At 38.3% G+C, this 72,089-nt stretch overlaps 3 protein-coding genes across 4 annotated transcripts; 1 reads left to right on the top strand and 2 right to left on the bottom strand.

Annotated features, from left to right (window-relative positions):
• Positions 1–2,890: 2,890 nt before the first annotated feature.
• mapk6 (mitogen-activated protein kinase 6) lies at positions 2,891–17,034 on the bottom strand. 2 transcript variants are annotated; one of them, XM_041982245.1, is made up of 9 exons: positions 16,847–17,034; positions 12,175–13,083; positions 11,739–12,056; positions 6,915–7,059; positions 6,283–6,447; positions 5,850–6,045; positions 5,541–5,658; positions 4,229–5,355; positions 2,891–4,188 (listed from the first exon to the last, which is right to left on the bottom strand). In XM_041982245.1, the coding sequence occupies exons 2-8, from the start codon at positions 12,409–12,411 to the stop codon at positions 4,261–4,263; spliced, it is 2,274 nt and encodes a 757-aa protein (XP_041838179.1). In that variant the 5' UTR covers positions 12,412–13,083; positions 16,847–17,034; the 3' UTR covers positions 2,891–4,188; positions 4,229–4,260. The 2 variants fall into 2 exon arrangements, with proteins under 2 accessions (XP_041838179.1, XP_041838171.1); XM_041982237.1 differs by lacking the exons at positions 2,891–4,188; positions 16,847–17,034 and adding an exon at positions 13,851–13,984 and having other exon boundaries at positions 4,226–5,355.
• Positions 17,035–44,183: 27,149 nt separating this feature from the next.
• leo1 (LEO1 homolog, Paf1/RNA polymerase II complex component) lies at positions 44,184–55,493 on the bottom strand. Its single transcript, XM_041982375.1, has 14 exons — positions 55,399–55,493; positions 54,402–54,544; positions 51,995–52,284; positions 49,994–50,202; positions 49,594–49,698; positions 49,417–49,511; positions 49,075–49,223; positions 48,880–48,964; positions 48,681–48,775; positions 48,456–48,590; positions 46,615–46,750; positions 45,092–45,284; positions 44,899–44,996; positions 44,184–44,653 (listed from the first exon to the last, which is right to left on the bottom strand). The coding sequence occupies exons 1-14, from the start codon at positions 55,454–55,456 to the stop codon at positions 44,540–44,542; spliced, it is 1,905 nt and encodes a 634-aa protein (XP_041838309.1). The 5' UTR covers positions 55,457–55,493; the 3' UTR covers positions 44,184–44,539.
• A 2,009-nt stretch (positions 55,494–57,502) lies between these two features.
• Positions 57,503–71,778, top strand: tmod2 (tropomodulin 2). The gene is made up of 10 exons (XM_041982746.1): positions 57,503–57,609; positions 61,753–61,976; positions 63,356–63,512; positions 67,298–67,420; positions 67,787–67,861; positions 67,931–68,061; positions 68,145–68,252; positions 68,350–68,493; positions 68,992–69,136; positions 69,733–71,778. The coding sequence occupies exons 2-10, from the start codon at positions 61,851–61,853 to the stop codon at positions 69,762–69,764; spliced, it is 1,041 nt and encodes a 346-aa protein (XP_041838680.1). The 5' UTR covers positions 57,503–57,609; positions 61,753–61,850; the 3' UTR covers positions 69,765–71,778.
• Positions 71,779–72,089: the final 311 nt, after the last annotated feature.

Genomic DNA, 72,089 nt, shown 5'->3' with positions numbered 1-72,089 from the left:
GAATTAAATTAAGAAGAATCCTGATCAAAATTTTTTATATTGTGCAAAATCTATGTCCTGTAAACATCACAGAACAGCCTAAACCAATCAAAAACAGTAAGTTAATGGACTGAAACTTCCTAAACTATCTGCAAAGAGTAAACAGTACCTAAAGGAAAAAAAAGCACAACAGACTTAGCTTACCTGTTTTCTTTAAACAAAAAATACTGTCATCCTTTCCTCACACTGTAAACGATGATGAATGAGAACAGTTAGCAAGTAAGCCTTTTAAACATCAACACCTTTTTGACCAGGGTACTTCAAATTCTTGTTTACTTTTGACTGGAGGAGTGAGAATTGTGCATTCTTTGAGAGCAAGACAGAGCAAAATGTCATATTTTGTGGCTTCTCTTTGTTATGCACATGAAGAAAAATGTTCTTTTATGGAAAGTCTTCAGCTAAATTGCACATCCCTGAGTATATAAATGTGGTTGATCAGGAACAGCTGTTGTTACTCTGCAGGCAGAGGGAACATTGTGTTATGAGGACATAGTGAATATTTATAAGCACTTATGATTATTTTCATTAAATAAGGGTACATATTATTGTCTGTACTAGTGCTTATCATTTGCATTGCTTGCTTGCATGCATTTTGCTTCCTGATCACTGTTTTTTACATTTAAAAATGACTTAAAATGATCAAATTTAGGTTTACCTGGAAGTGATGCTCTGCAGCATATTTGGGAGTGGATGTGCATATTCTGGTACTTGGGGCTCCCCGATTTGAGAACCTGTGCAATTTTGAATTTGTAAATATGACATTGCAATTCACATCGCTTAGAGGTGTATAAAGTAATACACTGATCCGATATAAACGGTCAGGACGCTCTGTAACTTTGGCAAAGCTTTTAAAGAGCAGGTCCTCTGAGGGTGAGGTCTATTTATGAAGGCACTTTGTGTTCTAACTTTAGTTTCCAGTGCTCTGCACAACTCTGGTCTGAATATGGACACACATTCTGACACTGAGCAGTCATAATAAGTGGCCTCAAGTTTTTGTAGATAGCTACTGAAAGCTTGCACATTGTCTTGACATTCATTCATCTACAATGCAAGGCCTCTCACAATGCAGTTTATCAGGTTATTTTAGTGCATTTTCCTGGAGGAAATCCTTAAGTAGTTCCTGGTCTTACCTGAAAAAAACAGAAAACACAAACTTGATCTTACTGGAAACAGAATAGCAATCATGACCTTGAATTACAGGTTGTTTTTTTAAGCTACTGTCAGCTGATGGGTGGTGAGATGAGCTGCTTATCTCGGTAGTACTGGGTTTTTATTTTTAACCTGACAACACCTGATGGGTCTGGGAAACAGGAAAGACCTCAGAGGTTGAGGAATGAGTGGCATTTTGAAAGAGGAGGCAACATGAGAAAGTGAGGAGAAATACACAATGCAAGCAGTAATTTGCAGAAGAATGTGAGGATGACTTCCCCATAATGAGCTTCAGCATGGTCTCATGACAGTATGAGGGGTGTTGATGTGTTGAGCAGAGAAGCAGACAGGATCAGAATGAATGCATCTCATACATCAGAGAGAACAGAATAATCTGAAGACATCCAAACAGATGGCGTGAGGTGGTTGAAGAGAAAACAGCTCCACATGAGTATTTGCCCTATATTTACTTGTTACGCGTCTTCTGTTCTGTCACTTGACACAAATAATGTGCCTCAGTTTTCATCCAACTACACCAGGAGGGCTCAAGCACTGGCTGAACCAGGAATAAAAAAAGAAAAAACATCACATAACTGGCCCAATTTTTTCCCAGCAGGAAGTAGCAACAGTGAGAAAACCAGCTGTAGCTGATTACTGGGAGACACCCAGTTACAACCTTTGTACTACAACTTCCCTCCTATTTGAGTTACAGCCAGTCTGGCTGCAGACCTGTAGGTAAAAGCTTACAGCTGTATTTGTCTCCTGTGGACTAGCATTTATCTACTAAAGAAGATATAGCTTATTTAAAACAAAAACATATTTTCATTAGTTTAGTTTTAAAGGATCAAATATCAAAAGAAATTTCCCAGGTCAACTGCTTCATTGAGCAAGAAGGCATGGGTGGAAACTTACTCAATCACTAGCGCGTCATGCTTTTTACTTCACTGTACCAGATGGAAATGTGGCTTTTACTTCATCAGATATTTTGACAGCACACCACCACACTATCCTGTTTGATTCAACCCAAAGCTGGTTGTCAGGGAGACTTGGATAATGTCACTACAACCTTAATCATTACCACAGTCTGGTGTCATATTTTTTTCTCCAGTAATGTGTCTGGGAAGTTTTGGAAACTTGCATAAACCTCACATAAAACATCATATTTAAGTCCTAGAAAATAGAATAAATAAGGGTAAAACTGTTATATTAGCTCATTTATATGCAGAAAATAAACTAGTCTTTCACATATAGGAGATAAGTGTCTAAATGCAACTAAATATTTGCAGTAAATTCAGTCTTGCATGTTGACCTGGGAGGCCAACCATGTTGGTTGGTTACCTTACAAACTTTTAATTTCTGTCGGGACCTTAACTTGGCTGTCCCAAACATTAAACATAAACCCATTATTCCAGATCAGCTCATGTCACCTTGTCAAGCTGCTTCTCAGTGTATGAAGTTCACAGCTCTGAAGCAGTGGTCTAATTTAGAGCTACTTTTATCACATGATTAAAGCCAGCATCCCCACTTGCAGTGTAATTTAGTCTACGACATAAGTGGAATGTAAACGTGGCTGCACGCAGTCGGCGCTTTCTGCCAAGATCTCCTAGGTCTCCTGTCAAACAAAACTCAAGTTACAAAAAAATATGAGTAGATGAGGAAAGAGAAGGTGTTTCTGGACATAAATAATGAAGAGAAGTAAAGACTCTTTGCCAGTCATTTTATTTTGAGATATTTTGGTAGAACAAGGAAACCAATCATTACAAAACAAATAAAAACAAAACAAAACAAAGTCTGGAAGTGTTCTACATGCTACACCTTAACCTAACTCGTCATGCTTGCTTGGAAAAAGTACATAGAAATTTAACAAAAAAAAAAAAAAAAAAGTACAATTAAAAATGACGTACATTTACACCCACCATTAACTTCACTTGTGATGTACCTTTCTTTTGCCTCCATGCACACTTTTTTACATTTAGATAGAAAAAAAGTTAAGACTTTTAGGCGCTTCTTTAAACCATACAGTTTTCACTAAAGACAGAATGCACCTGTACAAAAAAATAAAAAAGAATGATAAAGAATATTGTTGAAAAAATGGAAAGCCTCAACTTCTTTTTAGAACACATGAATTTGCATCCTACCTTAAAACAAAAGAACACTTGCACATCCTTATAGTGCTGAAATGAAAATGGAAGTCTTTCCAACTCCTTACCTCTTCAATAATCACACTGACATAACACATTTTTATAAAATAAATATCACACATCTGCTAGAAATAAATAATGATTACTGAAGCACCTCACTATGTTAAACGCTTAAGTGAGTCAGATTTCATCTATGCGACCACTTCATTTCATGTTATGAGGATGGTCATGTGTGTAAAGCACTAGTGCGGCTTTGAGTGTCTCTCACGGCTGTTACCTTGAGGTAGATAACACATTTACATTAACGCCTACGATAATGGTTGCTGCTGGCATCATGTGTCAGATTTACAGTATGAAAGGGTTAAGGAAGCTTTCTTTTAAAGAAAAATGTTAGATGTAAAAAAAAATTAAAAAAAAGAGAGAGAAAAAGGGATAACCCCCCCCTAATACCCCATTCCAAGAAAGGCTATTTGAAAGCACTTTCAAATCTCACAGCAATATTAGTCCAATATCCTTCCTGATGTCAACCCCCCCTCCCAAAAAATACTCGTCTAAATCTTCTCCTGTTTATATTTCTTCGAGTAACTTCTCTCCCTTCATCTACAGTACTTATGTGTGCGAGTGACATGCCAGTTTAGCAATGAGGGCGTAGACATTAACCCATGAAGGGCTGGTAATCAAGGCTCAGAGTGATGACAAAACTCCTTAAATATAATAACTCATCCATCTCAACTCCAAGAATAATAAAAATTAACTGATTTAAAAAAGGTATGAAATGATTCAAGTACAATATACCATAGTATATAAAAGAAAATAAAAAAAAAAAAAAAACTGTCTAGATTTTGCACTGTGAGGGAGGATATACATATATATATATATATATATATATATATATATATATATATATATATATATATATATATATATTTCATTAATTAAGATGCTTGAAGATGCTGCTGTATGTTTTGTGGGCGATTTGTGGGGAACATTTGACAGCACAAGGGGTGAAGGATGCCTGGATAGATTTTAGAGGCAAGTCGTCAGGGCTGTCAAAGCCAGGCAGGGCCAGAGTGTCCAGCTGCATATTAAGCACAATCTCTGTGTGACTGTCGAGGAAGCTGTCGTCCAGCTCTTTAACCACCGTGGCCTCCATTTCTGGACCCGCCACCATCTCTGTGACCACCTCTTCTTTCCGGCTAAACAAGTGGTCCAAGTAACTGGTGTAAGTGCTTTCTTTCTGCAAATGGTCCTCTTTGCGAGTGTCCCAACATACTTCATCGATCAGACAGCCATTTTCCCCAACTCTTTCCCCAGAGGCGAAGCTCTCCCAGGGGCAAGCAGGCCAGACGCAGTCCCCGGCAACGACTCCCAGCCCACCAGAACCTAACTGGGCGAGATTTACCAGGCACTTCTCCTCCTTCTCCTGACTTATGGTCTTTGACATGGAGCTTGAGCGAGGAGCCTCCAGCTGAGAGACGGAGAAGTTGAGCTCGTTCAGAAGACCCACATCGCTGAGCAGGGACATCTCCTGACAGGGCTCCGGCTGCAGGCTCAGTTTAATGGTGCTGGCAATAAAGGAGTCAAAATCAAAGCCTTGGTTTTGCTGGCTCTGAGGCCTCTCTGTTTGGTGTTTCTCCTGCGTCTTATCTTTCTCTGCTAAACTCTGGGTCTTCTCTGCCTCTTGCAGTGCGATCCTGGCCTTTACAAGCCCATTCTTTTCACACTTGCTCTTGGCTTTGCGGTCTGCCTTCTCCTTGCTCTGCTGCTCCTTCCAGTTGGAGAGGTCAATGATGAGCTTGGGTTCGTAGTAGTGGTTGACTTCACTATCCCTCCAGATGAGGTTGTCAAGGTAGGAGGGTGACACAGCCTTGTAGTTACAAGTGTGGCTACACTGCACGTCACAGTATTTGTTTTCATGGTGCTCATCCTGCCAAGATCGCTCTGACGAGATCAGAGACGAGTAGTCGAAGGATGGCTCATCCAGGAACTTCTCTCGGTCAACATCAGCATATTTACGTGGATCAATCTGGACATAAACAACAGGCAATGTTCAGGCTTTGATATCAAATCAAAAATAAACTTATGTCTGGAGAGAATCATGTTACAGAGTTGAATTTCCACTGATGAAAATAAAAGAGGTTTCTTTGAAAAATGCCATCAAAACCTATTGTTTTAACAGCAGTGTGGAAATATTTGTCAAAACCAACACACCTGGACCTCCTCCTCGTCTGTGACATCAGAGAGTGCCCTCGGGTCAACCTGAACCTCGTCTGGGTCATGGGTGCTCTGCAAGTGCCAATCAGCCTCTGAGAACTGGCTCTCGTGATACCTGATATGGTGTGAAATGGATACTTTAGTACGCAGAAGACTGGAAATAGCAAGAAAATTCTCAAATACAGCTGTAACTTTGAAAACATTGAAAAGAAAGTATAAAAACTGAACACTTATTTAATTTAAAATAGGCCATTTTGTACATTTGAGGAAACAGATGCTTTAATGGGGTTAAAGGAGCATGTGTACCTGTCCCAAGTATGGCTGTGGCTCTGGTCCATGAGCAGGATTTCATCAACTTCATCTTCAATATGGAAGGGGTGCAGAGAGACAGGCTCGTCCAGGGGGAAAGAGTAGTCAGCCATATAGGGGTGGGCCAGGGCCTCCTCTGCAGTCAGGCGATCCATGGGGTTAAAGGTCAGGATCTTCTTCAGAAAATCCAGGGCTTTAAAGGAGGAGCAAAATGAGCTGATTACTCGTGGGTGAAGCAGCAGCTAGCTTCAGGGTTAGCTCCCATCCCATTTTTTGAAATCATGATAATCTGGCGGGTAAGGTTTTATTTGCAGCGGGACGCCTGAAGTAGGGAATGCAATTCATGAGGAACCTGACTCTGACTTTCCTGTTTTCATCAGAGTACTTCATGAGCTTGCTATCACTTCTGAATGTATAACATGATGCTTACCTTGTGGACTAACATCAGGCAGCAGCTTGTCCAGTGGTGTGTGAGGCTTTGACATGTCATTACGGATAAAGACTGGGATTACGCTGTGGAGCTCTTGACGGTCTTCCTCTCGTAGCACAGGGATGGACTCAAGGATCAGCTGCATCTGCTCCAACTCATGGGCTCCTGAAAACACCAAGCAGACAAACATTAGGTCCTTTCTTTCTTTGACAATCCAACAGTTTTTTTTTATAAAGCACTTTAAAAGTAGACCAAGTTGTTGTAGATAAGAAGTTACGTAACATTCAACATCTGCAAGACTAAAGGAGTTTGAGCAAGGCTAAATGTGGCAGATCATGGGGACAGCTGTTATTCACCTCGTGCCCAGCTCAAGGCAGTTTTAACACACACACACACACACACACAGTTTCATCCAGTTCAACTAGACTTGTAAAGGAGAACAGCAAATACAGTGAAAGCTTGATTCTCTGCATCCATTTCCTGTCCCATCTAAACAGACATTAACTGCCAATGTAAACATACACCTCAAACCAATGCAACGTATTTACAGAGTTACACAAACTGCTCTAAAGACCACTTTACATTAGTACATGAGTCTACACAGTCTAACGTTTAAAACAGTCAACATTTACCTGCAAAGAGGGTTTTCCCTGTGAGCATCTCAGCAAAGATGCAGCCAGCAGCCCACATGTCAATGGCTTTGGTGTAGTTGTTTGGAGAAAGCAGCAGACGAGGAGATCTGTACCACTTTGTTACAAGACCTTCAGAGAGATGGCCCTGTGATAGAAAGAGACATATTGGAGCCATTGTTTATATACATAAAAAAGAGTCAATGTGACTAAAAAATTTTTGCTAAAAGCTACCATTTATAAATCATTTTGTTCCCATTCACAGATGATACTCTGGGTCTGCCATGCCCATCAGGCAGATGTGAAAATCATTTTCTCCCCCGGACCTCCATGTTTGCAATACAACACTGCTGCTAACATATGAACCATGCCTGCTGGTTTGTGTTCAACTTCGAAAGCCTGGTGTCATCTTCTTAACAGAAATGCTCTGTGCTGGTCACGTACACAACACAGCATAAAGACAAAGACCTCAAAGGGGGGGGAAAAAAGCTGAAAAGGGAGAGATCAGACACGTGCAGGCCATGTCAGCAGTCTGAGAGAGCAGGATAATCCCCCCACTGCCACACCAGTGATACCAACCTGCTCTCCACTCTCAAACACTGACTAGTCACAGGACACTGAACAAAAGAAACTGACCTCTGTCTGTGTGTGTGTGTTGTGTCCCAATATACACTGGGGGAGGGTAAGTGGTAAAATAACACCCTTGTTACCCGTTCTCCCCTCCACATGCAGTGGTAGTTTGTGGTAAGACCAAAATGGTCAGTGCACCACTGAGCAAGGCTCCTATTTCTGCCCAAATTTAGCCACAGATACTTGATGTCACACTATCCCGATGAATACCACTCCACTGCTACCCCTTCGTTTGATCGACTTATAGCTGACATGTAATGCAGACTGTAGACATAACTCCTTCCTCCAGGTGATCAGCTAATCTTAATGTCTGAGAGCAGCTTGTAAAAGGGGCCGGTAGAATTAGATTGTATTATCAACAGATAGCACAGACAGGTCACACTGCATAACTGACACCTTGAAAAGTTGCCTATTAACTTTTCTCAGAAACTGTTAGTAAAAGCTGACGTATGTGACTATAGAGAAAGGCATACAACTTTGGCAGAAAAGGGATGTAAATCAGTTAAGCTTGGGAGTGTTTGGTCATTGTGCAAGGACAATTCAGTGGGGCATGGACTATGAACTAAAATAAAAAGGAGATTAAAGCTTTGCCTGGAAGCCAAAGGCATAAAGTGCATTAGCTGAAGATTCTGCTAATTCTGCTAACCTCCTTTACTGATTTCAAAGTGGGCCACTCACCATAAAGAGACACACTCAGTCATTAAAGCATTAACTGTCTCAACACCTTAGGCAACATTTGGTGAACATCTTAACCATCTGATAAAGAAGAGAACAGGCTGACATATAATGACTCATATCAGACTTTCTCAGTGCATCATACTGCAGTAGCCTCAACTTCCTGAAGCAGGTCTGACCAGATGACAGTAAAATCAAAAGAAAATATGTTAAATATCCATGTTACAACTTGCAAATGAAAAACACTGACTTTCTTGCTGAGACTGAACGCAGGTTGTCCATAACCACCCATAAGTCATTACACTTTTGAACAACTGGACTTGGAAAGGGATAAGCTGAGCTAAAAATCACTACAGTCCCATGATACAATGTACATATGGATTTACTTAATTGACAAACCGGTTGGTTAATCAGGCTTTCGACGGATCACTGTTAAACCAGATCTTTAATTTGCTGCAGACAATGATTAAAACTACTTTCAGTTGCAACAGAGTAAGAATACGGGATGAAGGAAAATAAATGTAAGCTTGTCTCTGAAATTCATTTAGTTTTTAGTTAGCTTCCAAATATTTTTCTCCTTAGATGCCCTGCAGGCTGGTGCCAGACAAGCCTGTTGCTGGCATTACAACTGGGTCAAATATGTGTGTTACAGCACTTGTGGTTTGAGGTTGCTAGAAGATTGTGTGGCAGAAAGGACCTCTGTAATCTCTCTTCAGTGTCACTGAAAACCTTCCTTCAGCATCTCAAATGACTAACTTTTACACCCAGCCACAAGTAAGCACATGATTCCATTAAGCTTGTTTTTGAGGGGGTTTGCTTAGGTTCAACAAATGACTAACATCCTTAAAGACTTTCCATAGTTGTAAATAATTTGCATGTTCCTGGCAAGCATGCATATAACTTTTAATCTTTATTCAATAGTAGATAATGGTTTAAGTTTTCATCCAAAACATTTCCACACTGATATACAACTCTGAATTTCACACCTAAAATCTGTATTCCCTCCACGTTGATATAAATGAGGTACGCATTAAATACATAACTCTATCCTGTAGTATTATACAGCCTTAACTTTAAGTAGAACCACTGAAATTGGTGTTACATCAACTTAAGTCTATTTCCTGTTAAAGGGCAGGTCACAACTAGAAATTAAATTAATGATTTTTTTTTTAAGATTATTTGAATGATTTAAATTAATGCAAGTTTTAGGTCAGCTCTAACAAAACCCTGAGCAAGGCCCCCCACAACAGGACAAAGAGCTGGCTGGGAAGAGGAGAGGAATCTGGGTTAGAGAAGCTGGACGAGTGCACGTGAATTCTTTTCATTCTTGAGTCAGAGCCAGCACTAAGGCCAACCTTAAAGCTCACACAGGCAACAAGAACCTACCTTCTTAAAACAGTAATAGTACAGACACAGAGGCACTTTTAAATTAAAACACAGTCATGCAGGATTAATGTAGACTAAAAGGGGAACTCTGAAGCATTACATCTTTTGGTAACCCATGCAATTAGAAAAAGAAGAAAAAAAAAAAAAAAAAAAAAGAGAGAAGAAGGGAGTAAAAAACAACTTAAACCCATGCTATTGATGCATGAATGCAGATATGCAACCTAAACTATGCCAGAATCTAAAGTTCACTGAAAAAGAGTGTTTCTTTATTTAGAAACGTTATTCAAATAACACACTCAGTCACCCAGCTGCTGTCGCGCTCCGAAGAAGAGGATGGTTGCAAAGTATATTTGCCCAAAATGATTCTGCCATTATGTCCAGTCAGCTTTGGCTATACATTTTTAACACATCCACACTCACTGGGTACCATATTGCAGGGTAGGTGCAATGTGTACATTAATAAAAAAAAGTCCCACTTGGTGTGAGGCACCAAACATATATCAAATGACAATAGGTGGCATGAATCTGCGCCACCGCCCCCACCATTATAAAAGAAAACACACAAAAATGTAGCAAGACTTTTCAGATAGGAAAGGTTTAAAACAATAATCACCAACTACACATCCATTGCAGTGCACTGCATCCAGTGCAGAAGTCTGCTGCAGTGCTACTGCAGACAATGGTTAAAACACATGAGAGCTGACCCCTGCCAAGCTGCTCATCAATACTCACTTGCCTACATGTTTCTCCATGAGGAAAAACTGCTTATACAAGGGGAAAACACCCACATGGCAAACACAGCTATAAGACTAGTTGTGTGAGAAAATCTTCACTTCTTCCTGGTAACTACGAGCCTTTATCTTCCTCTGACATACTGTCTCCACCAAAGATATGACTCACAAGAGTACTGAATGCAGAACTGAAATGAGCAGATGACTAGACTACTAAAAATGAAGTAGTGGCTTCTGGTTTGAAATAAGCAGTTGTCGCATACAAGTGTGCCCCAAACTGTTGCATGGTGTGGAAGGGTCCTGGCTGTGGTATGAGGCTGTACCAGCCAGAGGGCTTGCATCACGTGAGCCAGCTTCAGACCCTCCGATGTCTAATCTAAGACACGTGTAAGCATCTGACTGCCTTAAAGGAGCGACTACAGAAAATGTGCTGTGAAGGGGAGGGATAGACTGGCAAACCTTTCCTCACACCAAACCGCCATATGGTCATGGACCAGCATTTCCTCATCTCTTTGTAAGGTGACAGCAACACAAAGGGACAACACAGGTTTTCCAACTGGCTACAAATAGACAAGGCAATCAAAAGGAAGAAAGCAACATACTTTATTGCGGCTATAAAGTAGCTTTATATGACAAATATGTGGTTTAAAAACAGCATTAAAACATTTGCTACATCAACATTTGGCTTTTATTGCACAAGTTTACAGGTATACTTTGTAAAGGAAAGAAAAAAAACCCATTAACCTAGGTGTGAGACAACCTCAGCGGACAATTCATTTGCCTGAAAAATTACCTGCAAATGGAGCTAAGGGAAAACTGGTACTCACAAATATAAATAAACTGTGATATATTTAAGAAAGCACATCCAGAACCAATCTGCTGCAGTCTGGTGCCTGAACGTCATTACTGGAAGCAGATAAAGATTAATGCTGAACTGACGTGGTTATGCACCCGCAAAATGTAGATATTTAAACATTTTCCAACCTCTGCAAAACAAACTTGTAATTGTACAAACATAATTTGTGTAATGGAAGAATAATTGAGATTAAATTTTCCAGTGTAACTTCTCCTGAGAAGGGAAACTGAGGCATTAACACAAGGAACCACATCCTGTCTTGTTTACTTCCTGCTGTGAAAAACTGCGTCACCCAGGGGAGCACCACATTACCGGGTCATAAACAACCACTAACAAAGCATTCATCTGAGCAGACAGTGCAGAACTATGACTATGCAGCATTGTGTCAACTCAACACTCACATATATTATATTTTATATATATATATATATATATATATATATATATATATATATATATATATATATATAAATATCTTAAATATCTTATTCCAATTTCTCCACAAACTTGAGAACACAGCTGCAGCAGTTACTCATGTAATGCCCCTACCTTGTGAGAATAGTGGGGATCCATGATGCGAGCCAGCCCAAAGTCCCCAATTTTCAGTACCAGATCTTCTGTGTTAACAAACAAGTTGGCAGGCTTGAGGTCACGATGCAACACGTTGGCAGAGTGGATGTACTTAAGGCCCCTCAAGAGCTGGTACATAAAGAGCCTGGCATGGCCCTCAGACAGAAGGCCCCTCTCCAGCAGCTGACAGAGGTCAGTCTCCATGTACTCTTGTACGATGTAGACTGAATTAACCTCCGTCAGTGACACCACATCCTCTGTTAACTTGCGACCGCTGGGGCCCAGTGTCTCAAACACCTGGTGACACAAAAAGGGTCGGCATTGAAAAGAAATGTTCAAAATCAACATAAAGTCATCACAGTTTATTTAATATCCAAAATAAGTACTGTGCTTTACTTTTAAATTTACACCATACCTTGACAATGTTGTCGTGGTCAAGTCTTCTGATGATCTTGATTTCCCGCAGGGCGTGCTTCACACTCTGGGGATCGGTCAAGATAATTTTCTTCACAGCTACACGCTTGTCACAGTCGGTGTCAACGGCTGAGAACACCAGGCCATTCCCTCCGTAGCCCAGAGGCTTTAAGTCCATGTAGCGAGAACCCAGGTCAAAGCCATGGATATTCATAAGCGACTCAAACTTCTCTGCCATATTGTTTGTTTTTAGGTCTTTACACCAAGCTACTGTGATTCCTCACACCTGATCTCTGTCCTGTTACAAGCCCAACTTTAACACCAATTTTTTCTGATAATCCTCCCACTGCTTTAGAGGCTGGGCTAACTAACCCCTGTACAGATGACTATCAAGCCCCCTGGCTAGCCGTCACTGTCAGATGCGGGGCACTAAAATGTAATCATACTTTCTTTCCATGTTGAATAAGAAAATTTTGAAAGATTAATTTCTTCTCCAATCCTTTGTGTATGGACAGCATAAACTTAAAAGTTTTTTTTTATTGTTTTTAAGTAAACTAGTGTTAATAGACTGCAATGGAATGAACTTTTAAGGGTCAATTAAAACACTGGGACTTAATATATGTTAAACTATAAAACCATTGCATCCTCACAGTGCAGATACATTCAGTGTATGACTGGTCCTGAGCAGCTTCATATGAAATGTGCCAAAATGCACAACTTTTTTTTTTGTTTATTTTTTTTTTTAGTATTTACCTGTATCTATTTTTTCCTGTCAAATCACCTGATCTATAAATTTGTAATGAGTCTGGCCTTTAAAGTCTTCAAAGGAGTCTGTTGCCCTCAATGATCAGGTGGCTCAAGCTCGCCACAGTCACAATCAAAACTATCCTCCATTTTATTTGAGTATAACCTGAAAGACAAGAGCAAAACAGAACAGTGAGAAAAACGACATAGCACTACAGTACTGACCCCATCCTTTCTTACAACATAGTCAAAATTAAGCTTAACAACCCCCACCCCAATCAAACTTGAGACAATGTTGGGATTTCACCTAAGTAGCAAACCGCGTCGATCCCCGGCTTTCGTTTAAAGCCGGTACAGTAAGAGAATCTGGCACCTCCCCTAACACGTTAAGGCGCTTGCCATTCCGGTTTCTGGGTATCGATAATTTTCGGAAAAACCAGGAGGCCAAGATTACTATAAGCACGAATGTTCAAACGTAATGTACTGATGACAAAAATGTTTTTTTTTAACCTCGAGTTCAAACCGCCCCTGTTAGCCGTTTTCTCGTTAGCGATTGTCTGGCGGATAAACGACAAGAATGGTAGCATATCGACGAACAGCTACCAGAGCTCCGTCGACTTAGTAATCATTAATCGTCTACCAATTGCCTCTCGGCAACATATACATACACATAATCATACAGAAAAGGCCACTAAATCACTATACAGTTTATTTTATAAATAGCACTCGCGACATTTTAATGAAATCCGCCAACAGCGTGAACAAAGGGGTCGTTGTTGGCGGAGGCTTTTGACTACGTGGTACAGCTTCTCGAGCGCTAAGAAACACAAAGCCGAGGTCGGTTAAATCGCAGAAAACGACATCAAATCCGTTGTAAAATGACATATAATTTAATCTGTATAGACAAGAATCGAAAAACAGCTAAATACTTACAGTCCTTATTCGTTGCATTAATTCGGTTTTCATTTAAATCAAACCCGAACGAGGTTCGAGTGCGCTCCGCTCCTCGAGCTCTGCGGATCTACTGCAATCGCCATTTAGGCTGGCTATGAAAGGCTATGGTGACGTCACAAGTCTGCATTCACTGGTTATCGGAAATGTCGAAAATACGACAAGAGCACTTCAAATGTTACTTTTTTAATGAGTTATTTGCATCATGGTGAAATATGTTCAACCTATCACAGATAAGTTACTTTAATTACTATTAGCACACTATGTCACAGAAAAAAAGTTAATCATTCATATGAAATAAATTATTTTTAACCTGAGTGATTTTAAGAATCCACTCAGGTTAATTACTTAATTCAGCATAGATTAATTTTTTTACATATATTTAATTAACTAAAAATCATCAGCTACATCAATAATGAGGATCTTATAAAGCCTTTTATTGTGTGAGATTTGATAACTTTTACACGTACTCATGGTAAAACGTTTTAATGGCAGTAACAATGTGCAGCTTAGAAGTAAATCAAAATCTAATAATAAACCAAATTCTAGTAGCGCAGACTGACAGCATTCCTGCTTGAGTCCATAATCGTGTCAGATTTTGTGAGACGTTTACAGCGTTTGCTGAATTTTGAAGCGTCGAGCCGTTCATGAATGCAACAGAAGTCATTCAAAACATTTTGGAGTTAGTGTTCACGCGACAGCGGCAGATTCAAAATGCTGCTCAATGATTACCGGTTTATAGATTAAATTAAACAGCACAGTAATATTATCAGCAGTTGTTTCCAGTAAACACGATCTCAACAGCCTCATCCGAATATATGGTGAAAGAAATTTAGTCATAGCTGCATCAGAAATGACTGCAGTTTGTATGATCATAGGCTATAAAACAAACATGTAAAGAGGAAAATCATGTTGCTGTTGCTGGATGGCTTTTTTTGCAACATGACAGGAGGATGTTCTATGGTTCGTAATTCGACTGTAATTACAGTAGCATAATCTTTTAACATATTATTTTGAGCTTGCAGTATTATTATTATTACTATTATTATTATTTACATTATTTTACGTTAAAATGAAAAGAAAAGACTAAGTGCAAATGAAAATGCAGCCTAGGCCTCTTTAGGCCCCTTATAGTCTATGCATTAGACAGCAGTCTTTTTCTCTCTTGTTATAGTAGGCTAGTTGTAGTTTGTTTTTATCTTGCGTTTAGGCCATTGTTTTCAGCACTGGTCCATTAGTTCTCTATTTTTCGCATTTAATCTAAATCAATGTTGTTTTCAGATTATAGCGCGCAGTATTGCATTAGGTTAGTCTCGTTAGTGAGAAAATTCCCTCGCCCGGGTCACTCACTGCAGCTTGCGGATTTAGAAAGTCCATCTGGCACTCAGCTGTGCAGGGTGTTCGTCTCTTAGTGGCCCCTCTCATATCACATATCCGCGAGGATTATGCATCCGAGTAAAAGATTAATGGTAGTATTTCTTTCTATCCATATCCTTCATTCAGACTGCGCCTGGTCCAGACACTATGAGCGTGGATGCTGTGAATGGATGAGCGGAAGGGTGGGCGGACGGGCAGACAGCATCACAGCCGCAGCAGTCCACATCAGCATCCGCAGACAGACCATGTGAGAGTCCATGTGTCCGGGAATGCAGATGCCTCAAACAGGCCGGGATGGGCTCTGCGATGGAGAACAGAAAATGTATGCGGACCGAAATGGTGTGACATCATGGCAGCGCTTTTTCTTTCCTTTTTTGTTTTTAAAACAAAATGATCTTCATCCTGCTGCCAGTATAATTTTTATTAAAAAAAAAGTACTACCATGATGTCGCACTACGTTCGATCCGCATGCAGTTTCTTGTACTTGCAGCAGGAGGAAAAACATGTGGAAAAACGTGATAAGCCTTAATATCGCAATTCAAGTGACAATAATGTTTATAACAACCTCGCTGTCCCAACACTGTTCCCAAACAAATTAAATAATATCATAATACATTTTCGCAAGGTTTTCTGCTTTCCATCAATTCAGTTAAGCTTACTTTTTCTTTTTTTAAGTTTAGCAACTAAAATGATACACAATAATCCAAATTCAAATGTGCACAGAGGCTTGATTGCCATTGCTCTAAGGTCTGTATATGTTTCATCCTCATACTGCAGACTGAATTTGGCCAATGCACTCCCCTTATTCTGAGCAAAGCAAAGCAAAGCAAAAATAAAAAAAAAAAAAAAAAAAGTTAAGAGAGACATTGAAATGTTCCTTCATCAGAGCGCATTAATGGCATTCCTTGCCCTGGTGTCTGACTCATGATTACAGCAATCACTAATTATTTGTGATAAAAGCTAAAATATTAATCAAGAATCAGATAAGTTAGGTAAGGTACTTATTAGACATCTGCTCTTTGCCCAGCATGGGCTGCAGTTCCAGGAGTAGAGGTCACAAGGTAAAGTAGTACCTTAAAGGATAATCCCTTCTCCTTTTGATTGGACTTGACATTGAAAAAAAAAAAAACTTCTGTTAAGCATTAACAATGTGTTGCCACCACACCATGTTAGTCTGTAGTCCTGCCTTCTCTTGTTTCATTATGAGAGTTGACATAAAGTGCTAATCCAACACAACTAACGGGGGGTGGTGGGATCTATTTTTGACATTCACAGTTATGAATACTCTATAACCATCTATGTGCCAAAACAAACAGTCCATGAACGTTGTTCACAGGGCAGAAAGTATCTCACGAGTGATAAAGTTATGCACATGCGGTTTACATCTTGTGCTGATAGTGACCACTTAACACACTTTCACCTGTACACAGCATCTGACTGTCTCCCCATTCATTACTGTTCTCTAGATAACTTTATCATATATATATATATATCACTTTCATCTTAAGCTACTTTCCTATTTCTTATTTTGCCTTAATAGAAATGCTTTCAACATATTTCTTCCTCATGTCTGTTTGTTTCTTGTTGAAAAACTTACTCACCAAAACGGAAAACCTCTTGAGACATGGTTAAAAAAAAAAAAAAAAAAAAAAAAATTATTCCATCCAAGAGAATAATTCCTATATCGAAAAAGTTAATCCAAAATGGCAAATGGAGCCTTCAGCTACAACCTTCAGTTTTCTGTTTATATGTGTGGGTATGTGAATGTATCCTCAGAGCCTTGGCAGTGTGTTATCCTACTCCATGTGCCTTTAGTTGTGAGGTGGAGCTCCATGGAAAGTTAATATAGGCCAGACTAGAGAGGGGAGGAGACTGCTCTGGGTATGGTTTGGCTTGTCAGTGTGTCAAATCCACTTTAAGTCCAGTGCCACCACTTCTCCATGTTTTCCTCTCACACGTCCCCACTCTTTCCTTTTTGTTTTCTTTTTTAAAGCTTTCTTATGTGTGTTTTGCCAGTGTTTTAGGAGAATTAAAGATGATAGACTTCCTGTGAAGAAGTGCTTTGTTCCTGCTCTTAAATGAGATTCTTCCAGATTTTTACATTGATTTTTATCTGTCAGGTTAAATCAAGAATACACACACACACACACACACACACACGTATATATATATATATATATATATATATATATATATATATATATATATATATATATATGTATATATGTATAGCTTTTTTCAAATGAGAAAATCCATCTAAGTTACAATTTTCTAACATGAAAAATGCATGATTACACCTATAAACACATCATATAGACTGTTTTTGGAATTATTCCACAGAAAACAGGTTGCACAAGACAACACTTTAATGTGTTTGTCTTCTGAAGGTGAGCCTTCATGCTTTATTGCTCACTGTAATGGTCAGTATCAGTAGGGTGTTCATGAAGTTGTGAATTTACAAATGCCAGGAAAAAGTAGTTGCCCATTTTCCTTTCCTTCACCAGAAATCAGATTTTGTTTCCCCCCTTCTCTGCAACCGACATCTGTTCCCTCACACTCACAATATCTTATTGGGTCTGCTGTGTTCTGCCTGTGAGACTGGTCTTTCTGGCCAGTCATTTAACGATACCTGGCATCTTGACAGACATGCATGTTTTGCTTTGTGGGGACATGTGTGCTTTTGTTTGATATTTAAACCAGACTGCAGCAGGATCTGTACAAGCTGTATGTTATCAAAATAAGTGAATGGATGTAGTACAACATGAGGGTGAGCTGAGGGTTCTGTTATGTATAATTGTTTTGCTTTGTTGCTCAATACTTTTTCTTATTAATTCTTCTTAAGATATTAATGCCTGCAGTGATGCATGCACTGTTAATTTGTCTACATTGCTGGTCTTAGACTCTGCTGCACTTACCAAACACATTTGGTGAGTGCCATTAATAAATAAATCATGGATTATCCTACATAAGTAGAAAAAAAGACATCACATAATACTACATAGATAAGCATTTGGAGTGGCTGGTACTGATCTCTGATGCTCCTTGTGTCCACCACCCCCACCCCCAAGTGTCTGCTGTTATATAACACTGTCTCACTGGACCTAAAGCCAAGGTGCAGAACGGATGAAAACAGAGCAGGAATTCTTGCACCTTAGTGGGTAAACATTTGACACATAGAAGAGCTATATTATCCATACACACCCTGTTCATGTCAGATACCACATAACCTGGGTATTTAACAATGCTGTGAAAGAGTACTCCACAGAGAAAGTGTTGGTACACTTTCTTCACTGTCATTGTGCATCCAGTGAAAAGGACAAAAATGTTTATGTAATGAGATCCCTTTGTGATGTTATGTGTCATATGGATAGGTGATAGCTCCAAGGAATATCTCACAATGATCAAGTTGGTTTACTGTATTCTCTTGCACATGCATGATTGGTTCACATGTGAACTGGGCCTGAATTATGGAGACAACCTCCTCCTCCTACCCATTAACTGAGAGTGGACTAGATGTTTAATTTTATTGGTTTTTATTCCAGGATAATTTGCTTCAAATGCGTCAGCACCTCGGACTCCGCTGCACAAAGGTAAAGTAAGATCAACCAATGAGAAAGGAGCAAGTCTACATAAAACCCTACCTGAGCAGCTCATTCAGCTGTTTCAAAGGTTTACGCAAATGATTATGTAATACTTCCACCACTGACCTTGAACTAGCCTGTTGATTGTTTTTTATGTATTGAGTGATACTTTGATCAAGATCTGGAGTCAGATCACCATCTGTGGACAATAAGCTGTACCAGGCTTATCAGTTACACACATTAATGTAAGCTTGTTAGAGTAGCAACGTCCTTCCTGTATGCATCAGACACCTTGTAAACTATCAAAAGTATAAAAGTTTGATGAGAGTTCTGAATGGTTCTCTGCTAATAAAATATAGATCTGCACATAAAGTCTAATTATCAAACCAATATTGTGACTAATAGGTTTGTCAGGATTAAAAAGCTGTGCACTACAAGCTGATTTTGAAGAACAGTAAAAATCCCCTGATCAGCATGGCAGCAGATCTTGCATCTTTGATTTGAGCTTTTGGACACGTGGAAAAGAGGAAAAGACCATCTGCCTGTCTTTTGCTCTCTATTTACCATCTGTGCGTGAAGCATCTAAAGACCTACTGTATCCTGTGTCTGTATCTATGTTTTTGTGTGCCTGATGGAGTACTTTTACTCTTGGAATGCTCTTACTATAAGTTTACTTCAATAGTATATCTTATTTTTGACAAGATTTTGTACCAGAAATTGTGTGAAGAGCTCTTGAAAGATTGTTTAAAGGTCTGCCACAGATTAAGTTGTATATAAAGACAGAGCTTGATTGATGGACTGCAAAATATGTACAGTATTTTAATTATTTCACTGAAAAATTTCTGTTTCCTCTCGTTAAATGTGCTATTTTTTGCCCTTCCTTTTTAAATAATGCAGATAAATTAGAGGTGTGGGCTGTTGGTTGGATAAACAATTAATTATATTGGTGGTACTTACTGAATATTTTTGAATTTTTAGACCAAATGATAATTTAAATGAGAAAATAGCAATGCATTATCCTTTCTGTGGCTTCATCAAAGTATTGTTTTAATATTAGATGTGAAAAAAACTATGTCATGGAAAAATAAATAATATTAGAGGAAATGCCTGGGACATTTTTATGCAGGAGTAGATTTGTTGTGCCACAAGAGCAGCCCCTGAATGCTTCTTTTACCACTATATTATGTGATGTAACTTGTTTTTCCTGTTTTTTGCTCCCAGACAAATAAAAAAAAAGTAAAATTCTCTGGATATTCTGAAAAGAATAATTAAATGATGTGGCAGGTACACAGTGTATTGGGTGCACGCTTTGCATTTGATGCGATTACTTTTGTTTGTGTGGAGTCAGAGATAAAACTAGCTGTTTGGCAGTGATGTAAGAGGATCAGAGGCTTTGGAATCTGGAGGTTTCTTAACAGGACTAATGCAGAGAAGTTCTCACTGTTAGCAGAAACTGTGTATAAATCTGCTCAACAGCTTCAGATAATGAACATGTTATCGAAGACACTCTCCTCCTTGAGGAAGCTTCATGATCTGTTGGTTTTGAAGGACATTACTCTGAATCTGTTTGTAAATAAGAATGCCTATTGTTTTCTGTGACATTGGTCACTTCTTTTAGAATAAGTGTAGACCCTTTTGTTAGTATGGCATTTTGAGCGGAACCTTCCACTTCACTTATAGCTTGACACAACCCACTTGAGTGGAAACTTTTTTTTTCTGGCAGTAAAGTAATACAGATTAGTAAAAGGATGTCAAAGGTTTTCCTTGAGAAGTGAAACAGCAGAAGCTGACTGCTAAGTGTTGGGAAAAGACCATAAAACTAAAAAAATTACAACTAGAACACTGAGCAAATGTAACAATGAGAGTCATGAGATTAGAGCAATATTGGAGTAGATAAATCATGTGTTTATAGTTGTTGTGTAAGACACCTGCAGCTGAAGAGCTGTGGAAATGACTTGCTATCAGAATGGGTGTTAATATTACATCTGCACCTCTGTGCTTGCACAAGATCTTTTTACTCATAATATTTGGGCTTCAAATAAAACTGAGGACATCTTGTGTCATCATTATCAGCACAGTGATGTCTGAGCTTTCATAGCTCCTGCTTTTTCCCTACTTAGTTTGATTTTTTGCATGTTTTTGCTCCCATATCAGATGTTTATCTGTGCTTATTGTGCGAGTGAACTGCTAAGTCCATGTTTTCAAGTGAACATAAAAGTAAAAGAGAATGTTTAGCTATTTAAAATATGATTTTCTTTTCCACAATTACATAACTTTCTTCTTACTCCTTCTCTCAGAATTTCCTTCATTCAAATATATTTTCGTTTGCTAACTTTAACAACTCTGTCAAATTCATTACAGATGCCACATTAAGCTTCTTTTTGCACATTGGGTCTCATCAGCAGTGTGTATAGGGTTGATTAGTTTTTTCTTGCAGCGAGTAACACAGGGTGCTGAGCAACTGCATTAATCACAACTGATTCCAGCTGAACCTGAAATTCACACACATTGCTCAGCATGTTGGCCCCCAACCCTCTTCAATTTCCCATAAGGGTGACTGCAAGGAAGATGGTGCAATGATGAGTGGCAACAATGGACTCGTGCAGATCATAGCTAGCCAACAGCCTTAAGATTACCAGCACAGCAACAAGCACATCTTGTAAATGTGAGCAGAAGTCAGTGAAAAGTGCTGCTGCTGCTCATACTGCCCTTCTTCCACAGCCGCTCTGCTTTGACTCTGTGTGTCTGTCACTGCAGATCAATGCAGCACTAGGGCAGGGGAAAAGCACACAATGTTTACTCCCATCAGCAGAATGGCAGCTCTAATAGGGAGCCAGTCTGACAAATGTTGCCCTGACCTAGCCAGCCTGTCACTGGTATCAGCCCACCTGTGAAAATTATTGGATTGCCCTTCTATATCACCATGATGGCATCACCAGCCAATTTCTCAAAAATACTGAGGGTGCTTACATGAGATGAATCCTTTAAAGATATGCAAAGGCTTGAAAGTCAACATAACTTCTTCTCCAGTGAATGTAAACAGCTCCTAAAATGGGATTTTCCGGTCAGAAAATGGTTTATTGACTGGCCCGAGTGAAGTATCAATCATTAACTTGTGCTACCATGGCATGATGTGATGGGAAGGTGGAAAAACACCTAAAGGTTGTTGCAGATCTGCTGCACTGCATCCGTCCACTATCAGAGGGCACTGAACTCAGGTTTGTTTTGAAATAACATGTAATCCTGTACCATGGAATGCTGCAGCTCTTGGACCTACTGAGGTGTGTGTTCATTGGGTAATCTGGAGACTTGTGTGTGTGTGTGTTTATGTTCATATGTATTTTCCCAGCTGCAGTACATGCTCCACAGTACACCCTAGTGTGGGCTGAGGTTGGTATAAAAATTTTCAGTAGATAGGTCATTGCAGTTCATTTCTACTCTGCATTGCTGAGCAATATGTTGCATAATGACAAAAATACGAATGACAGAGGATCAGAGCTTGCATTGCCTGTGCAGCTCATCTTTGCTGCATAACTCACTAGAAGAAGGATTAGGCTGGATGATTGGGCAGCACAGAGTTCACCTAAAATCCTTTTAAGAGCACATCGCCATTCAGGATAGAGCATTGGTTGTCAATATTTTTCTAATATGCCACCCCTTTAGAGGAAAAAACATTATATTACATCATAACATTAGATTATGTATCAACAGGTCAGATCCAGGTTTGGCTGGGAGATAATGCTAATCATCCTAACAGGTGCACATGGGTTCAGATTGAAAAATTGTGACCTGTGAAGGACTCTGCTTGAAGCTGGAAATTTAATTGATTCAGTCCAGGCACAACCCCGGTTTGAGAATCACTGGAATAGAAGGACTGTATCCTACTCCTGTGAGTTACATAACACATATAGTAGATGACAAAATATGGCTGTGACACTGCATTTACTCCAAATACCCTGCTGAACCATTTCTCTCTGTCCAAATGATTACACATTCTGTGATGTCAGAAGCCAATAGCTCTGTTAATGACTAGACAAATCAATACACATAGCCTGCAGTGGGTTTGTGTGCTGCATATGCACATGGACATGTGTGATCGGATATGCTCTATTTATAGCTGCTATTGAATGAGTGACTGCATGCTTTTAGAAAATAAAGCAATACAGCTAGCACTAAAGCTCAGGTGGTTTAGTCCCACTTCTTGAAGGGCATAGAACAGAATGTCTTAAAAATTTTGCTTTCTAAACTTGAATGAGAGAATCAGCATCACTCACACATCTGTATCTGTCCATTTGGTGTACAGCTTGCAGCTTGTTAGTTAAGCTCAATAAACATGAAAGAGACAGCAGATCTGGATCACCCCAAAGACCACAAACTCTAACATGCAAGCCTCTAAATCTGACTTAATTATCTACATGTAACATTTGGTTTGTACAATTATTGCAAAGCTTGAAGTCTCAAAATGTTAATTATGTTTATTAAAATAGGAACCACGGCAACAAATTACATTTGCTATTGCAAAGTCCTCTTTCTTGATCTTGATTTCTGATACAGGGTTGATAGTGCAATTCTAATTCTCATAACACAAACTAGCTAGATTTAATTATCTAAGAAGAATCTAGTGTATTAATATTTGTGCATCATCACAAGTGAGAAATCAATGGCAATGCTATTGCATAACTCATTCCAACTATGCATGAGCAACTGCAGTCTGAAAGCTGGATTCCTTTTCAACACAGTGGAGGAAAGAAACTGAAATCACTGATGTGAAGGAACAGCTGAATTTCATGTAGGAAACCTAAAAAATACATGACTTTAAGATTTTCTGTCTCCAACCAAGTCTTATCATTTAGTTTAGTAGAATTCCTCTCTTTTTTATGTTTTGATGTCTGAATATGTCTAATCTAAAATAGCAGGAAGGCCATGTAAATTTTAAAGGGTTATAGAATACTTCATAATGAAAATAATAAATCTGAAGGAGAGCCAAGCATAAGCCTGCACTGCTTTACTACTCATAGGTGCCAGAGGCTTTGTTAGCATGCCGCCTGCTTCACTATATATTCTTACCAACTGTTTCAGAAATATTATTTTTAAATATTAAATATTACTTGTTTTAATACCTTAGAGCAAGAGCAGCAATAGAGCAAGTACAGATATGATGAATAAATTCAATGTGAAAAAGAACTGGAAAAGAGCTCATGCAAGAACGAACATATAAATGTAAGCTCACAAGTACAGAAAAACTGGAGAAAGTTGGAATGTTGTCTTGGAAAATTTATGTCATTGCAATATCATATCCAATTTAACTGATTTTACATCTGAAACTGCAGCATGTAAACCTAATATAGTTTAACTTACTGGTCAATATTCTCACCATAAGCCTTTACTGTTGCTTTGAGTCACAAATTCATTTTTGGTACCTGTAATACTGACAACTGCAGGGCAGGTTGAACTACACAAGGCAGGCGCATTAGAAGTACATATGTGAAAAAATAATGTCAGTACCAATCCAGCATGGTGATTATGTTTAAATGCTCACTATAGAATATTCAAACTTTAATTCAGAGGTAAACAGCTTGTTGCTGAGTGAAGATAATGATGTTCTTACTAGAGAAGAAAGCACAGCTTCCTCTTTGGACTTGTAATCTGAGTACATGTGTTTTATGACAGCTGGTCCAGTCACATATGCAAGTTAATGCATGGGAGCTGCCACTGTGCAATGTTAGGAAGCTTGCAGTTTTCCCTCCAACAAATAAACCTTGTTCTTTAGCTAAAATGCTTCCCACAAAGAGATTAACCCATGATAGAGATCTGTAAGCTGATAGAAGAACTCTACTCACCCAAACGACCCTACTCTGTCAGAAGGTTTCACCTGTCAGTTATAATAATTTTTCTTTATTAATCCTGATTGGGATCAGGATTGGGATCCTGATTCTGCTCTGCGTTTGACCCATCTCAAAATGTACTAGAGAGGAGGGGGCTTCTATGTTATGGCACCTAGGAAGCTGTAGGAAGGGGTTAAAGGGCCTTGCTTAAGGGCATGCTGGAGACTCAAACCCAGGTTTGATCTGACCAAAGCCTACCTCTAGTTATCACGTTCCCTTAACATTCACATACGGTTCCCTTTAAAAATATTCAAGCTCCTTTTGTTAGCATGTAGGGCAAGGCTACTCAGTTTGGTCCTTCAAGGGCTACAGTGCTGCAGGTACTCAATGTGTCCTTGATTCAAGACAGTTTTAGTTCACAGAACAGAGCATTTAATCCGTTTCTATGGCAATAATGAAGGTGAAGACAGCCCAGATAAGTTTGGAAATTATAAGGAGTAAATAAAGTCTTTCACCCTTTTCTAATTTTTTATTTTTGTTTATACGTGTGAGTATGTGAATGTATCCTCAGATCCTTGGCAATGTGTTATCATACTCCATGATTTCACTATGAGCTTTAAATTCTCTCGTGGGTTATTCTTCTGTATTCTACATGAAAGTAAAACTACAGAGATCTGCAGATCGTGTCCATAGTGGAATGACTGCAGAGCAGCCTTGGTGACCTGTGACAGGCTGCTCGTGGTTAGTTGCATCACAACAAGAAAGTTTCTGGTTCAATCATGGTAGGGTCTTATGTGGACTTTGTGTTCTCCCTGTGTATAAATGACTTCTTCCCACTGTCCAAGAAATGCATGTTAAGTATAATATATATATAGAATATACAGTATATTGACTCTAAAACTGAATATGAGTGACCCCAAATAGGATAAAGCAGGTACAGAAAAATGATAGATGAATAGACCTGCAAGTAAGGAAATGGAATTATGTGGTATGTTGCTGTTCAAACATTTAGCATTTATATCATTGTGTCCAGAAGAACTCAGCAGGATCACGAGGTAACTTTCAACATTTCCCACACAGCTTTGTGTCTAAAGTAATATTAACTGGAGATCATTGCAATAACTGCTCTTCAACTTTGCTCATCATTATTTAACCACTAGCTGAAAGGGGCAACTTTGTATTCTATCTCTTGGGGGTTAAGCCCTCCCTCTGTCTTCAAGTCTTAAAGATGTCCCTGGTGTAACATTAGTCAGCAGCTTCTAAGCCCTTGTCATCCACTTTGCCCTGCAGGCTGTTGTGTACAACTAAGCAGAACTCTTAGATTTCCCACACATTAACCTCATACAGTGAACATGTCACACACATATCTAACTGAACAGAAAGTACAATCTGCACGTGCCAAGACACTGACCTTTATGGACAGCTTGCAAAACGCTATACAAGCAAGAACAGTCTGCTCTGAAGACAGTTTCTTCAAACTTACTGTGATGTCCTTGAGCTATGCTGAAGCCTTTGCTGATCAGTAATACTTTTAAATTTCAGCTCTGTGAGAAAAGAGGGGACAGTAACTAAAAATCCATTCTTTTATATATTAAAAAAGTTTTTCTTCAGTCAAGAGTAGCTGTCTTAAATGTAATATAATAATACATCTATAAACAAAAAGAATGAAAAAATAGAACAGTAAATAATTTTCTAAAGCAAAATGTTGTATTATTACAATTTCTGCTATTTTCATTTACGAAAAAGTGTGATAACATAGAAACAAACATTTGAAGCTGTTTGGATTCATCATTGTCTTCCTTCAATCTATAGTTGTCTTCCTTCAATCTATAGTTGTCTTCCTTCAATCTGTAGTACCTTTTATTATCAAATTCCTCAGAGGTATTTTGGAACATGATGTTCTATATCTGGTGAACATCTATGATCATGTCCTTTACTGTTAGCCTTTATCCAAAGGTCAATCCCTTATGAGAGTCATGTCGACACCTGAGTCGCTGCGCTCTGTGTCACACAGGTCAGTTCTCCTGACCTATAACAGCAAATATCTTGTATCACTCATGGGAGTCATTTCCAATTTTGGAGATTATGATTATTGAAACATGTTCGTCTACATGTTGTATTTACACTACCGTTCAAAAGTTTGGGGTCACTTTGCCATGGGATTCAAAAGGGAAGTGACCCCAAACTTTTGAACGATAGTGTACATGCCACATTGTTTATCTCAGTTTTATTTTTACATTAATCAAAATGTAGTCACTATGCAACACAGTGGCTTATTTTAGACTAAGAAACCTTGTAAACTCGTATATTTGCAGTGTGGTACAGACTTCTGTGGCAGAAGTATTTCGTGAATAAATAATCCTACATACAAAGAGTGAATTAATTGAGATTCACTGTAGTTTGGTTAAATTTGAATGAAAGGATAAAATAATAACAATAATAATGAAAAGTTCTAAATATTTTCTTCTTTGCCAGTGTCTTGGATAATCTGATGTCCTACCCTGGGGTAACATTAGTTTCTCAGGATGGTCAACTTGATAACCTACACGTTTTTTACTTAGATGTTTGGAGGGTATATGCAAATTCAGTGATCCATAAATTTACTTTGACTTTAATTATATTATAGACAGTATAAATCCAATGTATTACATATTTTTTCATGCTGACATAACTGAATTTAGATATATCCATTTTTAAATTTCAGGCTTCTAAAATAAACATGGTACAGTTAATCTTCTGTAACACAAAGTATTTTCAAACCTTCAGAACTACTTTGGAAGTTTTCTATTTCTGATGGTTGCATCTTTGATCTTTGATGCACCCCCTTATTTAAATGTTTGTCCTTCTTACAGGGGTGGATCTACAGGGGGACAAGAGGGGTAACTGATCCCCTTACTTTAGAGCATGAGAATAAGAAGTGAAAATATATCTGCTTTCATGACTTCTGTGCAAGTTATAAATAAGTTCTGGATTCATGTTGTTATTGGCTCTTTCCTGTAATAATTTTCTAATGTTGGCGTGTACAAGTTGCAGTAGTGACGTTAAACAATGAAATCATTATCAGTAACAGCTGACAAATAGGCTATGTGAAAAGTTAGATACATGAAGCTTTACAAATATAGCCAGTTTACGTTAGCAATTATTATAAAACTAAATATGTTGTATATTCTATTATAGAAAAACTTATATTAGGTAATTCCAGTTGTCATTCTACATATTTTTGATATATCAAAAGCAAAGTCAATCATCTAAGCAATTTAGTTGTCCTCAGTTTTGAGAAACAGTGGACTAGATTTGGATGTTTGCGAGATGTTTTGCTGCACAGGACAATGACTGTCACCTTCAACTCTCCTAAAAGAGATATCAGTACTTTCATTTAAGTACTCTTCCTGTACTTATTTTGAAGAATCAGATTTTCTTTATTTGTTTATTTAAGTCTTAATATTACCATTTTCTTTTTCTTTTATAAGGGATAATGATAAACTAAGTCATTTATCAGTGATTTTGTGAATCTTTTGTTGACTCCATTTTAAAGTAATGGATTTTCTGCACTGAGGATGTTACCCTGCCTTGACACCTTGCCACTCTCTTCCCATGTGGAATTTTCTTGATCTGCCACTGCATCTTCTATACACATATTTCAATGCCAACCTGTTGTTGCAAAATCAGTGAAACTCAGTTCCACAAACAACAACTTGCTGTTAACAAACTAGAGACATTTTATAACTGATGAGTGCACAGTGGCTGTGTGTACAACTTCCTACTCTTATATTCAGTACTAGAAACTTTTTTTTTATCAGACTTCCTCAACAATGAGCACAGAAATATTAGTATTATCATTTTTTTGTTTGTTTTATTTATTTATTTTTTTTGCATTTGCTCAGTGTAGACATGCAGTATACAGAGCAATAGCTTCTTTTAGCATGCATAGATGAGATCAACCCCTTCTCTCTTTAAGCCAAGAGCGTATAGCCAACAATAAAAAGAAAATACTTTCACTGCATTCAAAAGTTACATTTTTCCAAATCAGTAGATTTAGTGGTGCTTTTGTTGAATGCAGTCATTAGATGTTTTATGCAATTGGTTCATTAAGCAAAACACCATATGCAACAAACAGCTGCTTTTCAGTCTTTGAGCAATGAACCATTGATTAAAGACTGAGATTTAATTCACTGCATTTAACTCACAAATGTGTAAAGCTGGTTTTCAGTCTGTTGTAAAAATAGATTGACAATGCTAAATATCTGAATAGATTAACAACTCTCTAAAATAAAACAGCTGATTGCTTGCAATATTTTCATATAAGTTACCACCACAGATGGTTTTGTGGTACTGTTGCTATGTTTAGCACAGAAGAGAAGTCTTAAAGACGGCAGCCAAAGGTGCAGAACAAAAAGTGAACTTTATTCAAACTGATTCCAAATGACAACTTTTCAGCAAACAAACAAAAAAGAAGGAATACGCTGCAGCAAACATCCACCAAGAAGCTAAAAGGAAGGAGCATTTTGGGCAGAAACTTTACAGCAGAGCTCTCCAATCTCATTTTGTTAGCATGAGGGTGGATTGTTATGGAAGACAGTCTGAATCAAACTAACACAGTTTAGATCTTTACATCAGTACAACAATGGAGTCCAGTGCATTTCAGGGACTATGTATGCTTACAATGAATAATTCATTGACATCTCATTCAGTCCTAAACAGAAATTTAATGTACTTTTTGTTCAAAATGAACAGTATTTTCTAATCAAAGAGATGTTTAAAATACGTGCAAACAGCAATTAGCAGTTTCTTTTCCTTTCAGTTTGATCACAGGAAATGTTCAGACTGACATGATGAAAATCATTCAGCAGGTCTTTGTTTCTGTAAGCAAATATATTTTATGATGAGTTTTCTTAGTTAAATCTAGAGTTGAGCCAATATATTTAAGCTTTTTCATCCAGGAACTGGATTTGATTCATTAAAATTGTTCAGATTTATAAATATAAATGAAATAGGCTTCCTCAAGCAGCCACCTTTTGGATTTTAGGGGTTTGCATTCCCCAGCAATCCCAGGAGACCCTACCAGGGCTTTATTGCCCTGGTAGGGTCTCTTAAAACAAACAGGCCCTAGGTGAGGGACCAGATTGGTTAAGAAGACCTCTTATGAGGAATTGGAATTTTGTATTTTGCTCTTCAATGCCTGGACGCAGGTCACCAGGCTTCTAATGAGTCACGACTGGTGTGGGAGTTGATGGTGAGCACTTGGTGATGGGCTTGCACTTATGGGTCCAAAGAATCAATCAATCCTTAGGCTTGTCACCATATGAAGGTGCAAGTCGGGTGCATTGTGAGCTGGGTGGGGGCTGAAGGCAGGGATCTTGGTGGTCTAATCCCTGGCTATAGAAGCCAGTATTTATGAGCCAGTTTGAAACATGAAATTAACACCATTAACCTGAAATACAAATAAACAGATCAAATAAGGTAACAGCCAAGCAGACATGATGATACAAAGCAAATAGTTAAAAAATTTTTTTACAGCAAATTGATAGCTGAGAGCATGTTGATAACGAAAGTGTTATACTACATGTTTATAATGCATTACACTGAGAATGTATGTTCAATAAAGTTTGAATAGTTTAGATGTTCACACTGGGACTCCCCCACTTTACCCAGTTTTCATTCAAAGCTAAATTAAATTAAAGTGTGGTTATGTGAAGACTGATATAATCATTCATCAAATACACTATTTTAGAAATTGAGATAGAGGTTCGTTTTGCAGCACACCTACATACATTACACCCCCACACCCAAAACCAAAGGTTTTCTTTTCTTTCTTTTTTTTACTGCGTGGGTACCAAGAAATGGAATTTAACTATCTTACAAGCAGTGGTGAGCCATCATTTCTAAAATGCACACTTTGTATGAGATAAATAATTTGTTATTTTTGACTGAACAGTGGGAGTCAGCACTTTACAGCAAAACCGTGTACAAAATGTTTGTTTTGTTTTTTGTTTTTATCAGTGGGTTTGGGTTCCAGTGAGTTTTAAAACTTCCATATGAGTCAATTTTGGTCTTTTATTATTATTTCAGGACTCACTCAACTCACTGTGTTCAACTAGGTGCCAGCAACCACTTCAGAATATTAACTGTAAAAATCTGATTTTTTTTTCAAATAAAGTGACAATAAATGTGACAATAAAATACAAAGTAATCTGTAGTATATCTACTTCTCATGTTCCCACATGCACTGGTACTGATATTCTCAAGCTCCCATGGATATGTAGGCCCCAGCTCCTCTATCTTTGTCTATGCAGCATGACTTTCCTCTCCAAGCAAACTCAGTACTTGAAACCTTTAACCTACATACCATGAGCACTAAGAGAAGTGAGTTTATTCTGGTGAATAAAGTGAAGCATAATTACCAACCAGCTGTCAGACAGATTGGCACAAAAGAAATCCAGGCACTAAAGTTGTGAAACAGACAAGAAATAATGGCTTGAGGAAACTAATGAGGGGCTTTAGTGGGGGAAGAAGGAGGTTTAACCAAGGAGACATGTCATGGTGGACAAGAATGCAGCCTATGTGATTAATCTGGTAACCAGCCATGCAAAGGAGGTGTTGGAATAGAAGTTTGTGTGCTAATGTAGCAGTGTTGGGAAGAGCAAATGAAAAGCCAACATGACTAAAATTAAACAAAATTTTATAAGATACATCTGCACAGAAAAGAAAAGAAAAGAAAAGAAAAGAAAAGTAAAGAAAAGAAAAGAAAAGAAAAGAAAAGAAAAGAAAGGTGTGGTTTTTCTATGAACCAGAGCCACCAGCCACATTTAGCTCTGCCTATTTTTAACAACTTTCTATTTACAAAACACCTCCAGTGTAGATAAGAGTGGAGAAGTTGTGAGGGTGGTGACCTGCAGCACATAGGGCTGTCAGCATTATCCTGAATAGAATCAACAGTTACAAAGGAAATATGCCATTACTAAGCAGTAAATGTGAAAGATTAGAAGAAAAAAAAAAAGCTAAGACAAAGATGCAATGCTAGCTACACAGTTCAGTAGTTTTGCAAAGCAAATGATCCCAGTCATCAACTCTTAACATAGTTGACACTCCTGATAGACATAATTAAAGAGATTAAAATAAATTAATAATAATAAAAAAACAAAAAACAAAACAAAAACCAAACACCCCAAAAAGGCAAAACTGGACAAATGAAGTGGGCGTACTCGGTTTAGGTCAGTGGGTTTAAAGAGAGGAAGTCTTCGGCTCTGGGGAGGAATCTGAGTCCTCAACAGAATGTGCTTCTCTTCCCCTTTAGGCTTTCCATAGGGCTCACTAAGGACAGGCACTAAACCTCCCAGCATGCAACAGAGCCTGCCTGCAGTTGTTCATTCAGTCAATCTATTAGCCATTTCTATTTCATGTGAATGGATATGTACTCGAGGAATAGTGTTGTACTGAAAATACTCCAAAAGCTCAAACTATCATTAAAGTTGTCTTTAATGCTTCTTTAGCTTTTAAAGTTTTGTAGCTATTTTTGTTTGAACAGTGCAGGAGTTGCATCTTCACTGATGATTAAGGAAACAGTATAACCATAACATAAGTGAACACACAGTGGTCATTTTTCCCAGACCAGCACAGGCTCTGGGAATAGAGGGCAGGAGAAGTCCTGTGGACAAGGAGAAAAACTTCCAGCCCTATTTTTAAAAAAAGATATAGATCTTAAGGAGGATGCAGAACAAGAATAGTCTTACAGGATAAATAAAAACATACCAGTCAGTGAGTCTGTGGGTGGACAAAGAAGGCCATTCAACACAAGCAAATAACAAGCAAAGGTGAGTTAGAGATTCAAAGTAACTCATAAAAACCTTAGTTCTCCATGGTAAGCAGTATAAGCAGGTATGCATGTACTGTATACCCCACCACAATAGTCCAACTAGCTTTCTCTTTTTTGTACCAATTGTTGGATAAGGCATTTAGATAATATAACAATTCTATCACAATTTAATTTTATCTATTTTGAGATAGGCTTCATCAGAGCCCTTAAAAAGAGCCCCCCCCCCAAAAAAAAAAAATAAAACAAAAGAACCCTAAACTAATTATTGTGTTTGCCCAACTATAAACAGACCACAAAAGAAGAATTATGATTCTTATGGGAATCTTTTTGTAACTGATGTTTTCATACTTCTTGCTATGACCTCTAAATTTTTACACATATACACAGAACGGTTAATGAATTACGAAGAGATGTTTGTTACGTTTAAGAAATTTTACATCAGATTAGCTTAAATGAGAAGCAACTTCAGATAAAAAGTTATTTGTTCATAGAAAATCTTGGTTGTTTTTCAAAATGCCCCTGCCATATTCTCCATTTAACATCAACAATCAACACTTCTTTTTTTTATTATTATTGTAAACTTGCATTAACGTGAAGAGCAAAGACGACAATGATTTGATTACATGTTGTTTTGAGTTGTTTTGTTTTGTTGCTCGTGATGTTTTTATAGGCTCTACTTGTCTTCTTCCTCTAAAAATGTGAAATATTTGCACCATTTCTATGATTGTGTGCATCTTAATATGCTGAACCATGATTGTTAATATGATGTTGAAAGAGAAAATCCCTTCACAAAGGTATGTAGCCTCACAGATCAATCCTCTTATCTGATTAAAGCTTTACCAGAGGTTGCACTCCTTGCAGCCATCTGGAGGTCAGCTGGCTGCCAATATGGAACAAACTGGAATCACACTGATTGTGTTGATGACAGTTTTTGCAATCTTTAAGGTAAAAAAAAAAAGCATTGTTTGAACATTAGATTCATTTTTGAAATTCTTAAACAAAACCGATTATTTGCTTTCAGTTATAAGTTATTGACACAAATCTGATTTCAGCAGTCCACTCTTTTTTATTTTTTTTTTATTGTTCAGCTTAAATTGTTTTATTTCATGGTAAATTTGACCTTCGACCCACCTTAATAAATTTCCAAATATTACTTCTGTCTTAACCCAGATTGGACATGTCAGTCATTTAACATTTTCCCTTTGTGCCTGCACTTGTCTGCTGTTTCACACCTAAAGAAAGTGGGTCAGACAAAATGTGCAAGGGGCCATGAAAAGGGTCTGTCCAGCATGCTAGACCTTCCACTCCAGCCCCCACCCCAGGTTTAAAGTGTGGTCACACATCATTGTGTGGTGACCTGAAACTTACAAGCACTTTATGGTAACTTGTCTTATCCGGCAGAAAACATCACAATGTAAGGTCATGGCATTTATAAGTTTGGATTCATGTTAATTGTACCTTCTGTTGGAAAAAGTGCCCTTAAAATTAAATGTAAATTAGAGTATTATTTTCTAAAGTCAGTGAAGCATGTGTGAATGCGCATGCATGCATGTGTACATGTTTGACTTCTTACTAATGTACAGGGTGTCCTTATTCAACTCCTGCTCTATTTGTGGAAGTATCCATGGTGATAATGAAGCAATGGAAAAAGGTAGGATGAACAAGTGAACATATCTATTTGACACACATGGGTGACATTTCTGCTCTCTCTTCCAGTTTATTTACCTAGTCAAACAACTGTGGGGTCATTGGGTTTAACTCAGTAGGGGTCACAAGGGTAAAGGTGGTTGAAAAGCTCTAGTAATCTGAGAAGATGAAGTAAGGGAAGGCAAAAAAAAAAGGGAACCATAGAGTTATGACTTTACCACATGGCTGACACAGAGCTCGAGCAGTGTCTGGCCCCAAGGGTGATTCAGACGAGACATGTTGCTGTGCATTCCCATCATGACTAAAGTGGAGTGGTTTTGCTTCTTTTGCTTTTCTAAAATATATGTTGCATAACCAACAGCCTAAAGTTGTGACAGTTTTGCTTATGAGAGATTTACAGTAAACAGTGCTATGACACTATGAGCACTCCATAAACAGCTACAAAGACCACTACGTCATTTTTTAATTTTACTTAAACTGTAAAAGATGACAAAACACAATCTTTTATGGTGCACTGTTGTAGCAGATATAGAGGGAAAGGAAAATGGGGGACAAAGGTTATACACACAAACCATCATGTCCTTTCAAACTGGTTTCATGCAGAAAAACGATGTTAGCTGAGTATGAACCAGTTCACTCATTGCTGTTCATGAATGTGTGTTTGTGTGTAACTGTGGTCCAGGAAAGATAAAGATATCAGACGATTAATCATCAACCAATCAAAGCAGACTTCTATGGAATTGTCCTTTAATATCACGCGCAGCACCACATACTGATAGAGAAGCACGTCATTCTGGGTAACAGCTGAGGACTTTAGACCTTTATGACCCCAAACTAACAAAATTGCAACTCTCCATTGTGAAACATTTGGGTCATTGGTGAATAACTGATCAATTTACAGGCACTATTTTTCAGGGACAAGGGGTCAAATAAATTTTTTTTACAAACTGTATGCGTTTAGGTTTTAAACTACTTCACAGATGTGTGTTTGTGTGTATTTCCCATATGATCTCAGATATGCATTGAGTACACAAGGGTTTGTTTATTTTAATACATTACATAACTTTTATGTTATGCAGGAAACATTAAATCAAAAGTAATAAAATAAATTGCAATTTTTTTAAATGGACAGATTTACTGACTTCAAAACTTCTCCCCACTCCCCATGGATACCCCTCTTAAAATGACCAAAACATACAGCATAACTAAGTATTTTTATATGTACAAAAAGAATTAATTGATACATTTTTAAAAAGTTAAAAAAATGTTTAACCTCTTCAACAAATTCACTGTTTCTTTAAAAAAAATTTTTTTTTTTTTTTTAATAAATGCCATTTATGAAAAGTAGGCTATGTGATTAACACATTGTAAAAAGTAACAATAATCTACTGCTAGATTTTTAAGATTTACCAGTGACTTTTGTCGTCCATCTATCCACTGGCTATACCTGATTTTTCCAGTGAAGGGTGGGCAAAGGGGGTTAGAGTCTGTCTTTGTGCTCACTCTTAGGGGAAAATCTACAGAAACACTAATTAACCTAATATGAATGTTTTTGGACTGTGTAAGAAAGCTGGAGGACTCAGAAAGAATCCATGGGGAGAATAAACAAACTCCACATAAAAAGACCCTAGCTGTGGTTCAAACTAGGAACCTTCTTGCTGTGAGGCGGTGATGCCAACCACCACACCATCTTCCTTATTAAAAATTAACTTTTATTAGGATGTGTAGCCACAGGTTATTTAATATTTTATTTTATTTTATTTTATTTTAACCCCACAGCCATATGAATAAATGTAAAACTATATAATCTAGTATTTAGACTCTGATACATCATCTTAGTGGAGTGGAGACATGAATGAAGGAAAGGGACAGACACTGGTTGTGGATGGGCAAAGAAAGGAGGTGGTGAATATTTCTAATAAAGCTTCTGTGGTATTAAAAAGAGGTGAAGATTGGGAGGAAAACAGTTGCATTCAGCCAGAACATTGAAGCCCATTGTATTACATTCGCTTTTACTTTATATAAAAGTAAAGTAAAAGTGAAAAGTAAAAGTGAAGTAAAAGTAAAAGTGAATATCAACAGGAACAGTTGAAGAGACATTTTTACCCCATACTACAGAGCAGTCAGATTGAGAACCACGAGAAGGAATTAGTTTTCATGCAAATGCACAGTGATTTATTCACCAATATTAAAAATAATAATAATAAATACAACAACATATATTAAGTGCTAACATATAACAATTTTGTGTTTTCTTCTGTGGAGAATTTCAAGTTTTTACATTTAACCAAAAAATTGTTCCTTCCATACTTTATCTCTATTTTATTCCAAATAATTGAGTAAATTATTTGGTGAAAGATCATTACTGTAATGTAACTGGAATTCAGTGAATAAGATAGATTCTTTTTAATTTAAGAAACAACTATTCTGTTGAAAATTTTTAGATTTTAATCATGACTATGTACATGACATTTATAACAAGTTTAAAAAGAAATATATATATATTGAAGGATTGATGAGATGACCCCTGGTTAACTCTTCAAGCTAACCCTTCGACTCTTGTAATTTGTAACTGTAAGTAACTTCTTGTCTTGTTTGGAGTTTTTAAAAGCTACTTCAGATTCCCTCACATTGTTTCCGTTCTGCTCTGACATCAAGGTCTCTAAATATTTGTGACAGTTATGAAATAAGAGAAAAATCTAATTTAACAGCAGAAAAAGGGCTAATTTTATACAAATTAGGAAGCAAAGCTGATTTCCATGCAGTGAAGAAACTGACAAAAGTTTTCACAGATGATGGTGAATTAGTTCCTTATTGTCCTCCTCTACATGCTTGTGCTTATCTAACCAGAGGGTGGACAACAGATGAGTCAAGAGAGACAAGAGAGAAAGACAGAGAGTTGGCTTGGCATGGTGCAGGCGGGGTGGTTAGATAACTGAAGGTCAAAAGCAACGTGTACTGTGTGGCTGAATTGCAGCAAGCTCTGAAATACCACAGGCTGGGAAGAATGGGCGTGCTCTGGGCCCACACCTGACCTCATCACCTTTCTCCAGCACCCCACTCTCTTTCACAACATGCTATCTTTCTCTCAGTGCCAAAAATCTCATCCTTATTCTTCACCTCATGTTCAAAAACATATTTTTTGTGATATTGTGTATTTTCTTGTTTTAGTATTTTAAACATCACAGATCTGCTAATGTACACATCATCTGTCAATCATGTGTACTTGTTAGCAGAATTTAGTTTGAAGCCTTCAAACTGCAGTACTCGCCTGGAAAATTATTAAAGATATGTTAAAATGTTGAAATGATTCTTCTAGGGGTACAATGATGCTGAGGACTGTTCTTCTTTAAATAACTTATTTTTACCCCAGACAACCATTTAATCACATAGAAAATATTCAAACATAGGGCTGTACGATGGTGTGGTGGTTAGCACCGCAGCCTCACAGCAAGAAGGTTGCTGGTTTTAGCCTCGGCTACGGGGAAGTTCCCACAGGGGCTTTTCTGTGTGGAGTTTGCATGTTCTCCCCGTGTATTCTTGGTTCTCTCCAAGTACTCCAGCTTCCTTCCACCGTCTAAAGACATGTATGTTAGGTTAATTAGTCACTCTAAATTCTCCCTAGGAGTGAGTGTGAGAGGTTGTTTGTCTCTTTATGTTGGACTGGCAGCCTGTCCAGGGTGTACCCTGCCTCTTGCCTGTTAATTGCTGGAATAGGGTTCAGCTTCCCTGTGACCCTTAATTGGACGAAGCGGTACAGAAAATGAATGAATATTCAAACATACCAAAGGGAAAAGACACATTTTCACTCTATACCTGTCTTGGAGTTTTGTTGCAATTTGTGAAACTGTCACAAAAGGTGATATTCGTTTGAGTCGACATTATGAGTGAGAAGGAAGCTCTTTGGTAAGACTTTAAAAAATCAGACATTAGGAGGTGCTTAGATTGGTTTCCAAAGCAATTGTGGTTTATTTCCTTTATAGAAATACACCGTCATACAATGTTGGTCCATTGCAAGTTAAAAATGTTACTCTCTTAGATTATTATATTTACTATTTTCATCCCATCTGTAAGTGATGTACATGAGGTAAGGAGACAAAAGGAACCTCTCACTGAAATGCATGAAAGTTACTCTGCCATAAAAATGATGCACATCGTAGAGAAAGGAGTTCTCCACTGTAGTTCAACTCCATCCTCTGGAGGGGCAACAGCTTGAATTGAAAATTTGTTGCAATCTGTTTTAGGAGTAAAACTATACTGACCTGGACTGTATTAACTTACATTTACTTTCACTGCACTTCTATAATTAACTGGTTTGGAATAGATTGAAGTGAACAGAAAAACTGAACTTCTGTAAAGTGGTCTACTGGGCTGAAATTGTAACTATCTGTTTAAAATGGCAAAGCTTCAACATGTAGTTTGCACAACATGGTGCAATATGAGTTATCCTGTAAGATCCACCACCCTCATTTGGAAGGAGTCTCAAGGTCTTTTAGAACAGGTATATCCTCTACCCTTCCAGGTACAATCACAAACTGTCGACAGCCCATAACACACATACTTCCAACATGGAATTCCTCCATATGGGTCCATGTTATGGCAAGCTTGTAATCCCCGACAGCCCTCATATGAAAATGTTTGAACAAGATGCAGGCATGAGACTCGCATGAGGAACTGTGCCAAATCATTTTCTACTCTGTGTGTAAGCACATATAAAAAAGATCGGTTGCATGGCAGTGTGTGAAACTGTCACAAAACATTATCTATAGATTTCTGTACATGCTTTGTTTTTCACATGTATAAACACTGGGAGAGCAGTCTCGCAACACTGCAAAAAAAGTTGCTATATTGAGGTATTTTTGGGTGAATTATTATACATTAATACAAAGCTGGAAACATGTATTCATCTCCTTTCTAATCTGGTATTTTTTACACTTAAACTTCACCATTTTACATTCACTTTTGCCTTTTGCTTGATCTCCGTGTTTGGTCAAGCACCGGTCCCTAAACTACCTGGTTAAGAATAAATATTAAAAACTGCTTGCTTAGTGTTGGACAAACCTCATGGCTTAATTTGGATTGATCATTTTACAACATTTACCACATATTCGTCTCCTTTTTCTTCCCATATGCAATACACACACACATGGAACAGATAAATGAAACCTCCTGATTGAAATATATGACTCTGAGAAGTCATTCTGAGTGTCATGAAAAGTGCACAATCTGTCTTCATCTGCACAACTTTGAGCAAGCCATGTAATATGTGTGGGTATGTCTGACTCTATCATCCATATGGACAGCTGGACACAGGTCAGCTCTGTTAAAAGGACCAGCAAATCCCTTACTGTCTTTTACTTGCTAAGACTGTAGCCTGGCAAACCAGATTGATAGAAGACAGCTCAAGTAAGCAGACCACAGTAAGTAATGATGCAGCCATTTAAAAAGTTACTTAAATATATTTTGTCATATTAGCAGAAGCTAATGCTATGACTGTGGTATAAGACTGCAAATCTAGTTCTTCTACTGTGCCTGAGTAAAAACAAACTATAAGATTGTGAAGGAGACAAACCAGTGTTTGACACAGCCACTGCTACAGTTGCTATGGTTATTAACCTCTCTGACATGCCCCTCTCTACAGAGAAGGACTTTGGAGGCAGAGATGAAGCACAGCAGAGAGGGAAAGGGAGGGACCTACAAGTTGTATAAATTCAAATTTGGCTTTAATCACATGTTTAGGGAACAATGGGGGACAGAGGCCAAGGTGCTGGGATAGATTGTCCATTAATCAAAGAACTTTGTGAAGGGATTTGGATCTCTGATACCTCCACATTCTGAAGGAAATATGGGCAAAACAATGAACCCCAGCATTCTTTAAAGGGTCGCAGACTAGTTCTGCTCTTGTTGTTGTATGACTTTGTAAATGAGTGAATGAGGAACACAAGCAAGGCACTGTGCTGCAAAAAAACTTACCACTTACAAATAACTTTGTGTTCAATGTGAGAGAGGAGGAACCCTGTATTTGGAGGATCTGCAGCACAAAAGGTCACCTTGCTTTTCCTTTTATTTATTTATTTTCTTTTATAAAAGCTCAAATGAAAGCTTTGTACAGAGCAGCTCACAGCTTAAAGTAACCCATTGTTTACAGATTAAGCCCTGTTCCTTCAACAGTACATGCTGACCCAAATTGTTGAGGTCATGAGGAAAAAACAGATGATACTGAATTGTAACAGTCCTGTTAGTGTGGCACCAATGTGTGTGTGTGAATAATGCACACCTGCTTGTGCGTAAGGGAAAATGTTCCAGCTAAGACCCTTCACAGCAGTCTCTGGGTCACTGTCATGTGTGAGTGTGTGAGGATCCTGTTGTGAGACTAAAGTATTGTGTTTCTATTTTATTTATTAGCCTCTTATATAAGCACCAGCAGGAGAAAGGGACATACTGAGATGGGGTAAAGGGCAGCGAGCTAAGAAACACAAGCAGGGTACACAAAGTAAGGTTGTTATTGAGGTAGTTTATAGCATTTACAGAGCTGAGTGAACAAAAGAGAAATTACCAAAAGAAAAAGAGTCAATAGAACAATAGAAACATGTTTTAATTTGTGGAAATAATTTGACTAATTCTAAAAACAAAAGAAAATAATGCATTTTGTGATTAGCACAAAAATAATTGAGATTACTTTCATTGGAGAAAAGCAAAATATACGGATTGATGTGTTTGCATCTATCTATGTTGGCCTAATACAATCTTACTGTAGTAACGCAGCAGTGCAACATGGTAGCTACGAGAGGAAGGGATTTTAAACCTAAATATTGAAATGTTAAAGTTATGTGACTGATATTATCAATTTTACACACTGTAGAAGTGCTTTACTGCTAACATTCACAGTTGGTTTATTTAATCAACCTTAGATGAGCAGTTTTTATCCAAAAATGCCCACAAACACAAGTTTTGTGCCACTGAATGTCACTACAGTCTGGACCAGTGGTTCCTAACCTTTTCTCCTTGGGGATCCCCTTCATACATATACTAAAATGCCACTGACCTCCTGATCCACCCTGAAACCATGCTTGGTTTTGGGCCTTCAAAAGTGAGATTCTCCCCATAAATAATGTATTCTGGCTGAGTCCTGTCCTTTGATAAAGCCAAAGTTAAATGTATAACATATAGCTTCACTTTTTTTCTTAAAATAGGGACAAGTTATGGACATTAATCACAATTGCTCTAATGTTTAAAGCCTCAGGGACCCCCTGTTCCCTTTTTGGGGTTCCTGAACCCCAGGATGGGACCCACTGGTCTGGACAAAAGGTCAAAAAGTGTTATTTGAAAGAGAGCTTTTCTGTCACTGCACCCAAACTTCTGGCACTGTCTGCCTTTTAATGTCAGATCAGTACAGAGCATTGAACATTTTATATCATTATTAAAAACACACTTTTTCTCACTGGCTTTTCTTCCAGCTTGAGCATTTTAATTGAGCTTTTATTGTATTTATGTTGTTATGTGTTTTAAGTTATTATAATGTAATTTTTTATAATTGCTTCCTGCATTTTATACTATTTATATATTTTATTCTTGGGTTTTGCTTTATGAGATATATTTGTTTATTTTATTTTATTTTAATGTACAGCACTCAGGTCAACTGAGGCTGATTTTAAATGTGCTTTATAAATAAATTTGACTTGACTTGATTTTGAGAGTAATATAATAATAATAATAATAATAATAATAATAAAAGGTATGAATACATTTATAAATTTCTTATTTGTGTGGTGGTTGTAGCCCAGTAGTTAGTCTAATCTAATGTTATTGCACCGTTATCACACTTCAAGACCATCTCAGTTAGTCTTTGCACTTCCAGTGAAATACAGCAGAGCTCATTTGGTGGCAATGACCTATACTCAATATTGAGCAGGTGGCCATAAAGTTAGTGCTAATTAGTGCTTATGTGTTTTATTTGGATACAATATGTGGATATCTGCATTTGAACTTAGGAAAATAAAAACACTGACTGAGCCACTGTTTCCTTTCTGGTCTAATTGACAGAAAAATGACAAGTTTGTCCTTAAATTACAAGCTGCAAGTGTATCAGCCATGTTTGGCTGTACCCTTTCTGATCTTCTGTGTTCTCTTTTGCAGAGAACATTGAGAGATACATAAGTGATGCGGCAGAGCCCACTTGTAGGTCAGTTATGTACAGGTTAGGTTGGTTACTGGGGGAACAACTAAAATGATACAGACAAAAAAAAAAAAAACAGAGAAAGGAGGAGGAAACAAAAAGGAGGTTAAAATGCTGCAGCCCTCCCCTCTGTTTCACCCCTTTCAATCAGTGCTGACTCTGTAGCAGTGCCTCTCTCTCCTCCCCTCCCTTCCTCAATCCTTACTGTGTGGAGCTGGGTTTACATAACACTGCAGTCTGTGATAACGCAGCACACACCGTTGCTGACAATTCCATGTCTTTAGGGGCAACAGAAACACGACATTTGCACTGAGTACCATAAAACATTCATCCTGCATATATTATAATAAGCACTGAGCAGTATGGTTATACTCACAGCTGTGGGCTGCATAAACATGCATACACAAGCATCTGCACACACACAGGCCTGTTCTGAGTAATGGTGGGAAAGCTAATGTTGTTGGGTACAGCTGGCCCACAACAGTGAGTGATTTGTTGCACAAAAGCCTCATTCCATCCAGGCAGCTTCATTATAAATTTTCAGGGAACTGATTCCAAACGACTCCAAAACTCCCAACAGGCCTTTCAAGCACCGCTGTCCTGTCTGAACCCATCTCGTACAAAAAAAAAAAAAAAAGAATCTTGTCAAGCAAGAGAATGCAGACATTTTATGTAACTCTTACTTAATCACTTCGTGTTCGTGTTTTACCCGTTTTGTATTCTGGGTGGCTGCATCCAGTTCAATCTGGACATAGCGGGGGGACCAGTCACATAGAAGGGTTGGTTCATCTCTGGCAACCCAATTACATGCCTGCGTGCAACACCGTGCGTCATTCTGGCAGATGATCTTGAATCAGTAACCAGTACTGTTGTTCTCCTCTTACTATGTGGCTCAAAGGGGATCAAATCTCAATACCTCACCTCACCCAACCTTGTTTGCTTTTAATAGCTAGGGCACTTACGTAGATAACTGAAGTCTTCATGATGATCCTGTTCTGGCTTCAGGCCCCAATAGATGGTAAATGATTGTAAGAAGTATATAAAACAATTATTTTAGATTATTGCAAAAGCTGCTAAATTGCCTAAAACGTCTCATTTGTACAACAGACTTTTTTTCTGTTACTGAACAATATCACTATGAAACAATCTTTATCTTATAAGCCTTATACACAAAGCTGGAATGATCATCTTACATGTCTGGAGTGTTGGTAAACATCTACCTTCGTTGTGTTCCTGGTGTGCACGTGCACAACCAACACAAGACCCTTTATCATTTTTCTATTATATGCTCTGTAAATCTAACACACATCCACATTCTCACCCACAATAGCTTTAGAGTGTCCTTTAAAGGTTTCTACATTTCAGATTTGAGTAAAACTTTTCAAAGCACACTTCTGTTTTGTATGAAAACTTTACATTTTTTAGAACCTGAAAGCCAGTTAGGTGTAAAATGATTTGACAGTAAATGCAACATTCAAGAAAGATGCAATTATTGTCTGCAATTTTTTGGATGTTTAACAGATGTGGAGAAGTAACAATGGTTTCATTTTGGAGGAGAGGGTACCACTGCCCACATCAGCAAGGATTTCTGCTGGGTTTAATTCTCAGTTGTGCCCTTACTCTTTCTTCTTCATCTGGGTTGGCAGGAAGGTCGAGGAGCACAACTACCAGCACTACAGCTTCTTTGTCTCAATTTCCAAGTCCTCTGATCTTTTGCCTCTCCCTCTCCTGTCAGGTGGGATTTGTTGGTTCCTTTCTTCCATTCTTTCCTTAGGGGCATTTTTCAACACCAGGGACTGCAAAAACTTCAAAGCTAAACCAACATACATGTCAAACACTGAATTACTTTATGTTAGAGTAAAAGAGAAATGGCGTTAACAGCACAGCTTCAAAAACTATTAACACAATTTAATCTTTATCAGACCACAACACTCATCCCCATTAATGTCCTGTTTTTGTTTGGAAACTAAACATTATGTTTCATGATCTCACAACAACTGCATGACTCATTTATGATTCATTTTGTTAAAAGAAAAAAAAAAAAAAGATACAGGTTCCTTGAAAAGCTCTGGTTACATAACAACCATTGCTTTATTTCTCGCCTCTGCTGCGCACAGCATAAACAAACACACGATCACTCACGCACACACAGGTCATAAGAAAATATACAAGACAGTGTATGGCTATTTATAAGCCATGTGGGATGAGCACTGATAATACAGTGGGATTATTTAAAAAAAAAAAAAAGTAAATTATTCATCATCATCTTCTTCCTCCTCTTCATCACTGATGACATATTTCTTGGCCTTTTTGGTGGCAATTTCTTCATCGTCTTCTGTCTTTCTCTTGCCTGAACTTTCGCCCTCCTGTGCACAACAGATAAGAGCAATGATGCAGAGCTGAACTTTTTTTTCAGTTTTTCTATAACAGCTGAGTGTTTTTGAAAGCATCTTTTCTTGTTTTGAGGACAAACAGTGTGCAGATGCTCTTTGGAATATCTAGCACTTCCTGTCCTGTGTAGCTCACATAAGGATAATGTAAAAGAACTTGAGCCTAAACTGTGTCCTGGTTCAGACTGCCCCCCATCTGTCCACCAGAGTACTGCACCTACCTCATCACTGTCTAACTTCTTGGCCTTCATCAGCCTCTGGGCTTTATCATCGTCGGAGCCTTCGTCGCTATCTGATGAGTAGATCCGTGCTCGCTCCTCTGGATTAAGGAAAGAAATAGGATGTTCAACAGGTTTCAACAGTGTCAGAGGAAATTTGTCTTGTAAGACTAAATTTTATATAATATCTATTCACCTCTCAGGCCTCCTCCTCCCTTATATTTGCTTTTGATGGCTGCCAGGCTAATGGCTTCTTCGCCCTCTTCTTCATCATCGTAGCGGTCGGGCTCTAGGTAGCTGCTGCTCAAGCCCCTCTGGTGCTGCTTCTCTCGCATTCTCCTCTGCTGGGACTCTCTGCGGATAGACGCTCGAAGCCGCTCCTCCTCTTTCTGCCAGAAAAAAACCCTGTTAATAAAAGCTACGACATGGTCATGCTTTTATTTACATATATGCACTCGGGCTCAGTACTTCATTCTGGGCCTAAAATCCATTTTTAACTATAATCAAACATTTTAAATAAATGCCTTCATTTTTACTGCCACATGGTTTCCCAATGGTTAAAATATTAAATATTTATCACTTTCTCAAGAAGTTGCCATTAATTTATTCAAAACTGATCAAAATTTATTGTACAAATGTCATTTTATTGGAGGTTCAGGCTTAAAATTCGATTACCTTGTTAATATTTTAGATACTAACACAATATTTATTATTCCATTTATTCAAGAACAATGGGGAATGTGAAGCTGATGTCATGAGTTAGTATGTTTAGACACCATACTGTAATCTTATCTACTTGTATGTAAATAAAAGCCATACAAGATCTTTAAACACTTTCTCCAGTTTGATTGTGAAAATTGGTAATGCTGACATCCCATTTTCATTAAATAATTGGCATGTGAAAGTCTTTGATAAACATATTAAATTATATGTTTATCTAAATGGATATTGACCTACATGTTTTGTGTTGTCTTGTTTTTTTACCCCCGTTTTTTTTTATAGTTTTAAATAAACATCCTTTAGTACTACCATCCTACTGTAACATCCTACAAGAAAGAATAAAAGTACGCTATCAATACTAAATGAGTACATCAAGTGTTTAAGAAAACTCAAGAGAAAGGAAAGCTTGTTTTCTTAAATATTTGCTCTCCTCTGCCAGTTAAATTTAGTTAAGTTTTGGTTGACCAAAGCCATTCACAGGTATCTCTCTCCTGAATAAGCTGTACTTTTGAAAAACAAACAAAAATCTAATTCTGAAAAGCTGCTTTGTTGGCTCTATTAAATTGTAATAAGTTGGTCACTGCAGAACAACTGCAAAATATGGGGAAAGCCACGTGTTGTGATTATTAAGAACTTTCACAGTGTTTGTAGTTCCAGCCGTCACATTTGCCCCATGTTGCACAACTTCAGGAAGTACAAACTGTCTCAGGTGGGCACTGAGAACACATATACTTAATGATGCTACCATCAGTGCTTGTTTGAGGTTGATCTACAACCATCTCTGGAGACATGCTGACACTGTTTCCATTTCACTGACAACTGCATGACCTCATTATGTAACCATGGACATGCATGCTTTTATGTAACCGGGCATGACGTTTGTCAACAACAGGCCTTACACAAACTTTTTTTGGCCTGTGGCGACAAAAGCATTCCCGGACGGGGCAGAGGAAAGACAGACAGAACAGCAGAGATTGACAGAGTGCCGTTGGAAATTACTTTGATCATTTCGTTGCGATGCGACTCAGGATCTCTTCCAGCCATGGGAAGTATTCTGATCTTCTGTGTCTTTGAGCAGCGGTCAGCCAGAGACAGGGTCATCTTCCTGTGGGTGGCACTGTCTGTGGAGTGGGGCCTGGCGTATAGAAGAAACACACAATGAATGTTAGCACACTAAAGACGAAAACAATGTGTAACCTTCACTTAAAAAAAGCTGTGTGATGGGAGTTTAAAATCTCTCCATCAAAAAATGTTCTCTATGTTTAGCATGAGCATTGCGCTCAGGGCATAAAGCACACACTGCTGCCTACATTTTCATGCTGCTTGGCCATTTGTTCAGTTCAGTTAACACACTTAGACACGTAGCAATGAGAACATTAAAACTGCTTTTATAGTTGCAGGAAGTCTCGCTAAATGCAACTGCGGTGCAGGTGCTGATTTATGGTCTGGCTTCAGATATCACCACAACATACTGGATAGATGCTCAGTTTGTGTTTACACTTTCTAATTAACTTTGATGCAGCAGAAATGAAAGATTTTCCTATATAATAGCTTCTGTTCCATTTTCCGTCATGTATCAGCGTGCTCTCACAAAGGAAGCATTGCTGGTCAGAGTGGCCTCCTCCACGCCAGCCTAAAGATGGTTTTGTCTGTATGACTACCTCAATGACCAGATCAGATGTGTATCAATATACAGATCCCCCCTTTCCACCTCTGTACTTTCACACAAAAAAGGCACACTAGTCATACCTTGACTAACCGACTGTGTGAAAAGGGCTTTCAATTTTTTTTTACTACGAACAAAAGACTTGGAGGCTGTAACCTCCATGAAAAGCAAAATGTCCTTGGGTTGAACTGTAGCATGAATCATTGGCCTCCCAAAAAAAAAAAAGGAAAAAAATGCAGTTATTATGATTTGTTTTGTCATTGTTGACTCAAATACTACAAGTATAGGAGAAATACAGTGCGAGGTATATAACATTTAAACAGTAAAAACTCTAGTTTGAATTTGTAGGGATTTTAAAGTGGAAGCTTTGTAAATATTTTATGGTGGAAGGAAATTATTTACATGTTAATGAACTTACGAACATACACAACATGCTTGCAAAGAAACACTGAATGCAAAGTCTTCACAGTTTTCTACTGTCCTAAACAAAAATTACCTGCAGCTTTAGCCGAGTCATTTTCTGATAAAAGAATTATGTGATTAAACCTCATTAGTGTAGAAGCAACTGCAGAAAAACTAAGCCTCGACTCTGTTCCCATCTCAGTCAAGAGCTTTGGTTGCATTCATTTTTTAGGTTAAAGCTCTTTTTAAAAAGAATGCAACAAGCTGTGTCCTAAACATTTCTACACGCAGCTGCTTCAGTACTAATCCTAATTCAATGCTCAAATGATAATACACAACCAGAACAAAGTGTAATGTTTGTTCTGGGAGCCTTGGGGGTGTGTTGTTTGTGTATTAAGGCAGGTTTGGACAATGTCCTACTAGACGCATGTGGTCTTAGAAGACAGAACATTCAGGTGGACTTGGGGGCACTAAGAGGCTTACACAGTCCTTACTGAGAGAAACCTGGGCAGCTTGTACAAGACGATCGAGAGACTTACTGCATAAAGACCATTTAAGTGGAGCCTGAAACAAGGGTACCATTGTTGTTGTTTGGTATTACAGGTAGCCTGGAGCTTTTTTAGTACGTGATCAGCTGTCAGGATGCCAGACAGAGGAAGAGTAACCCTAGAAACTCATGATCTATGCTTCTGTAGAAAGACTGTCTCTGTGTGAGACTCTACTCCTGAACGCAGCCCGTCATCTGTGCAACAATGGCATATTAGTGCATTACCTGAATGTGAGTTTGGTTTTGAACACAGCCTGTCCCTGTAGTCCAGTACCCTGTCGGATGAACAGGTGGTTGTGGTCTCCCTGGAGAGGAGCTTTGTACACGTCAAACACCTCGTTCCCCAAGTGGAGGGACATGCTGCGGTGATAATAGGAAACTTTACAGCATGCCAAACACTGAGAGCATAATGTCACAATCCCCCAACATGTAACTTTATGTAACACACACCTGCCATCAGACCATTTGACAATACGTGCGTTGCTCTCTCGGGTTTCATTTCCCTCCTCGTCTCTCTTGGCTCTCCACCGGATTGTGTTTTCCACCTGTTGGAGGGCAAAAGAAACTGATGGCATCTGGTGATACAATCTGTCAAAACAGCAAAACTGTTAAAGACTGACAGCCTCAGTCATCGCGATCAGCTACATGCCTTCAGTTTGAGCCTGGTCCGCCCCTCTTCATCCAGCATTTCTTCATCCTCAAACTCATCTTCATAGTACTGGGGATCAAAGGGTCTATAAAGGCAGATTTAGTAAAAAATGTGTCATGCTTATTATCATTATGTTCTACAGCATTCATCAGTCCGTATATTTAATGGATTTATCTACATTGCCTTGGGCCTGACCTGGGCTCCACAGACAGGAAGTTAGGAAGCTTGACAAAGTAAAGGTCAGATCCCAGATCCGTGCTGACTTTTGGTATCTCTACTTCAATTCGAGTTTCAGGCGCGGGTTCCTCCTCCGCCTGCTCCCCCTCCATCCCATCCTCTCCATCCTGGCCAAAAACACAAAGGGAGGACTTAAAGAAAAACACTGTAGGGTTCAAAGACCTGTGATAATGGGGATCAGCTCAGAAAGGCTTAGTGAGAGGCTCTGAGAAAAAGAGATTCCTTGAAAAAATAAGAAAGAAAAAAAAACCCTTGATGATAAGTGCAGTGGAGACACAGAAAGCAAGAGGACAGACATACCATAGGCTGTCCCGGAGTCGGCGGCTTCTCTGCATCGCTGTCTGAAGAGATGTCGTTACCTTCTCCGAACAAATCATCTGCTGCAGATTTCTTTGCTGTGAAACAGTGTGAAAGAGCTACTTTAAAGTACACAGAAATAATAAAACTCAAACAGAGCAGAATGAAAAACTTTCTTACTTTTATTCGTTTCCAAATCACTGTCTGAATCTGAATCTGAGGCAGCTTTTGCTTTGGTTTTTTGTCTGAGGAAATCATCCTCACTATCGCTGCCCTTTCCAGACTCTGAGAAATAAAATCACATCAGGGGATTAAAACTGTGCAACTTCCACACGACAGTATGTATTAAACTAAAGGGTAATACACCTAGGCACATCTTCTAGTGGGCAAAAAGGATCATTACCATTTACAATAAGTCTTACTGAAAGGTTAATCTCAAATTAACCTTAGAGCTCAGGAAAAAATTTTCACAAATGGCACTAAGCTGAAAGAATTTTATGTTTTACATTTAGCATGTGAGGTTCATGGTGTTAGCGTGTGTGCCATTTCTTCTATCTTTAACAGAACACAGAGGGAGTACCTGCTTCCCTGTTCCTCTGCCCTTCATCGTCAGAGTTCTCTCTGTCTTCATCAGAATAACGATGTTTCTCCTCCTCATCCTCTGACTGGTCACTCTTAGCTCCGCTGCCCCACTTCTCATCATCCGATTGGTTCTCTCTCCCAGAGGCTTCCGCGTCAGACTGAGGAGTACCTGGTCCTGACTGTGGAGTTCCAGGATCACTGTGGACACTGAGTTTAAAAAGTAAAAGAATAGAATAAGATACACTGCACAAAAAAAAAAAAAAAGGGGGGAAACACAAACCATTGCCATGTAGTCAATCACACTTTTAGGATATCAATGAGTTAGGTAGCAACACTGATTGTGAATCTATTTTACCTGCTGTTGTACAAATGGAACAGACAACAGGTGGAAATAAGAGGCAATTAGTGAGTCAACCCCTGTAAAGGAACAATCCTTTGAGGTGGTGGCCACAGACCTGTCTTCATCCTTTCTGGCAGATTTTTGGTCACATTTGCATTTTGCAGGTGTCCTCACCACTAATGGTAACATGAGGCAACGTCTGCAACCCACAGAAGATGCTAATATAGTGAAGCTCATCCAGGATTGCAGATATTGCATGCTGTGGCAAGAAGGTTTGCTGTGTTTCCCAGCACAGTGTTGAGAGCGTGGAGGAGATACCAGGGGACAGGTCAGTAAACGTCCACAAGTGGGGCCTGTGCTCACCCCAACACCATGCAGCCCGATTAGCATTTACCAGAAACACCAGGACTGGCTGATTGGCCATTAACACCCTGTGCTCCTCACAGATGAGAGCAGGTTCACAGTGAGCACATGTGACAGACGTGAGAGAGTCTGGAGATAAAGTGAAGAACGTTCTGCTGCCTGCAACATCCTCCAGCATGAGTGGTTTGGCAGTGGGTCAGTGATGGTCATGCTGACCTCCATGTGCTAACCACAGGTACCCTGACTGTCATTAGGTACTGGGACAAAATCCTCAGACCATATGCTGCTGCAGTGGGACCTGGGTTCCTTCTGATGCAGAACAATGCTCGGTCTCTTGTGGCTTGAGGGTATCAGCAGTTCCTGCAAGATGAAGGCCTTGATGATATGGACTGGCCTGCCCATTCAAAAGACATGAATCCAATCAAGCACCCCTTTTGGACATCATGGGTGTTGCTCGTTCCATCCACCGCTGCCACGTCGCATCACAGACTGTCCAAGGGTTTCCTGTTGCACTGATCCAGGTCTGAATCTGAGCCCTCAGGAGAACATCCATCGTCTCATTAGAAGCGTGCCCAGACGTTGTAGGGGGTGCATACAGGCATGTGGAGTCCACACACACTACTGAACCTCATTTTGAATTGTCTTGAAGAATTTCCATACACGTTGGGTCAGCCTGTGATCTCATATTTCCACTTTTATTTTGAGTATGATTCTGAATCCAGACGTCCATGGGTTAATGATTTTGATTTCCACTGATCATTCTTATGTTTGTTCTAAACACATTCCACCATGTAATGAATGAAGATTTTCAACTGAGATATTTCATTCATCAAAATATAAGATGTGGTGTTTGAGTTTTCCCTTTGCTTTAAGCAGTGTAAATAAAGAAAATCTGGTTCTCCAAAAAAAAAGCATCTAAGAACATGAAAATGAGGAAATGTGTAAAATCTTTTGGTTAACTTATGAAGTACAGTTTAATGACTTTATGATACTGTAGCTGATTTACTGGCTCACCTTTAAATTCGCTTGTTTTATAAAAACCTTTCACACATCTGTCAGACAACATTTAAACAGATGGCGCAGTCTGCTGTCTGGTACATGGAGGTTAGCAGCAGATGCTTCAGGTCCACCCATTTCACAGATGCTACATCTGACTGTGATATTAAAAATTTGAAGATCAATTCACTTGAAACCATTTTCAAACTATTTTCTTTGGAGTTTCCAGGTACAGGTGAGTTTTTGCTACTTTTCTGGCGAATATCATTTGGAATTCTTATCCTGACTGAGTTTTGATACCTTCTGTCTGAACGAACACTGCCCCTTTCAGAATGAGGGCTTCCAGCGCCGGACATCCCGCTGCCCGCCGGGCTTCCTCCATCTGACCGGTGGCCCCCATCCTCCTCGTCGTCATCCTCATCTCGCTGGTCGTGCTCTGATCCACTGTGTTGCTCTGCATCCGAGTGATCATTTTCCCCCTGGTCCGAGTGCATGCTGGCATCTGATTGGTTCCCTGACCGTTCAGATTGGTTGTCGCTGCCACTGTGTTGACTGTGCTGCTCATCCTCACTGTCATCTCCGAACAGCTCCTATTAGACAGAATGAAAAGCGGGTGAGTTCAAGAGCATTTGTATTACCTCCGCCAAGGTGGTCATGTATTCAGTGGCGTTGATTTGTCTGTATGTATTTCCGTTAGCAACATAACTCATACCATTATGGATGGATTCTGATTACACTTTCAGGAAATTTAAAAAATGGAATAAGGAACAAGTTATTAGATTTTGGAGATGATCATGATCACTGCCTGGATACAGGAAATTTTTTAAAGGATTCTGTACTATGAGGAGATAGGAATCATTTTACCCATTAGAGCTTACAACAAGGTCAAGAAAGGTAAAAACACTAACTGAGCATAACAATGCAAATCAACAAAGTTTGCAAAGCACTGAGGTCAGGTCAGTGTGAACTGACATGAAGTCATGCAGAGTGAGTAACTTCTGATACACTGCTTGGCAAAACAAAAAAAAACAAACAAAAAAAAAAAAAGGTCACACACACTAATATTTTGTTGGATCGTCTGAAGTCACTAGATTTATTTCTATCCGGTGTTGCATTCATTTTTCACCAAGATCTTATATGATGATCGGAGAGTCCGACCACTGTGCAAAGCCTTCTCCAGCACATCCCAAAGATTCTCAGTGGGAATCAGGTCTGGACTCTGTGGTGGCCAGTTCTTGTGTAAAAATGTCTCATGGTCCCTGAACCACTCTTTCACAGTCTTAGCCCCATGAATCTTGGCATCATCATCTTTCAACATACCCATGCCATCAGGGAAGAAAAAATCCATTGATAGGATAACCTGGTCATTCAGTATATTCAGGTATCAGCAGACTTCATTCTTTGGACACATAATGTTGCTGAACCTAGACCGGACCAACTGCAGCAACCCCAGATCACAGACTGCCCCCCACAGGCTTGTAGTGTAGGCACAAGGTATGATGGCTGCATCACTTCATCTGCCTTTCTTCTCACCCTGATGTGCTCATTACTCTGGAACAGGACAAATCTGGACTCATCAGACCACATGACCTTATTCCATTGCTGCAGAGGGCAATCTTTACGCTCTCTAGCAATTTGAAGTCTTTTTTTTTCTCCAGTTGGCCTCACTGATAAGTGGCTTTCTTATGGCTACACAGCTGTTCAGTTCCAATACTATGAGTTTCCTTCACATGGTGCGTGTGGAAATGCTCTTACTTTCACTATTAAACATAGCCCTGAGTTTTACTCTTGTTTTTTTTTCAATTTGATTTCACCAAATGTTTAAGTGATCGTCGACCACAATCATTCAAGATTTTTTTCAGACTACATTCCTACTATTTTTCCAGTTTTTAATAAAGCGTTGGGCACTTATTAACCCCATTTTAGTGGTGTCTGCAATCTCCTTAGATGTTCCCTCTGATTTATGCATGCCAATGACTTGATCCTTCTTAAACAGACTACCATCTTTTCCACAACCACTGGATGTGTGTTCCAACATGGTTGTTTAAGAAATGCAAAGTTACTCATTGCATCAGCTGGGGTTAAATAACTTGTTGCCAGCTGAAAAATAATCGTCCATGCAGTAATTATCCAATAAGAGACTTGTACCTATTTGCTTAGTTAAATTCAGGTTTTGAATTCTTTTTTTCTTTTTTGGCCAGACAGTGTATTTTCCATGTTCATGACAACTTTATTTGTCAAAACTGCCAGTTTTTCTTTCCAGTCTTAAATGATAAATTATTTATTTATTGTCTTGTCATTTTCAAAACATGTTCAAATGTATGACATTTGTAGTGTAGGCAGACACAAGAGCACCATTGTCTCAAGACAATGACCGATTTGTAGATATTAAAATACTTTGAGTTTAAAAAACTACAATATGTTCCAGTGAGATTGTTTCCGAATACAAATTTCCATTTACCCTCTTGATATATATTGTAGTAATAATAATAATAATAATAATAATAATAATAATAATAATAGTGTAATATCACAGGGAAACAGAAGAGAACACTAACTTACATGTTGACAACAGATTAGATAACTACAAATAAGTTTACATTATTACACTCAGTGACTGACTTAAGGATGCTTGGATCAAAGGCCATCCCGGCTTGCAGAGGGTGTCTAAATGTCAAATATCAGACCTAAAATCACAGACACCAACCTTATTCATGCTGGGCTTCCCTGTGTCTTGGCCTTCATCATCCTCATCCCGTTCCCTCTCACTGTCACTGCCGCTGCCTGAAGCATTGCTGGCTGATCGAGGTCTCTCCTGCTCAGAGTCTGAACCGGAGCCAGAGCCAGACTCTGTAAGACAACAAAAGCAGAATGTTTTTCTTCTAAAACAAAGTACACTTCATACTGTGGCCTTTAAATGATAGCGTTCTTTGATTTGCAAGACTGCCAACCATTACTATCAAAACTGTGTAAAACATTATTTATTGCCCATACACCGAGGGTGTTTCATATATAGCTATATGTCAATTAAATTTTAATAAATTCACATGAAGGAGATTTTATCCAGAGAACATGTTGAAAATAATTTTTAAACAAAACATTGAGAATTTATTTATTTATTTTGTGTCTTTAAAGAATAAGATGGGTTCCTAATTAGCTTACCACAATAAAGTCTGACTACAACAGTAGATTGAGACGCTAGCATTCAGACAATCTAAAGGTGGATATAGGAATCAAACATTTCATGGATAGCTGATAAATCATGTTAAATACAGCCTCTCCGAGCTTTGATCTTCTAAGATGAAAGCTGGCAAGTTAACCTGACAGCTATGCAACGCTACAACGTTAATGCTTCACACCTGGCTAATCAGATGTTGCAGATACTGTAAAATTAACACGACTGGGCGACTTCCAGCTCAGCCACTTTACGTTGATTCAAACACGGAATGACTTTCGTTTCTAAGTTCTAAATACATATCAAAATATACAGCCAATAAAAAGGCAGAGAAGATGGTCTATGTCGAAGAGGGGTTTTAAAACATTTAGAAAAATATTTTTGTCGTTTTAATGCAACGTTCAAGTTTCACTTCTGCTCAGGGAAAAATCTCGCCTTAAATTTGCACCTCGGAATAATATTAAAGATTACTCTAATGAGCTAATTTTACAATAAAGTACCATAAGGTGCGCCTGTAAGACATCGTTACCTCTCTGATCATTGTCGCTATCTCCATCACTCCCGAATAATTCGTCCATGTCCGCCATTTCTTCCAAACTAATGTAAGATGTGATCGACAGGAAGTTATCACCGGGCTTAAGGAAAGGTTTTGTTTCCGGGTCAAGCTCCTGTTGATGTAATGGACTATATTGGGCACTAAGGGGCAGTATACGATTCCCTATAAAAAAAAGTTTGGGTATTTTCCTAGTCTGTGGTATTTGCACATCAATGACACACACACACACACACACACACATATATATATATATATATATATATATATATATATATATATATATATATATATATAGCGAAATAGTCAGAATGCAAGTTTCTCTCTCTCTCTTTTTTAAATCCATGTGCAACAAATTTGTGGAGTATTGAACTGGTTAGCTGACAGATGTTGAAATACTACCTTGATTGAAACTGCTCCATTTAATTTATTGTTATAATACATTTATTCCTTACGTGTTATTTCATTATATAATTTGTCCCAATATTTGTTTTGGGAGCATTTGCATGATTTATCAGGCCCTATGATCAATTATGTAATGTGTATTATGCATCTTTTGTGAATCAGCAGCAGCAATGTAAAGCTAGAATATAGTTTGCAGCAGAAATATAGAAGGAATCCTATATGGATGCATAAATTCAAAAGAATCCAATGAATGATTAATCAAACACAGATTACCAAGAATCTCAACTGTAATGTCATGGGGATAGTTAAATCTAATTTACTAGTTCCTCATTCCTCATAATATTATTTGCTTTGGACCATTTTTGGTACTGGGAGTTATTTGCCAGATTCTGAAATAGTTCACTCTTCTGTCAGACAGCCTGTTCACCCTGTAATTCATGAATTTTCATATTTCATTAAGAACTGTACTGTACAATCTGTTTTTGCCTTTACTGGTCCTTACTTTAGCCTAGACGATCCCAGTGAGATACAAAAGCTATCCTCCTAAGAATCCTGATACTGTTTTACATTAGAAAGTTTCACACATTAGAACACTTACAGTAGATAAAATCAACTCAAGGGAAACAATAGAAAACATACAGCCAAACCAGAAAAATCCATGACACATTCCACCTCCTTTTTTGTAAAGAGAACTGCACATAAAATATGTTGACCAATAAGTGCATTTTCACTTTGTAATAAACCCTGTTTTCAATGTAAAACGTTATACGTGGATCTATAAACATCTATAAACAATCTATAAACAGCAACGATCTCGCAAAGCTCATTTTAATTACTGTAATTAGTTCCCATCAGTCATTTCATTCATCTACAGATGCCTGTTTTAAATCAGCTCCCTCATCTCTTCACAAAGTTTCTCTGTTACAGACAAGGCATCTTATTACAGTACACATGATGTGTGAACTGAGAGGGTACATGAAATTCTATATCCACCACTGAGTAACACACAGTAGTGAAAATAAGAGCGTAAGCAGTATGAAGTCTCCTGAATCTTTTTAATTGAGGACATAATGTATGGGTTTTAGTCTGTGCAAATTAAATCCATGTACTTGGAGGTAACTGACAGAAAAGAACAGAGAATTTACTTTTAATACATAAATATACACGACAACTACATCATTGCAAGTTTTTATATTTGATTTTTTCTTTCATATACATTTAATCAGTTTTTACAGTCAGTTTTATCATCCAAACCTAAAGTCTAGAGGTGGTTCTAACTTATTCAAACTACAAGATCCTCTTAAATGAATGGATGATTTAGATGGCCTAAAAATCGTATACTGAGTTATCACTGCTTTTCAATTGTATTGAGATTTTCATTTTAACAGAAAATAATATAAAGATTTAAAATGCCATCTGTGCTTATAACAATGAAAATGGTGGTTGTGGAGATGGCACTAATGCAATGTGAAGCAGGTCATTTAGTATCGAATAATTATCCTAAGCAAGAGTATTTTATTTTATTTTATTTTATTTTATTTTATTTTATTTTATTTTATTTGTCGAGAAAGGGGCGGGACAATTCCTCCCATTGGTTCACATCTTGTATGCTCTTTGACTATTGGTCAAGCTTGACATCACTCAGAGAGCATTGAATTTCCCTTTTCCTGTGTTACCGCCCTTCGTTGGATTGAGTGAAAAACCCCTTCAGAGAAGCCACCGCAGTCACTGGGAGGACTGGTGTTACTCAGAGATTCACCACCAAGGTCCCATCAACCTCAGGTAAAAAAAATAAATAAATAAAAGAGTTGGTAGCACTGAGCGTTTTGAAATAAGTACACAAATCCAGTGGCGCGGCCAGCTGCATAGTTTTACACACTGTCAATGGTGTCTGGTTTAGCTAAACGGCTAGCTACTTGAGACATCTGCAAAGGTTAGCGTGTTAGCCTGGACATCTCATCCGTGGTGTGGTGCATCCGACAAATGTAGCTAAGTTATTAGAGTTCGTCTCCCGTATACGGCTTGGTGTGACTATAATTTTGACTTTGCTAATTCTTAGAATCTTTTTCCAGAGGGTCCTAATCACGACCAACGTGTTAACTGACAAGTGATAGTAAACATGTCAAGAACGAGTTAGCTAACTCTATGGATAGCCCGCTATATCTACAGAAAATGATGGTAGCTAAGTTACCGACATAGTAACATACTAAATATGTATAAGATTAGTACGCTCTGATATATACTTTTAAGGAAGTGCAAAATATCATTTGGGTTTTCTAGTTTTATCTAGGAAAACGTTTCTTTTGCTTTATCATGCGTGAGTGTGGCTGATTGTATGTAAGATTGTTTTAATGATTTGCCCATCCCTGTCAGCCACAAGACAACTGCAACTATCTGCGTTTGACGACAGGACAATCAGTATTCCTAAGGGACATAGTTTTGGTGGGATGACTCACACCTGTGTGAACGGCAGGAAAAAGCTGTAGCTTTGGGAGATAAACTGCTTGTTAGTGAAGTGCAAGGTCATTGTACCTGTGTCACAAGTCTACAGTAACACTCCCAGCTCAAGAACTAATGCGAGTCTTTGTTTTTATGTGTTCCCAAAAGGAGGCTTTGCCAGTAGAGGTCAGCTGTGAATGAAGGGTGTGGCTCAAGTCTTAAGAAAGTGCTTGCTTAGAGTAGTGTGGTTTTCTCTTAAAGGCAGAAGGCAGGTGGCTTTACTGAGGCAGTGAAGCAGATATTGTGAATAGGTTGGAATGCTGTGGTGGCTGCTGACATAGCATTTCTTGGTGATTCTGTTCACTATACCACCTTCTTCGGCATGGTAGCACAGCTCAACAGATAGGTTTTGTTTTACTTGTATACATTTAGCAGAAGAGTGAAACCTGGTTGTGTGAAATGAAAAGTGGCTTTAGTTTTTAAATGTGAAAGTGGCAAGCTTCTTTAACCTGCATTATTCATGCTGTAGCCCTTGAGAAACTCTTCTGTGTTGAAAGACACAGCACTCCTTGAAATCTGTCCTCATTATATAATAATGTCATGTGTGTATGTGTGTCTCTGAAGTGGGTATTCAAAACAGGGAATTATACAAATCATGTGTGTTTGTTGGGGGAAAAAACAGCCCTCTTTCTTACCCTAACCACGTTACTGCAGATAAAGAGACAAATTTATGTGCAAATTAGTTTTAAAGATACATTATTTTACTTTTGTATGCATTTCAGTATTTACATGATCAGGGCTTTCCACCTGTCTTCTATCATTTCTGCTATGCTTCATAAGCAATCTGAACATTGAAACCATAAAAGAGAGCAACACTAGGGTGGAGACACAAATGGTGCAGACTAAAACTGGAGGAAAGTAGGTGGGAGGAGGAAGTACTGTCTTCTCCTGTGGGTATCAAAGCTGGGTCATTCTAACTATAGTCTTTTTGCATGTTTTTAGGTGTTCAATAATAATGTAATACCAGTCTCTGCTTCCTGTATAATCTTTGAGCTGCAAATTACTATTCCTCTGACTCCTACGTCTGAGATCTAAATGGCTCAGGTAACCAGGGTATTGCTTCCCGGAATCATTCTTAACAGAGTTAAACAGAACGTGCTGTTTGACAAGGGTAAAATGATATGAACCAGGGATAGCTGGAATGGTGTTTGGTATTCAATTTTTAGGTATGTGATATATACATTTTCTATCTGTGGTAGTGTTAAGGTAGGAATATGTTTTACATGTAGCTCTAGTTTTTTTGTTACCTCTTTTTGAAAAAGATAGATGGTATTATAGAGTATTTCAGTTGACCATTATTTTTCTGAAGTATAACAATGAGTTTAGATGGGTTTAACATGACAGTACATTTGATGTTTTTTCATGCCACTTTATTTGCATGCAGTCAGAAGGAAAAATGAGCTTATAACACCTAGCTGCTCAGGTAAAGTTGTTTGTCTAGTAGCCTGAATCTCCAGGTCAGTGAAGAAAAGCTCAAGGTGAGAGTTGAGTACACTCAGGTTGTCAGTATTATTGGCTTTGAGCCATCTGTTGTTGTCTTCAGGGATTAGCAGAAGGGAGAAGGAGAAAGGAATCAATCTGACTGGGCTAATGTATCTTTTCAATGTCTCCACCTAGGTCTGAGCCCACCCATATCCTTTATTATTCCTATACATGCTCCATTACTTCTGTCTGCACACTTGATGGTAATCAGCCTCACTATAGGCAATGGCTGCTGCCAGTGAAGTTGAATATGAAGGAAAATGGGATGGCATATAAATGGTATATGAGTATATATATTTATAATTAATGTTTATCCCACAATGTAGCTGTCTCATTTTTTCCCAGATCCTGTGTCATATTGCCTCTTGCTCATCTCAGAATTTGAAAGTAAATTTAACACCATCTGGATTCAATAGATTATTATTTATTTTTTTTAATTTTTTTATCTAGAAGGCATGATTCTAAAGTTAAACCAGTTGTGTGTGGTTTGTCTTTAATGCTGTCTTTACCTTGTGATTTCTAGTGTATTCTTGTATAGTAAATCTGGACTTACTTTTATTTCTACAATTTTTGTCAGAGTCAATGTTCATTTGTGTTGTTTGACAGTCAGTCACCCTTAGCTTAGCCCTATAGCAGGAATGAATGATTTCCCTCCTCACCGTTGGCAGCAATAATATCCTGCATTAGGATTATATTTAATAGAAGTGTACTGAATCTGTTTTCTAGGGCCCGATTAAGCTCTTGTACAGCAGAACATTAGGGATTATTGTTGTAGATCATTATGTTCATTTGCTTTGATTAAAGTTATGGGTGACATTTGAGCTCAGCGTCATCTGCTGGCAAGCAGCTTTGCAAATGCCCCTACTATGACTCCTCAGTTTGGAAATACATGTGTTCAGTGGACTAATGCAGAAGGTGAGGGGAAGAATTAGTCCAGGACAGTGTTGGGATTGTGGAGACAAGGAACTGAACATTGTTAGAGACACAGGCAGGGTCAGACTCCACAGGGAATTCTCTGGAGTGAAGAAATCACTCAGGAAGTTCCAAGGAACTGGCTACATGTACGAAGAGTCACTTACTAAACCAGAGCTGATTTTTTTTTTCCTGTTGTTGTTGGGTTCAGTGACAGCAGGAAAGCTGTATTTTACAGTTAGCATAACTTTATGAAATTGCTTTGTAGACTACGGCATCTTTAGGAAGCAACAACAGGAACATTTTTCAGCTTCATTATTACATATTTAATGCAAAGCACTAATGATGAATTCCATTTATTCACAAACACATATTCACTGTATTATCTTCCTCGTAAAATAAAGTTTTTAACTGACATAGCACAGTTATTTGGAACAATATACATTTAAGTTTATGTACAAGCAAATGTGCATGAGGGATAAGGATTAAAAAAAAGCATCTCGGCATTCCTGCAGGGAATCTGGAAACCATGAGATCATTTTGTGTTCGAACTGTGGCGTGGGAGAGAGAACTGTAGGCTAAAGCCTCCTCATTTTGTTTGACGTTACACATTCAGGCTCTAACTCGCCCACTTCTCTGGACTTTATTTAATCTTGTCTGTTGTGTTATGTTCAGGGCTTTAGTCCTAAAAGAAAAACATACAAACACATTCCCATATCCAATAGAAGCTTCTGGTTTTTTTTTTTCTTTTCTTTAAAGTTGATAATGTTTTAGGAACATGTACACGAAGAGCTGTTTGTGATCCTAATGGGAGTTGGATGACTTGTCAGAGCCTGAGAAAGTTCTTCCTTTGTTCCAGCTGTGTGTGTATTGCCTCATTGCAAGGCTGTTATCCAGCCCAGCTGTGATCATCTATTGTTCACTGGGATGACATAAACAGTGTTTATCTCTGTTTAGAATATACAATTAAATTGCTGTAATTTTCTTCAGTCTCTCATCATGAACTTGTATATTCTTCATGTTTGTTCTCAGGTAGCCTTCCCTCCCCCCCGGCCTGGAGCAGAAAGCTTGAAGAGGAACAGTGCGGCTGAGGTTTGCTGTTCAGTGTTGCCTGGCAAGCTATAGCCACCATGGCGCTGTCATACAAGAAGGATCTTGAAAAGTACAAGGATCTCGATGAAGATGAAATCCTCAACAAACTGTCGGCGGAGGAGCTCAAACAGCTGGAGACGGCTCTCGAGGAGATGGATCCTGAGGTCAGAGATCAGGGAGGGTTGGAAGAACTCCAGGGCTTCTAAATGGGAGGAAGTAGATGTGGCATTGGGGTTTGATGGAAAATTTGAGAAAGTGGGTGGGGGACTGTTGTTCACGCTCATGCATTATATAAAACTGTTAGTTTGTTTGGGAGTTTTAATTTTATTAAGTAAAGAAGACATCTACAGACTTGTGGCAAATATTTCACATGAAAATTATCTTAAGTTGACCAGATACCAACGGGTTAATGCCTCTTTTGGGGGTTGCCGTAACTTTGAACTATAAATTGTAGACATAGTTTAAATATATTACTGAAAGGTGAATATAGTCACTTTTCACTGTTAAATATCGTGGAATGCTTTGAGCTTCACTCAATCCAATCCAAGTTTTTTTTTTTTTTTTTTTTTCCTCTTTGTACCCCAGCTGCACTTCTTTCTCCAAAGCCTTTGTGGTTGGAAAAATAACTTTAAGCTCCTGCAGCTCTGTCAGCAGGTTTCCAAGTGTTTGTATGTTTATTTCTGAGTGGAAGCGTGCAGTACAGTAAAATCTCTCCCAAGTTTGTGGACGTTTTATTTGAAACTAAGCTGACTGAGACAAATGACAACTCAAGGCCCACAGGAAACAGTCCCCAGCATTGGGAAAATATTCATTTTTTGATCACATGTCTGTAAATAGACAAAGTCAAATTTGGTGTGCCCACAAGAAGCAATGTTTGCAGAGTGAACAGGCTTGCTCAACAAACTCTCATGGGTATTCAACTTTACCAGGTTTTCACTTGGTTTCATCTTCACTCACCTACAACAAATGGTCCAGAACTAGTTCTAGTTTAAGCCTTGGAGCAAGTTAAACTGGTTTATGTCTTTTTTCCTGTTTCGACCAGTATGCCATTCAAGCGTTGCAGTGAGTTTTCCCATATTGATGACTGTCAAACTGCTGTGATTGGCACTGTTGGTAGGTCACATACTGACTTAAGGGTGCAGCATTTCTTCACAGTCCTATATTTGACAGAAATGTGTCAAGATGCCAAATAATTAGTTTATAGCTGTTGACTTGCCTCCATTTCCTCTCCAAGTTTGAAAAGAATTCTTGTAAAACTTGCTTAAAGAAATTTGATACCATAGTGGTGGAAATACCGCCAAAGAGATACTCTGATACTGCTGGTACATGACAAGACTCAATAGCAGCAAAGAAGTACAATACATTATTTTACTGTTTTTATTATTTTTCTTTATGTGTGCTAATTTTTCAGGAATGGTTTACAGGCTTTCATTAATTCATGTTTTTTTTTTCCCTCAAAACATCAAACTGTACATCGCATTTACGGTTAGAATAAACATGATCATGATATGAAGTCTTAGTTTTTCTTGTCCTCTCTTCTCAGAATGCTCTTCTCCCAGCTGGTTTACGCCAGAAAGACCAGACATCTAAGACAGCTACAGGACCATTTAACAGGGACAGTCTGCTCAAATATCTGGAGAAGGAAGCCATGGAGTACAAGGACAGAGATGATGTAGTGCCGTTCACTGGAGAAAAAAAAGGTGTGTGTGTCTATATATTTTTATGTAGCTTTCCTAGGGGGGGAAAAAGGTAAAATCTGATGAAGATGTAAAAAGGAAAGACAAAATGGATCATACCAGGACAAATTTAATCTTGCTGATGAACACTGAGCAACATTGATCCATTTGTTGAACTGGATTGTTGATCTCCACTCTTGTTGCACCTTAAAATGGGTTAACAGCTTAAAATATTTTTACACTGACAGGGTGCGTTTAGGTGTCAGACCAAGCTCTGATCCCCTTCTGCAGAATCCAACTTAATTTCTTGGCCATTTATTAATTTAAATGATTAAACTCTGTTCATGTTATATGCATTGTTTTCCAGTTTATCGATCTTTGAAATAGGGGAGAGGGGAATAATATCTGACATGTTGACAAGAAATGAATTTGGGGGGGGGGGACATTAGATAGTATCTAAAAACAGTCATTACAATGAATATTTACTAATATCAAAACTTTAACTGACTTAAGGAGTTTGAGGCAGACTTAAGGGTCAGTAATGAAACAGATCTTTGCAAGTCTTTAAAATTATTCAGATTCTGAATATAGAAAACATTGAAAAGGAATATTACAGAACCCTTTAAGGAAACTTATGATTTGGGAGCCCTTCAATCAGAATTACTTCATTTGATGTTAATTCTATTATTGTTGTGTAATTTCCCTTGAATCTCATTGTTTAAAAATGGTGTAAAAGATTATGATTTCAACAGTGAAAAATAGCAGCAGTCCTGGTTTGTAGCTGAAATGATCACAAAGAAAGTAGAGGTGAAGAGTTTCAGTTTCAACTTCTGAAGAGATTTGGATAAAGGGTGTGTCTGTGTGTGTGTGTGTGTGTGTATCAGCAGTACAGACAGCAGTGACTGCTGATGTGCTGTCTTTGCAGATATTATTAATTCATGTATGCTCTTATGCAACATATGTCAGTGTGGGGGAGGAATGTTTGTACCAAGGAGTAGGAGGGAAGGGAGTGTCAGAAGAGGAGGCAAGTTTAGGATTTAATATCGAGAAAGCATGTTTTTATTGATGATAGTCTGATGATTTATTCTCGTTTTCCTGGCTTGGTCTGTGGAGATGTGTAGCAGCGATGCAAATCTAAGACTAAAGCTTTATTTAAATTAAAGGGATTTCCTTAAGAAATTTTTTTCTTGTTTGTTTTTGCTTAGTTAATTGTAATCATCAACAGCTGTGGACATGTGTGTTAACTATATAAAAATCTTTACTGAATGAATTGATGTTTAATTATAAAAGCCAGTAAAATTGCCTTTTTATTTTTTAAGTTGTGCAATCAAGCTTTTTTGGCAGGCAGATGTTTAATTTGTATGTCATTCGTAAAATATGCAACAGTCTTTACCGTGATGACGTTTCCAAACAAACATGGGATTATATCTGTTGTTTTTAAAAGGAAAACAACCACCTAATCTGAAGGGAAACCAGGTTCAGGTTGTCATGTTTTGTGGTAATAGTCACTTTTAAGTGAAAACATGAAAAAAAACCCATCAGAAGTGAGTGGGACAGCAACATTATTTAGTAAATATTCTCAGTCAGAGGACATAATTTCTTTGTTGAGATCTCCAGAGAAAAAGCCAGTCCTTCACTGTAGAGGAAATATGGAACTGACATCTTCCCCTGACCTAACCGCTGCTTGTTAGAAATTTTATTGTGTGTTTCTGCTCTCTATGACAACATGGAAAACTCTGATCACTGGCAGTGGTTCTGTGGAATGCAGCTGATTCTCTTCCTCTTGTAGCGCTCACCCCCTACTGACAAGTAATGTTGTCCTGACTGTGTGTAGTTTCATTTAAACTCACACACTTAAAGTCAGAGGAAAATGGAATTTTTAAAAGCCATGGCAACGGTTGCAGCCACTTAAATTCATTGTAGTGGGTCAGTCTTTATTGTATTCCTTTTGTTGATCTTTGATTTCCTTCAGGGTTTGTCAGTAATATTAATTTCTGGTGAAAGAGAACAAATGTAGCATGACTGAACTTTTTAAAGAGACATGTTGTTGCTGGCATTTGCAGTAGAGTGCAAGTTTACTTTTGAAGCCTTACAAACACTCTGTAATAATAGGTTGTATTGTGTAGTAGGTTCTTGCTTGAGTTCTTTTAATTACTTAATGTTCTGATCTTCTAATTTGAAAATGAAAACCAAAACACTAACCAAATAATTTGCTTCTTCAAAAGGCCTAACATACTTTTTGCTGTTGTTTCAGCAGTGCTCAGTTTTGCTATGCAATGAGGGATTATAATGTTCAAAGACTTTAAGTGAAGTTGATATTCAGGGGGACAAACCACCTATCTATTATAACCCTGTTCTGTGTTGTTTCCCTGTCTGCACACTGGCAGATTAACTGTTGTAATAGCCCATTACATCATTTAGCTGCCTCCACAGTGATTTGCTATGAGCTGGAGGGCAACTTCATCCAGACACTGCAGCAGGTGGAAAACTGGTTAATTAGCTTCTGTATTAAAACTCCAGAGCAGAAAAAAGGATATATTTGTCAGCAGCAAAAGAGGCTTGGTAGCCCAAATATGGAGAGGGAAAAACATTTTTTGGTGGAATGAAATGAAAGATGTGCTATTCTGGTATGGTACAGTCTTTACTTTCAGTGTCTAGCTAGCCTTTTTTTTTTTTTTACATCTAAAATGCCAACTTGTCAGTATGTGTGCTCACTCATATTCTGCTGTTATAGGCAAAAACTGCTTTATTGACTGTATCAAGTTTTGTGTTTAAATATTTTTTTAAACACAATGTCTCTTGGCCCTGTTCTTCCTTGACTCTGAGTTAAACGTTGCTCCAGAGGGGCTGGCTTTGAATACTTCCTAATGACTGTATTTACTGTTTACTGGCTTTCAGGAAGTGCCAGAGCCCCCACTGGGGACCAGTTTGAACAATCTGAGTTGCTTGAATGACTAGAAGGAGGGTGAAGAGGGAGGGTCTGTTCTTAGGGTTTTTTGTTAAAGGAGACAGGCAGATAGAGGGGCAGCAAATGGCACCCAATGTACAGTCTCTGTGTCAGCTCTGAGTGCTTGTTGCCCCAGCAGTGCATTTTAGATCAGACTCGAGTCATTGTTCCATGACTTCCTTTGCGCTTTCTATTTTATTTATTTACTTTTTTTTCCTTTCCTCAGACAGGTTGCCACGGCAATACAGTAGTTGTTTGACAGTCATGGCTGGACTGAATACAGCTTATCTGAACTGTTGATGTTTTTGTGATGTTGCGTAAAACAGCAGGAGGCCTGGGCCTCTTCAGGGAGCGAGTTTTTATGCTACTTCATCTCCTTGTCAGTAAGATTACAATTAAACTGGTCTAAATGAGTGTAAAAATCTTAGGCAAACACTGGATGTAATTGCATTTTTTTAAATATACCAACCAAGTACCTTACAACTCCCAAGAGAACATATTTCCTCTCTCTGTATTGCAGGAAATAAATATTTAATGTAGTATTGGTGTGGAATGGTGCAATTGTAACTTGAGTGTGTAAAGTTCAAAAGCTTGTTGTAAGCGTTTGAAGATTCAAAGAAAAAAATTCTTTCCATTATCGCTGTTTGCTGGTTGGCCATCGCATTCGCACAGCTCAGGCAATCACATAGTCTTATGACTGTGGCTGAAGGCTGGAGAACAGAAGAGTAACGAGCATGATTAAGCAACAATTAGACATTTTTATTGAATGGTGAGTTCATGAGTTTGTGTTTTTTTTTGTTTTTTTGTTTTTTTTTAATTGAGATGACAGTTTGACTCAAATGTCTCTTTCTTTCTTCCACAGGTAAAGTATTCATTCCTAAACAGAAACCAATAGAAACACGTCAGGAAGAAGTCACAACCCTTGATCCAGAACTGGAGGAAGCTCTGTGCAGTGCCACAGATACAGAACTGTGTGATCTAGCAGGTTAGAATGAATAACACTTTTGAGAACGTTAAAATGCCTTTTTTAAGGCTTCAAAAACATAACTCAGAAGGAGGGGGTCTTTGAAAAGAAAGCTTGTTGTATTTGGTAGCAGCTCTCAGTCTGCCTGAGCCCAGCCTTTGCTGGGAGCGCCAAACACAAGCTCCTTTCACACAGCTTTTCCCTTGGCTGTGTCATTTACTGTGTGTGTTGATGGGTGGAAGAAAAAGGCTTGCTGAGCAACATTACACCACCCCTCTGCTATGCTAACTAGATATAGTCACTTTCTTTCACAGTAAACCTTCAGAATACATGTTTACACACCGATTACTTTCAGCTACTTAATTTATGATCTGCTTTTGTTTGCAGCGATCCTGGGTGTTCACACACTGGTCACCAGTAATCAGACATATGATGGGACTGGAACTAAAGAGGGTTACAATAGTAAGTACAAAAAGAATAAACTGTCAAGAGTCTTTTGAGGGTCAGTATATTGAGCTCTGCCTTTTTCAGATGTGATCAAAGGGGAGAAGATGAACCCAGTGTTTGATGAGCCTCCCAACCCCACTAATGTAGAAGACACTCTGCAGAGGATAAAAAGCAATGACAGCTCATTAACAGAGGTCAACCTCAACAACATTAAGGTAAATACAAATGCAGGATTTCATTGTGTGTTTATTCTTGATGAATCCTTTACCAATGGTAGCATGTTTTGGTGGTTTCCTAGAACATTCCCATTCCCACGCTGAAAGACTTTGCCAAAGCCATGGAGAAGAACACACACGTTAAAAAGTTCAGCCTGGCAGCAACACGGAGTAATGACCCGATTGCAGTGGTGGGTTGCAGTGGTTTGTGGGCTTTTAATGGCTTTGTTGACACATGGACGCTGCACATTTAAACCTTTGCTTTGCTACTTTCTCTTCTACTCTCAGGCATTCAGTGACATGCTGCGGGAAAACAAGACGCTGCGAAGTTTGAACTTGGAGTCCAACTTCATCACCGGGGCAGGAGTTCAGGCTTTGATTGATGCATTACGAGACAATGACACACTCACAGAGATCAAAATAGACAACCAGGTACATAAAGTATAGAATGATTCATGTACTTTTATTGTTGGTACTGTTATTGCAGAAACTTGAAGGCAAACAAAGCAGTATATTCTTTAAAAAGTCCAACAAAAAACACACATATTTGGGTTAATTTTAACGTCACTTCAGTTCTTCTGTCATGTCTAATGATCCTGTACAAGTGTGTGGTGGTGTATATTTACAGACACAGCATCATGCTTTTAATTCCCTTGAAAAACCACTTGCCCTGCTTATTTCCAGCTGTCAAATCAGTGAGTCGGCTACATAAGTTTCATTACAGGCTGTGCATCAACCAGCAGATCCAGCTGGTTAACAATAAATGACACGATAAACATTGATTGCTCTTGCATAGGTTGCGTTTTAAGGTGATGCCTCCTATTATTATAAAACTAGATGAAAACTGTTAAAAAGCTTGTTGAATGAAGGAAACAACCAGTTGATTCTGATGTACCCATGTTAACTTCAGTATATTTGCATGTTCTTCAGAGGCAGCAACTGGGTACCACTGTAGAGATGGAGATTGCTAAAATGCTGGAAGAGAACAACAGCATAGTGAAGTTTGGCTACCACTTCACTCAGCAAGGGCCTCGGTCCAGGGCTGCTGCAGCTATCACCAAGAACAACGACCTAGGTATGAAACGCACAAGCATACAAACATTTTTTCAGTTTGCTTAAACGGTCAGAAACTGGATGAGTAATCATCTGGTATCTGTTCATATGGGAGTGACAAATTGTTGTGGCACACCAGGCATCTGTTCACATCTGTTTAGCTTCCTCTTTACAAGATATCAGTAGGCAGTGATAACCTCTGCTCTCTCTTTTAGCTCCTCCCCCTGTCAGAGCTGCAGTAGCACAGGTCTGATGCATGAGTGTGTTGATGCATCATTGATAACAGATTTCTTTCACAGTGTTTGAATGGGGCATTCACTGCATTAACAGTTTGAAAAAAAAAATGGTTGATACCATGTGTGGTGTTGCAGCTAGGAGAGTGACGACATCTCACTTCTTGATTACTGTTACACGCTGACACACGCTTTTGAAATAGGTGTAAACTTTGACCGCATTGCTCAATATGACTCAGTTTGTTTCTTCAAGATCAGCTAACAGGCCAGCGTCGGTTTAAACTTAACACAGCATGTTTGTTTCTTAAAGTTTAAATGGTGTTAAATCTTTATTTTTAAAAAAAAAAGAAAAATCACGCTTTTGGCACTTTGTTTTTCTCTTTAGTTCGCAGGAAGCGAGTGGAAGGGGACCTGTAGAGAGCAAGCACAACCTCTCCTCCAGCCAATCCTGCGTCATCTCATCATGTGGAATAATTTCAGCCAATGCCCTGGTCTCATCTCACAGTGTGAAAACTTTAGTCTTGTGCCAAACTACGGGGCAAGGCACGCTAAACCAGAACATACATCTGAGAAGAAGGGAAATAACTGGAATTGCCCTCTCCTATTTACATGTTTATGCTTATGTTTGCTATGTTGTTATTGAAGGTGTAAATCTAATTAGTTTTTAGTCATTTCATTTCAGCTGGTCCTTTTTGAGCCTTTATATTTACCTGTCCAGACTTTTTACTTGCTTATTCCTTTTATATCATGTGAACTAATCATGAATATTACGAAGTAAGAAACCACAGTTTGGTAAAAACAGATGCTAACATTGAGACACCCCTGTATGCTGTATTCTGATACAGTTCTCTGTTGAGGTTGAAGTTTAATGTGGAATCCATATATTTAAGCAGCAGAATAATGGGAATAGCTCTGAATGTGATACTCAGATCTTCATAGACTTTAGTTTCAGAAAGTTCAGGTGCTTCTGTTGAGGACAGAATGTTATAGCTTAGCGAATGACTATTAACCTGCAAAGCTGACTGTGTGCAGCTGTCTGTTACCATGTAAAAACCAGCTGCTTGATGCAGTGATGACTTTTGGCTCTAATGTTGCTGAGCAGTTCAGTTATACGCTGCATGTGCAGGGTGGTTTGCACATGTTCATTAAAGTTGCTTGTAAAGCCGACGGACTTGAGCTGGCGTGTTGGTGCAAACAAGCTTTTTTTTTTTTTTTTGGCAGTTAAGCAAAGACAAGATGCTTGACCTCAAAGTCAGTAAAACCCACACTTGGCTCACCCCTTATTTAAAATATATACTTTAATTGATAATTTCAATATTTCTTCATGGTTCTAACTAAAGATCTTATTTTGATACAATTTAAATTCTGATTTTTTTTTTTGCTTCTAAAGCTAAAATATAACAATGTTTTGGATATAAAGGAGAAAAGAGTGGGATTTTTACTTCAAAAGATTCCAGTTAAAGGTTTTTATTAGCTAAAATTACTTGGGTCCTCTGATGCTCAACCATGCCAAAGACTAACACAAGCAGTAATTAGAAGTGGACTAGGTGTTTTTGGCTTCAAGGTGCAGGCCTACTGGTTCATACAGATTTAGACTTTTTTTTTTTTTTAATCAAAGTGCTATGATATACATATTTTTCACCCTTTTTTGTTGACCATTCATAGCTAAAATGTTCTTCAGTTGAAAAAGATAAGGAAGAGTTGGAAGTTTGTGTGAAACTTGCTTCTCAAGTTGTGATTGCTTAGGAAATATTTCTATGAACTAAATCTCCCTGATTCAAGTTTAGAGTTGAGTTCTTCCTCTACCTCCCATCTAAGCAATTTGCTTCTCAGCAGTAGCAGGTTTGGGCATCAAATTGAACTTCATTAGTCTGCTTTAGGTGGTTATAACAGGACTTATTCAGGAGTTACTTGAACCTTGTACATACTGTTAATAGGAACAATATGCTGGCATGAAGTCCTCACTTGTGAACATCAAGTTTCTGTTGACCAAAAATGTTTCTCATCAGTTCATTAGACAACAGTTCTACTGTGGGATTTTATATCTGTGCACTTTTTCCTGTTCATTGTCGCTTTGATTTTATTTTTCTTAACTTTATTTTCTTTTTTACATTCCTGATTTTCTGTTGGACAGTCAGCTAAAGTGGAAAACTTCTTTGATTGGGCTTGTTAGTTTTCTGTGGGTCATAATATGTCTATTAACTGTAAGATACCATCTCAAGTTCAAAGTGTGCACACACAGATACACAGTGTGTATCTCGTAACTCTGTACAAGTCACTGCTGATGTTTTTTTTTCTTAAGCTATAAATCAAGTCCCAGGTGTTAACACAAGGAATATGTATTATAAATCCACAAAAATGGTTTAAAAAAAAAAGCACTGCTGAATATAATACATTCTCAACAATAAATGTTTTTACATACTCTAAATGAGCCTCTTTTGCAGTAATACGTTTGTTTCTTTTGCTAATTACTCCTTGAAATATATTGAATAAGTGCCTTTTTTTTTCTTCTTTTTTAAGGGCATTTGGTAAACCACTGAACCTACATTGTCTCCAGTGAGTCCACTGTTGTGTGAATGGGTGTGAAAAAAAAAAAAAGACTGCAGACTCAGTCATATGAGTGTTTGCATGAATGAATATGGCTTGTAGTTTAAACTCGGCTGTCAAAATACAGCAGTTACTGTGGCTGGAAAATCCTGTAAGTTCCTTTTGTTTTTTCTTGGTTTAGACTAATTTGCATTA

This window comes from Melanotaenia boesemani, chromosome 1, assembly GCF_017639745.1.
Source record: "Melanotaenia boesemani isolate fMelBoe1 chromosome 1, fMelBoe1.pri, whole genome shotgun sequence".
NCBI lineage: Eukaryota > Metazoa > Chordata > Actinopteri > Atheriniformes > Melanotaeniidae > Melanotaenia > Melanotaenia boesemani.
Note: the sequence above shows the minus strand (reverse complement) of the source record. Positions and strands in the feature narration are given on the sequence as shown.

Bases quoted from the DNA above. Each gene is read 5' to 3' on its own strand.
- mapk6 (XM_041982245.1), bottom strand. From the start codon at position 12,411: ATGGCAGAGAAGTTTGAGTCGCTTATGAATATCCATGGCTTTGACCTG. The intron at 7,060-11,738 runs GTAGGGGCATTA...TTTCTATCACAG, and splicing joins ATCCCCACTATTCTCACAAG to GGCCATCTCTCTGAAGGTCT. The intron at 6,448-6,914 runs GTAAATGTTGAC...TGGTGTTTTCAG, and splicing joins AGGGAAAACCCTCTTTGCAG to GAGCCCATGAGTTGGAGCAG.
- tmod2 (XM_041982746.1), top strand. From the start codon at position 61,851: ATGGCGCTGTCATACAAGAAGGATCTTGAAAAGTACAAGGATCTCGAT. The intron at 67,862-67,930 runs GTAAGTACAAAA...TGCCTTTTTCAG, and splicing joins AACTAAAGAGGGTTACAATA to ATGTGATCAAAGGGGAGAAG. The intron at 68,062-68,144 runs GTAAATACAAAT...GTGGTTTCCTAG, and splicing joins TCAACCTCAACAACATTAAG to AACATTCCCATTCCCACGCT.
- leo1 (XM_041982375.1), bottom strand. From the start codon at position 55,456: ATGGCGGACATGGACGAATTATTCGGGAGTGATGGAGATAGCGACAAT. The intron at 49,224-49,416 runs GTATGTCTGTCC...GTTTTTGGCCAG, and splicing joins CGACTCCGGGACAGCCTATG to GATGGAGAGGATGGGATGGA. The intron at 48,776-48,879 runs GCATGTAGCTGA...GCCCTCCAACAG, and splicing joins GGACCAGGCTCAAACTGAAG to GTGGAAAACACAATCCGGTG.